The 72,089-nt window shown below is 31.7% G+C and overlaps 3 protein-coding genes and 1 non-coding gene across 5 annotated transcripts; 2 read left to right on the top strand and 2 right to left on the bottom strand.

The window, feature by feature from the left end:
• Positions 1 to 19,425: 19,425 nt before the first annotated feature.
• Positions 19,426 to 24,385, top strand: LOC139891373 (probable serine/threonine-protein phosphatase 2A regulatory subunit B'' subunit TON2). The gene is made up of 12 exons (XM_071874340.1): positions 19,426 to 19,792; positions 20,246 to 20,337; positions 20,549 to 20,611; positions 20,827 to 20,925; positions 21,137 to 21,295; positions 21,526 to 21,597; positions 21,710 to 21,842; positions 22,105 to 22,169; positions 22,511 to 22,586; positions 22,728 to 22,829; positions 23,064 to 23,256; positions 23,966 to 24,385. Exons 1-12 carry the CDS (start codon positions 19,645 to 19,647, stop codon positions 24,201 to 24,203), a joined length of 1,440 nt encoding a protein of 479 aa, XP_071730441.1. The 5' UTR covers positions 19,426 to 19,644; the 3' UTR covers positions 24,204 to 24,385.
• Positions 23,325 to 23,446, top strand: LOC139895412 (small nucleolar RNA snoR104). Its single transcript, XR_011775864.1, has one exon. It is a non-coding gene; the product is annotated as a small nucleolar RNA snoR104 (small nucleolar RNA).
• Positions 24,386 to 25,564: 1,179 nt separating the features above from the next.
• Positions 25,565 to 34,556, bottom strand: LOC139891372 (anaphase-promoting complex subunit 7-like). 2 transcript variants are annotated; one of them, XM_071874338.1, is made up of 19 exons: positions 34,412 to 34,556; positions 34,218 to 34,286; positions 33,856 to 33,906; positions 33,308 to 33,442; positions 33,138 to 33,200; positions 32,913 to 33,028; positions 32,513 to 32,597; positions 32,097 to 32,156; positions 31,588 to 31,633; positions 31,128 to 31,201; positions 30,768 to 30,818; positions 30,488 to 30,688; positions 30,013 to 30,057; positions 29,759 to 29,852; positions 29,111 to 29,256; positions 28,132 to 28,361; positions 27,273 to 27,333; positions 27,037 to 27,136; positions 25,565 to 25,954 (listed from the first exon to the last, which is right to left on the bottom strand). In XM_071874338.1, the coding sequence occupies exons 1-18, from the start codon at positions 34,547 to 34,549 to the stop codon at positions 27,053 to 27,055; spliced, it is 1,749 nt and encodes a 582-aa protein (XP_071730439.1). In that variant the 5' UTR covers positions 34,550 to 34,556; the 3' UTR covers positions 25,565 to 25,954; positions 27,037 to 27,052. The 2 variants fall into 2 exon arrangements, with proteins under 2 accessions (XP_071730439.1, XP_071730440.1); XM_071874339.1 differs by having other exon boundaries at positions 25,565 to 25,926.
• Positions 34,557 to 36,305: 1,749 nt separating this feature from the next.
• Positions 36,306 to 44,264, bottom strand: LOC139891371 (ISWI chromatin-remodeling complex ATPase CHR11-like). Its single transcript, XM_071874336.1, has 25 exons — positions 43,935 to 44,264; positions 43,551 to 43,682; positions 43,337 to 43,443; positions 42,933 to 43,045; positions 42,176 to 42,273; positions 41,893 to 42,072; positions 41,593 to 41,814; positions 41,139 to 41,273; positions 40,772 to 41,054; positions 40,611 to 40,684; positions 40,223 to 40,443; positions 40,045 to 40,132; positions 39,863 to 39,956; positions 39,578 to 39,766; positions 39,470 to 39,501; positions 39,299 to 39,375; positions 39,124 to 39,213; positions 38,919 to 38,991; positions 38,752 to 38,806; positions 38,613 to 38,671; positions 38,338 to 38,503; positions 38,030 to 38,208; positions 37,736 to 37,951; positions 37,275 to 37,382; positions 36,306 to 36,585 (listed from the first exon to the last, which is right to left on the bottom strand). Exons 1-25 carry the CDS (start codon positions 44,130 to 44,132, stop codon positions 36,568 to 36,570), a joined length of 3,207 nt encoding a protein of 1,068 aa, XP_071730437.1. The 5' UTR covers positions 44,133 to 44,264; the 3' UTR covers positions 36,306 to 36,567.
• Between the last annotated feature and the right edge of the window lie 27,825 nt (positions 44,265 to 72,089).

The following is a 72,089-nucleotide window of genomic DNA, read 5'->3' as shown; positions in this document are numbered from 1 at the left end:
TATCATCAAACTTTTGACTGTTAGAGTCGTTTATGGTTTTTGCTGCTTCATCAGCATTCCAAGAACTACTTCGCAGTTCAGGGTGTTTTTCAAAAACTTCACATTCGAAGTATGAAATTTTTAGGGATAGACGTTTTCGGTATAACTGGGAGAATTTCTACGAGATTTTCAAAATACTGATTGCGGATTTCGCCAAAGAGATAACGAGTTGCTGGTACATCTGCTAATGATGTTGTGAAATATAAAAGGTTTTTCGGTAACGACGGCGAAAGGACAAGGTATAAATATCGAGATTATAATAGGAGTAGTCTCACTGAGAAGTCGAAGTGGAGTTGTGACAAAATTAACTTCCTGAAAAGAAATTGTAGGGTTGTTTTTGCTAATAAATAGCAAAGGATTCAACACTATATGTGTTAAACTATGAATTTGGATTCGAAAGTTTTTCAGGTGCATAAATCTTTTCTTCCGTAGATGATGTGCGGTTGATTCAACTTCTTGATCGAGGTGTTTTCAAGAATCATGAAAAATTTGAATGCGAATTGTAATTGTCGAGATACGAATGGGGTTTAAGATAGAATCAAGTGGCAAACTTGAAGATTAGTTTAGTTTCATATGTTATAATCAATATTTTAATTCATTTTAATTGTCCAAAGTTAGCAGTCCAATAATCCGATATTCCAATAGTTCAATAGTTCAATGATTCATATATATAATTTAATATATAATATTCGAATTAAATAATACATATCGTGACCCGTGCACCGGTCTCAGTATTGATCACAACTCAAAATATATATATATTTTGGAATCCACCTCAACCCTGTATAGCCAACTATAGAGTGTCTATGGTCGTTCCGAAATATATATATAGATGGGTCGATATGATAAGTCGAAACCTTGCATACTTGTCCCGTTAATTAAAGTGCGTAAAAGTAAATAACAAGAATTAAATGACAATAAATAAAATTGCGAGAATGTAAATTGTGATAATTAAATGTTAATCAGTTAGCTGGGAATAGTTAGCTAGGAACAGTTAGCGTGGAATCTTAACAATATTTCAATTAGTTAATCCGTTGGTTTCTAACAAATTTTATTTTGTCCAATGTTTTCTTCATTATGCCACTTGTTGGATTATGATAGGTCAAAATCTAAATATGAATATTGAACAGAAATGGTTATTCTGTGGTGAACGGATACGTATATCGGTGAGTGTAAATAGGATAATAGATAACCGTTGAATCAGATTCGAAGAATGTACAATGTAACTTGTTAATGTGAAATCTAAATATTCCTCGGGTACTACCTACCCGTTAAAATATTTTTCATCATCAACAGTTTGTACGAAAGGATTTTTAATTACAATCTTTATGAAAATATACTTGCATATATATTTTCTTCAGATGTAATCATAGATTTAATGAGTCAATAGGATATTAAACTCATTTGGTTTATCGTTAATACTAGATTACATAATCTCTAAAGCATTAGAGATTACATAATTGCCATGTCGAACGAAGTTAAATGAGGTAGAACAATACGTAGAATAAAATTAATCGATGTAGAACAATATGTAGAACGAAGATCATGCTCGAAGTATAAATGGTGATATTGAGGTGTTTGATATCCGAGGTACAGATTATGATGTTGAGGTTTACGACGCGGTTGTGGTTGGGAGTGATAAGGGTATTGTCGGCGTTGATAATGGTGGTACGGATTATGCTGTTGGTGCTGCTGCCGGTGTTTGCAACCTTCGCACTATGTTCTCCAATGTCGTCACACGAGCGCGAAGTTCGTTAATTTCTGCTAGTACTCCGGGATGATTGACGGGTGAAGCGAACGAATGAATAAGATTCGAAGTATGGGATAGTATGTAATCGTGATGAAATACTCGGAAAAAGGGAAGAGAAAATGGTTTCTCGAACAGGTTCGCCGGTAAGCGCTTCAGGTTGAAAAGGGCAATTTGGTGGATGAAGGAGATCTTTGATGTGAAATGATTTTCGAATAGAGGATGATATTCTAACTTCATAGAATATCTATATATATTTAGTACTAAAGATTATGTAGATCACGGAGCAATTTACGGCATGTGTCAGGCAATTCTACGGTAACAGATATTCTAAGATATGAATTTCGTCTATACACTATCGATGCACTAAATGCAGTAAGACGTGTCTAGACTTTAGATTGATGAGCAGGTAATTTCCTAAGGATGATAAGCAGATGATTTCCGACTAGAGATGATAAGCAAAACTTTTGACAGGCAAACACGGTCAAAGTCCAGACTCACTAATGTATCCTAACAACTACCAGTTAGACATACTAATGGGAGACCTGGTTCGCTAAGACCAACACTCTGATACCACATGTAACAACCCGTCCTTATCCATCTGAACGAAATCATCAACATCTGGTTCCATTACGTTGATCGACTCCAAGTAAGGTCCTTAACATGAGCTTATGCACAGCGGAAGACTTAATTCGTACCTGAGAATAACATGCTTTAAAATGTCAACATAAAGTTGGTGAAATATATAGGTTTGATACTAGCAGCGTTATAAATATGGACCACAAGATCTCATATGTAAACATTTAATTAAAAATATTCTAAGTGGTTGAGCACTTGGTAACCATACTTAACATTTAATCACGTCGCATATTCCCTTTATTATGAAATCTTACTACACCGTACCAAGTGTAGTCACGAAACGAAGTACTGTGCAACCGTTGAATACTGGTCGTCCAGTCCGGTTGGGGTTGTCAGGCCCGATAGATCTATCAACAGGATTCGCGTTTACAATACCCATGTAAATTATAGTTACCAAGCTACAGGGAAATATGCCAGTGGTACAACTCAACGTAGAATATATATTTTCGTCACTTGTGTCCATAACGTAAATCATTTATAAAAACAGCGCATGTATTCTCAGCCCAAAAATATTTAGAGTTTAAAAGGGACTATATACTCACCATACTGTATTTTGTAGTAAAAATACATATAACACCATTGGTACATTATGAGGTTGGCCTTCGATTCACGAACCTATATTAGTTATATATTTATTAATACATATAATCGTAATCGAACAGATTTGTATATCATAAGTTATTTATTATATATTTAATTTGTGTAGTTATATAGAACTTATACAAAGATATACTTTGTTTATTTATAATATATCTTATGTTATAATCGTATATTTTGTATATATATATATATATATTTAAAAATTAATTTATCTATACATTTAGTTATATGTAAGTATTTATATAAAAACATTAATATGTTTGTTTTAATATTATATGAAATATAATAAAATTTTTGTATAAAATAAATAATTGTTTTGATATTAATAATTTACTAATAATAATAATTTTATTAATAATAATAATACTAATACTACTAATAATAATAACGATTTTATCATTAGTGATACTTATGTTAATGATAATAATACCAATAATTATAAAAATGGTACAACTACTAATATTAGTGAAGTAATAATATTTTTGCATCATTTTCTTAGTAATAACAATACCTATATTAATATCACTGATAATTCTATAATTCTAACACTAGTACCTTTATTGATATTGATAAATATAATAATACTTGTTAATAATAATAATAATAATAATAATAATAATAATAATAATAATAATAATAATAATAATAATAATAATAATAATAATAATAATAATAATTATTATTATTATTATTATTATTATTATAATGATGATAGTAACTACCTTAGTTGGTATTTCCAAAAATGGTGAAGATAGGGATTGAACCCGTGACCCGTCACTAAACTGTCAACACCCTCGACCACTCCTCTAGTCCGGTTTTTCTGATTTTATTCTATCTTAATATATACAAATACCGTTTCTGTTGTTCACTATCTTCTTCATTATGTCCAACTCAAAATCGACTAAGGTATAATCAAGTTAACAACATGTAATAGTTTTTGTTCTTGGTCACCCAGACAACATAAAATCGACTTATATCTGTTTCTTAAATTACTTGAGATCGAAAAGGAAAAAAAAAATATACAGCAACACTACCACTACCGTCGCTGTTATAAAAAAAATTTTGATTTTTGAGAATGATCATGAATTAGATAAAAATTATAAAACAAATTATGTTTCAATCCCTTTCCAAAATCTTTCTCTATTATCAATTAAACTCAAAACTTAATATTGAACTAAAATTTAATCAAGAACACAGAATTAACTTTTAAATACCGAAACTTTGACTCATGAAATTACAATTCAATATGAAGAATTGGAGTATGAAAACTTACACAGAGTTTATTTAATTCATTCCAAACGACTTTTTATTACCAGATTTAGATTGAATCGTTTTTGAGGTATTAATTAACCGGAGCAATAGCAGGAGACGGAACCTGGGTTCGTTCACAGTATCTGTTTAACCAGTGAATTAACTAGTTGTAATTGATAATTGTTATTTGATATAAAAAGGGAAGAGTCGATTGATTGAGGCAGAGAACAGAGATAATCGATTTTTTTAATGGATCTGATGTATGTACGGGAAATCACGGGTCAGAATTATATAGAAGAAGAAAACAATTTGCTATTTGGAAGTATATACACGTTTTATATTTATTTACATATAATATATATAATAACATTTAAATATTAATAATATTAATTATAATACTAATTAATAATAATTATTTTAATGATAATAATAGTATTATTAATAATAATAATATTGTTGATAAAGATGATAATAACATGTTAATAACAATTTTAAATAAAATTAGTAATATTTAGTAGTAATAATAATGTTAATCATAATAATAATTAAAAGTAGTATTTTATCATTAATTATAATAATAATGATAACAATAATATTAGTACTAATGATATTATAATAAATTAAGTATATATCAGTTTTATATATATATAAAAGATTAAAAGGACCATATAATAATATTATTATTAATATTAATATTAATTATAAAAGTAATTATAATAATATAACAATTACATATCAAATGTCGTATGATAATTTTTAATGCTACTAATACTAGTAGTAATAATAATACAACAACTGTAGTTAAACTTGTATTATATATATTACAATTTATTAACTATGTAATATTATATTATATAATAACATTTATATATATATATATAAATACAATTGTTCATGAATCATGGGGCATAGTCAAAGGTCAAATAATTATCCGAATATAGATTTCAACTTTTCTAGACTCAACACTAAGGTTTTTACTTATCGTGTCGGAAATATATAAAGGTTAAGGTTTAAATTTGGTCGGAAATTTCCGGGTCATTACAATATGATACATTTTACAAACATTGCATTCGTTTTTAAAAAGACAAACTTTCATTTCATCGAAAGTTAACAGCATGCCTACCAATTCATAATATATGCAACTATAATTGACTTAATAATAATCTTGATGAAGTCAACGACTCGAATGCAACGTCTTTTGAAATATGTCATGAATGACTCCAAGTAATGTCTCTAAAATGAGCAAATGAACAGCGGAATATTTCTTTCATACCTGAGAATAAACATGCTTTAAAGTGTCAACCAAAAGTTTATCATAATCATTCATCATTTTAATAGACCACAAGATTTCCTTTATTCAATAATCATACACTCGCAAGTGTTTAAAAATCATTCATATGGATTGAACACCTGGTAACCGACATTAACATCATGCATAATAGAATATCTCCAAAACAGAAATCCATCTGTATAATATAAACTCGAAGTACTAAAGCATACCATTTTTCAGTATGGGGGGAGTTAGTGCCCATAGATCTACCTTTAGGATTCGCGTCAATTAGGGTGTATGTTCCCTAATTCTTAGGCTACCAAGCTAAAAGGGGTAATATTCGATTCGATAATCCAATCATAGAATGTAGTTTCGATTACTTGTGTCTATTTCGTAAAACATTTATAAAAGCAGCGCATATATTCTCAGTCCCAAAAATATATTGCAAAAGCATTTAAAAAGGGAGCAAATGAAACTCACAATACTGTATTTCGTAGTAAAAATATGCATACAATGGAACTGAACAATGCAGGGTTGGCCTCAGATTCACGAACCTATATCAGTATTATATATCAGATAATATCATAAACGTATAATAGTAATAAATCAAATATTAATTATATAATATTTATAAAAGTTTTATGTTAAATTCCAATATATACTTTATTTATCTATTACATCCTAAATTCATTATATATATATATATATACATACATATATATATATATATATATATATATATATATATATATATATATATATATATATATATATTATATACTATGATATTAAGTTATCATAATATTCAATTATTAATACTAAGATAGTGATTCTTTATTAAAATATTTTGATAATTTATTTATAACTTATTATAATATATTTATGTTTATATTATTAATACTATATTATATTTTAATGTTTATATTTATTATATAATGTTTTAATCTATGTCTATATATATATACAATTTTATAATAATGTCTAATTAATATTATATCAATGTTCTGTAATATATATTACAATTTATTTTTAATGAATATATTTAGTTGATATATAATAACTATATACAGGTTATTAATAATATTATATGCAAATTTACATAATATTAACGTATTAAATATAAAAATTTGTAACGTTTACTGAATTCTTTATATGAAAATCTTGATAATAATAATAATAATAATAATTATTATTATTATTATTATTATTATTATTATTATTATTATTATTATTATTATTATTATTATTATTATTATTATTATTATACTTAATTATAAAGAACACTCGTATTTTGTTGGCTTCCCCATTTCAGATCGAGAATGGCCAAACCAATTCGCAGAGAAGAAAAAAATGTTTGACATCTTCGCATAATCAATCAATAATCATCTTCATCTTCAATAAATCAATTAAGCAAAAATCATCGATGAATAGCAGGATCTTTGATTTGTCATCATCCTCTTTCAACGATATCATCGGTCTTCTTCATCATCATTAATCATCATTCTTTATTAATCGATCGATTCATTAATTGGTGATGCAGGTAATTGGTTCTTTAGTATTCTTTTTAATTTCTTCATCCTCTTATTAATTTTCTGTATATATATTTTTATTGAATCTAATACAAACAATAACAATAGGAAGGTTTTAACTGATATTGATGATGAATCGTGGTATTTTGAAATAGGTGATGATGGTGATTGATTGGGAGGTTTGATTGAACAGAAACCCTAACTAGAAGATGCAAACGTGTATCAGCATAATGGGATTTGCAGGTCTAATAATGGTTGTTTGCAGGGTGTTGATTGAATAACGGTGTGTTTATAAAGTCTCCTTTGATTGCAACAGGTATGGTCCTTATTGATTCATCAGGAAGGATTGTCAAGTTATGATCAGTCAAACAGGTATATATATTTATATGATAAATTTTGATTTCTCTTACTGACACAATTTGGTTTTGATTATACTTAACAATTAAAGTCTTCATGATTTTCGAGTTTACTAATTGTTTTTACATGCTAAAAGGTTATGAGATTAGTTTGTATACTACCTCATATTGATTTGTTTGTGGTTTCATTATAATGAGACTATGGAATTTATGCTGCTGTATAAAAGAACCTGAGCAGGTTGTTTGGGAGTGGAAACAAGGTAGTTGGGTTTTGTCATTGTAACGATCACATGACCTTGGAACGATCTCTCTTGTAGACAACCTTTGGTTTATGAATGAAGGTATCATATCAGGTATTTATATCAATTCATTTTATGTAGATTAAGTGAAATCTTATATATCTATTAACCATTCTCTTACTCTTTCATGTTTAAATATATATGTATTTTATCATGTGTTTTAATCAAAGGTTCGTTGTGGTTGATTTTTGTTAACAATACCCAACAGTGGCTGCAGAACAGAATAACAAAAGTGATGAAGTTTTCGGTTGTGGGTCTTACCAGAATTGCAGCAGTAGCATGAAACAGAAGAATATGGTACCGATAGGGGTCAATTTTGGAGTGCATTCTGGATAGAAAACAGTAGCAGCAGCAACCGTGACTGTTGGTGGTGGTTTATAATGTTAGTTCGTGGTGGTGATGGGAGTTTCACTTAAACAGAAACAGAAACAGAAACAGATAACCAGGTGCAGCAGTCCTCAGTAGTTACGGTGTTGTGTTCAGTGGTGTGTAGGGTTTTTGCAGGGGGTTGTTCTTGTTCAAAATAGAAACACAAAATAAGGAGTGGTGGTCCTTGGTTGTTTGCAGGGACGGTTGATGGTGGATTGGTGGAACCACGGTGGTTGTGGTGATAGTGGTGTTCCATAGATTAGTTATCTACCTATCTTGGTATATATAATAGCTTATATTACTACTACTATCATAATAAAACGTTTTCAATCAATAGGAAAGCCATCGGTTTCTTTTGTGATTGAGATGTGCAACAGCAAGGGTTTTTGTGATGTTAACGTTTTTGGTTGCTTGTAGGAAAATGAGATAGAATTAAGAATTACATATGTGAATGGGATTAATGAGTGGCAATCAATTGACAATTTAAAACAGTAGCATATTCGAGTACTTTAATCTATTAATTCAACTTTTGTGAAAGATTTTAACATCTTAATTCGATTACAAACGGGAAAATGATAAAGTAGTTTTTAAATGGGTTTTATAAAGTGACCTTTTAGAGATAATCAATTAGAAAATAGGAACAAAAGGTAGTGGAAGTTTATTTATTTATCATATATAAACTTTCAACAAGACAACCGCAGTGCAATTTAATAATTTAACAAGTTGATAATTGTGACTGTGAATCGAAATAGTAAATCTATATTGAATAATTCATTCATAGGATAAATATCTGTGTCTATGTCGAAAAGTATAGCCATCGATGTTTTGTAAATATTCAGCTGTCATCCAGATTTCACGGATATTAACTCGTGCCCTATTGATAATCAGTTAAAAGTTTTTAAAAATTAATAACTAGTCCTAAATACGTTTTTAATAAGTATATCATTTATATAACTTATTTTCGAACCATCGTTTATTTTCAAAGTCACATAAGTTTGAATTTAACTTACTTAGTATCATTCAGAACATCAAACGAGTATTACAATCATTTAATATTTATTTTTACTATACTTTATTTATATAGATAAATATATTTTAAATAATAATTATTATAACATCCTATTTTTATATTATTAATTTTTATAACAACAACATATAATACTTCAAATTATTTTTCGAATTATTACTTATATATATACACACATATCTATTTACAAATAGTTGTTCGTGAATCGTTGGGAATGATCGAACGTCAATTGAATATATGAAACAGTTCAAAAATTTTGAGACTAAACCTAACAAACTTTTCTTATCGTGTCAAAAACATATAAAGATTAAGCTTGAATTTGGTCGAAAATTTCCGAGTCGTCACAGTAGGAGCACTACATGAATAGGAAAATTTGCTCTCAACCTCGTTTCTTGTACCCGTCACTTAATTTGAATTTTACACTCATCCCAAAAACATCTACCACTCACCACCTTTAACCACCTTATCACCACCCTCAACTACTTTCTCCGATCATCCCTAACTTTTATTTTCCTCCTTTAATTCATTTTCAACTACACAAACACAAACACAAACACACAGGCCATCATCCATCCTTTTCTTTTGGGTTTTTCACAGAACTCGTCCACGTTGTAACCTTAGGTGAGTGGGCCGCCGCTGGCCACCGGCATCTCGCCGGTGGTCTGGTTTTCTTTTCCGGTTGCCTATTTCTTCCCTTTCTTGGTAATGTTTTTCGTCTTTCCGGTGAGCGTCGTTGCCTGGTGGTGGCCGATGTTTGGACTCCGACGACTGTAACCACTTTTTAGCACCGTTCTTGTGTTTAAATGGCTATGGTTTCCTGGTCTTTGGCTGTTTTCCCCCCTTTTTCTGCCCTTTTACGATAACGGGTCCCGGTTACTTTTTCCCTCCGGTGTCTGTCGGTCGGCTACCACCCAGTAGGTGGTGGCCGCCAGTGATCTTTGGGGTTGGTGGTGGTCGGGATCTGTCGTGGTTTGGGGTGGATCTGTTCGTGGTTCCGGGTGCGAGTTGTTTTGTGATGACCCGAAAATTTCTGACCAAATTTAAACCTAACCTTTATATGTTTCCGACACGATAAGCAGAATTTGTAATGTTGAATCTCAAAAAGTTTGGAACTACATTCATGTAATCAATTACCCTTTGACCGTGTTTGACGATTCACGAACAATTATGTGTATATAGATATGTATATATAATATATAATAACTGAAAACATTAACAAAGTATTTGATATATATGATACTTTACATGAACGTATTTGTTTCGATATATTTATCGACAGAATTAAGAGATAATATCAAATGATTGAATTATCAGATACATGATGATATGATTATGGGCCAATGTTATGAGGTCCACTGTGATTTAAGAAATCTATTCTTTTTGACAATATTCGGAAAATGGTAAAGTGATTTATAAGTAAGAACAAATGTGTCAATTAACGGGAACTAGACAAGGGTTAGTGGAAATTCCTGTTTAATTTCCAAGGCATGTTTTATAATATTTTCCTCGTGACCTTGATAAGATAACTATGTTAACTTTCATTTTATTTAATATGAAAATAAGAACGTGGAGTGTAAATAACTTAGATGTTGGATATCGACAAGTTAAGTAACTCGACATTTTTCATTAAGATGATTTCATACGTTTATTTAACCTTTGGACTTTATCCCATGCTTCACCAACAGACTGTAATTTAAAAATTTGAAACCTATTATGAATATATATAATTCTACTTTTCTAAAATGTTTTATGATATAACGATTTCCATTATTTTAACCTTTTAACAAAATGATTCTTAAATATATTTAGTTTTGGAAAACAAAATTATCATATTTATTTGATTTAGTTTCAAAAGTACAAAAAAACGTTTTCAGTTTAAAAAGAACTTTATTATTAAAACGTATATATCTTTTATAAATATCTAGAACCACTTTTGACAACTCATTACTTAACCAGTATGATAAAGATAACGATATTTATATTTTATTTTATTAAATATATATAACGATTTAAATTAATATTATATATATTTATACGCGTAGTATACGTACATAGTTTTTATATTTTTACTATACTTTAACTTTACCTTTACTTTACTTTTACTTTACTTTAACTTTAATAATTCATTTTAATAATTCATACTTTAATAATTCACTTTAATAATTCATACTTTAATAATTCACTTTAATAATTCATACTTTAATAATTAACTTTAATAATTCATACTTTAATAATTCACTTTAATAATTCATACTTTAATAATTCACTTTAATAATTCATACTTTAATAATTCACTTTAATAATTCAAAAATCTATTATAAATAGAATTCAATAGGTTTCATTATTTCATAGAAACTTGAAAATATATTTCTCTAAACTCTCTCAATCGATTTATATATATATATATATATATATATATATATATATATATATATATATATATATATATATATATATATATATATATATATATCTATATATTTGCTCTTTATTATTTCAAGATATTATTAGTATACATAAAATATTACGACGGAGTGCTGTCCGAGTGATTTCAACATAGTTTTTTTGAATGAGTCGAAGCTAAGGAAATTATGGGTTATAGCTATGGAGGTGATGGGTATGGTTCATGGGTATGCTCGTGAGGTCAATCTAGTGTTTATTATCTCCGTTGCGTCTACGTACTTTCTTGCAATATTGAATCTCAATATTGATACGTTCGTGAATCCGAGGTCAACCTTGCACTTGTTAAATGACGTTATATGTATTTTTACTACGAAATACAATATTGTGAGTTTCATTTGCTCCCTTTTATATATATTTTTGGGACTGAGAATACATGCGCTATTTTTATAAATGTTTTACGAAATAGGCACAAGTACTAAAACTAATTCTACGTGGGTTTAAACCATAAATATACCCTTAGCTTGGTAACATTAAACTACTTGTCTATGTACGGTAGGCGCGAATCCTAAAGATAGATCTATTGGGCCTGACAAACCCCATCCTGACTATGGGATGCTTTAGTACTTCGAGGTTATTTTAAACACACCTGATCTGGTGTACCTCAGAGGGTAAAACATGAACGTTAAGGCTTGTTACCGGGTGCCTACAACTTATAGAATACTTTTATACACTTGCGAGTGTACATATATTTATAAACAGAAATCTTGTGGTCTATTACTATTACGAAAATGATTGATTATGATAAACTAATGAACTCACCAACCTTTTGGTTGACACTTTAAAGCATGTTTATTCTCAGGTATTAAAGAAATCTTCCGCTGTGCATTAGCTCATTTTAAGGATATTACTTGGAGTCATTCATGACATACTTTGAAAGACGTTGCATTCGAGTCGTTGAGTTCATCAAGATTAATATTAAGTCAATATAGTTGGATGTAATATGAAATGGTATGCATGCCGTCAATTTTAGATGTAAAGAAAGTTTGTCTTTTAAAAACGAATGCAATGTTTGTAAAACGTATCATATAGAGGTCAAATACCTCGCGATGTAATCAACTATTGTGAATCGTTTATAATGTATATGAACGGGTCCTTTCATGTTTCCTATTCGGGGTCTTCTTCGGGTTTGGATCAGGCGACGATCTCCCTTTTGGAGATCTGGTTCAGATTCGGGGGCGGTTGCGGATTTTTGTTGAATTGACTCTTCTTCAGACGGATGTGCTTACGATGCTTGCTGTTTCTTTTTGTTTGTTGTGGTAGCGATCGGCGTTCTCCCGGTAGCCTCCGTTGGGTGTTTTGTTCTTTTTATTTTGTAACGTGTAATGTGTAGTATAACCGGCATTTTAGTTTCCTATGTTATAGCTTTAGTTGAAATAGTGTCTTTGTAAAACTTTATTTCTCACCGTGTTTGATTCTTTTAATATTTACAAGTTATTTGATTCGTTATTTAATATTATGAATGTTAGAATGAAAATGAATTATCTCAATAATCAATATTCTTAGAATATAACATTTTACATATCAAAAGGTCATTTTATTAGTAAATATGTAGTATATTTAATTATTTAGATAAAAACTAGAATCAAAGGGATTTTATACATTAAATGTACATATTATTGGAGTTATACGTTTCATATCTCAATTTCAAAATTAAGGTGGTGAAGATTCGTGATATAAATGATAATATATGAAAAGGTTTTATTTATATTTATATTTATATTTATATATTATCTAAAAGACAAAACACTATTATATTATCTAAAAGACAAAACACTATCTCACTATTCATCAATAGTAATCAGGGTATTTCCGTCATTTCATTTTTTTTTATCTCCAACGATAAAAGAAGCAACTTTCGTAAAAGAACCAACCCTTCAATGTTACTAAAAGATGTCGAAAAAAAAATTACAAAAAAATCAACTACCTTTTATTCCCCTCAACGATAAAAGAGGCAACTCTCATAAAAAGAACAACGCTAAAATGCTACCAAAATAAAAAAACTATTTCACTATTCATCAATAGTAATCAGCGGTATTTCCATCATTTCACCTTTTTTTTCAACGATAAAAGAACCAACTTTCGTAAAAGAACCAACCCTTCAATGTTACTAAAAGATGTCGAAAAAAATTCTTTTTTACAAAAAAATCAACTACCTTTTTTTTCCCTCAACGATAAAAGAGGCAACTTTCATAAAATGAACAACCCTTCAATGCTACAAAAAGATGTCGAAAAACATTCTTTTTTACAAAATATATCAACTAACTTTTAAAGAAAAAAGGGAACGTTAAAAGAAGCAACTTTCGCAAAAGGAACAACCTTTCAATGTTAGATGTCGAAAAAAATTCTTTTTTACAAAAAAGATCAAGACTTTTTTTTTTAACTCGCATTCAAAACGGAGCCCCCGGCGCGAAGCGAGGGCTCCACAACTAGTTTAGACTATATTGTGCAAATCATCCATGTGTTTATCACTTTTTGCTGTTTTCATCCCTCTTTTTAAAAAACTGCAATAGACATCCTTAAATGTATAAAAGTTTCCCATTTTCATCCCCGCCCCAACAAACATGAACTCTCAGGTTAGATAAAATTATGTTGTGATCCCTGTAGTTTACATAAAACTTCAAGCAAACCCTTTACTTTTTTCAGATTTCTCCTTCATCTTTTTCAAGTCCCGAATCTTTATCTTTTTCCATTGAAACTTAAATTAAAGCTTAACTAACTCCTCCACTAATCCCACTAACATAAAATAAATAAAAATGTTAAATGATCTATTCCGTTTTTAAATTAGGTTAAAATTTATTTAATTAATTAATTGGTTTCTAATACCTAAATATCATTATATCAGTACTTAGGGTACCCAGGGAGTGCATGTATATCATACTTGAATTCATATATCATTTAATACTGTTATAAGGTATAACATATAATATTGCTTTGAGCTACAAGGATTTAATTGCTACAACAAACTTCATACCACCAATAATACTCCGTACAACAATTGTCTACTTCTTCGTAACTTTATGATACAAATACATCTCTTAATTGGGGCATAAAAACACTGAATATGAAAACGATCTTTTGGTTGTTGGGTCTTCTGAATTATTGGGTCCTTAAACGATATGTTTGACATCATCGTACTATTAATCAACCCGTTGATAATGAACAATCCTTGCTAGGCGCAAGAATGTCGTATCAACCGCTTGGATAGTTTCCTGAGTGTCCAAAAGAAATATTTATAAATCTGCATAAATTGTTTACTGTGACATTTCATCAAACAGGCAATGGGCACTTGATAAACTGCAAACATAAGTCCTCTCTTCTTTAGTATTCAATCCATTTAAAAATTATCAAATCAATATAAACTATAAAATTTCAACAAACGATAGTCTTTTATGAAAATCAAAGAACAATTCAAGTTAAATAAACCTACCAACACACATGAAGAAAACCCAAAAGATAAGTTTGAAACAAACTATATTGAACTCAGCTGATCAATAAATTTCGGTAGCCATTAAGCAATTGTGTAATTCCACATATTTAACACTAGTTTTTATTCATAACAAATATGAGATTACCGAGTACCTGTAGATAATTCATCATCATCATGTAATGGAGTAGAAGTATAAGATGATTAATATGATATGCTTAATGAAGAAGATAAAGCAGATGATTGAAGCTGTAATATAAAATTTCAAGAATCGAAATACCTAATAGACTTTGTTTTTGCGTTTGACTTATTTGGGAACTACTCTGGAAATCTGTTTGATTAGCTTAACTGTGGAATACACAAGAAAAGTTAACCTGGGTGAAGTTTAGGTTAGTGATAAAGATTTTAATGGAGGTTTTAGTTAGGTTTAATTAGGGTTTCTAATTGAAGAAGATAAGAAGACAAAAGAGAAATCTTTAAAGAAAAGGTATTTTTTTTTTGGCAAAAAACAAGAATGAAATATATTAAGACTGTTCACACAAATGTGAAAAACCAAGCAATAGAGAGATGGATCGAAATGGATTTACATATGCCTTAGCTCATATCCATTCAATCATATCACATAAAAAAATACAGTAGCATCTCTAAAAAAACAAAACAATAGCATTCAACTCAACCATTGCAGTTGCTTCCTGTTAAGTTAGCCTTTTCAAACATTGAATCCTTACAGAAGAGACCATGGTTGTGTCGACCATATATAAAATTGATGACTTGGGCACATTTTTGCATTTAACAAGCCATTGGAAGACTTTAAACACAACTCCTTTAGAAAATTCCATTATAAATGAAGGCAAGACCCACTTGATAAATCCACCATTCAACATCAACTTCTCACAGTAGCAACCATGATGAGAAATCCACACTTAAAGAAAACCCCTTATCACTTGAAGGAACCAGTCGAATAACATACAGATTACTAGGATCATTAACTAAAACTTCCAACGTTGTGTTTATAAAGTGTATGTGACATTCTACAAACAAATCCAACGCAATTGAGATTCCTAAATTTCAACCATAAACCCATATCTCAACTATATGCAAAACCTATAAACAGTATACTTCCATCAAGAGATTACACCCCAACTCAAAACATTCAACAAAAAGTTTGACCCAAAAATTTAAAATGAATTTAGACTTGATCCAACCGAAAACTAAAGTAAAAACAAAATCGACCCATATCCCTACACCAACAACAATTATGACCGATATCCAAATTACCTTCACAAACTAGACTCGGATCACACCAACAGTAGCAATTATAGCCCATAAGAGAAATCAAGTGAAAAGATAACCCAAATCCTAACAACTTCATCTGATAAAATCCATGATAATTTTCAATGTCTGGTGGCTTTTTCATCACTATCAAACATACCTTCTAAGAAATTGTAATAAACTTCATCCTGCTTTTCTTTCTTAGAATTAAGAAGTTTACCTTTTACTTTAATAGGCTTGTGTGGCATGGACTTCATTAGGCTTTTACCTTGAGCAACAGAATTATTGTCATTCAATCTACTTTCCTTCTCCAACTCAATGTCCTCATTCAAATCACGAGATTTAAACTTCTTGCATTTATTTCCCTTTGAAGGGCTTCGTTGAACAGACCCTGTATCCTTATTGTCTTTTGAGGATGATTTCACTGCATTTTTCTTGTACTGAGCACAAGCTGAACGACAATCAAGAGTAGGGCAATCATGTTTGTCTTGCTTTTGATGTGAGAATCTTGCAGCATGGAAGAAAGAAGGCTCTATTGGAACTTCAACATCGAATGCAGGGGTTGACTGACCAGGCCCATTAGAATTGGGCTTGTTAATAGGGCTTATTTTATTCAAAGTTGTTTCATTAACAGTACCACTAAACCCCTTATCACTGATAGGAGTAATAGGAGTGCCCACCTTTTCTGTATTGTTACCAACAGAAGATACATTTGCCTCTGCAAAGAAAGCACTATCTAGGTTGACTTTGAGATTATGTGGAGAATCTCTAATAACAGGAACAAAATCAGTCCCCTTTATGGGTACACTTGCAGCTTTTTTCACCAAAACAACCCCCTTGTATTTTTCATAAACTTCAAGATTTAAATTGGAAGATGTGCCCTTATCCAATGGATCTTTGCAATTATCCACCGAATCCTTTTCAGATTCAAAATTCAAATTTTGCTTGGTCTTATCTGGTATCGGAGTGGAAACGGGGGCTACCGGTGAATCAGGTCCATTCAAGCCTGTGTCTTCAATGTTGGGACCTTCATCATCATTGTTGTTACAACCCCCCTCATGACAACTTACATTATCGTCAATTGAATTATTAACATCATTCAAAAACTGATCAACATCATCAGTTTCAATAACCGATATAGGATTGAAGTCCAATCCCACTTCATGTGCCCATAAAGAAATCTTCTTGTTATCTTTCGACACTGTAAGCGTGACTTTAGTAATTACAGTTGGAACAAACACTTCCATAAAAATAAATAAGGAACCTGCTTGCACCAAATTATGTGATGCTTTTGGAATAAATAAAACGTCTCCTAAACCTTGAACTGTTGCGTAAACGTTGCCCATGCATCCATAATCAATAGGGATACCTCGAACCTCAATCCATACAACCCTCGAGTATACACCTCGTCTATTCGCCATTGGAATTATCTTAAGGAACTGCTCACATCCCGTACCATAAAGCGGACCTTGACACATGTTTTTGAAGCTTACCGAGTCAATGCCTCTAACAATACACCCATATTTACCCCATAAACTACATTTGTCAATTCTAGCATTCCTGTCAACAAGCCATTTAGCGAGTTTGGTTTTAGAGAAATCAACTTTATCAATGATGAGGACAGTCCTCTCCATGCCATCATTCACTTCATCATTAATTTGAAGCTTTGAGTACATCTGTTTGGCCTCTTTTTTAGAATTGAATTTATCCCCCTGTTTGTGGTAGTTTGTTCTAGTGTTATTTGCATAACTAGTTTGTTGCTTGTCGAATTTAGCCATGCCCATTCTAACTCTATTTCCCAACAAAAATTTCCCATTCATCATCTTAAATGCGTCTTCAGCTTGTTGGCTAGTTGCGAATTTAATAAAGGCAAAGTTTCGACCAAACCTCCAGGCTATATTTTGAATCCAGCCAAAGCCCCTGAAGGCTGCACTAATTGCCATCGGCTCTGTTCCTCTTGCCAGATTACCCAAAAAAACCGTAGATACCTTCCGTAAATTGCTTCTTTGGTAGCCCTCGTTTGGGGTTGACCGCTCCTCCGACCTAGACTTATTAGCAGGAGAGAACCCAGCAACGACCTCAGCGTACGTACCATGATGAACAGGTGGGGGTGGCGGAAGTGGTAAGGAATTTGGAGTGGAATTTGAGTGATTCTGATTAGGAGAGGAAACGGAAACGGAAAAGGGTGGGTTTGGTTGAGAGAGAAAAGGAAGTTGTTCGGTCATTCTGATTTTTTCTCTTAAAGAAAAGGTATATATAAGGGTGTTGCATGAAATTTAATGTAAACTACAGTGACCACTCACATAATTTTTTCTAAATGGGAGAGTTGAGCAGAGATGAAAATGAGAAATTATTATATATTTAAGGATGTTTATTGCAGCTTTTTAAAAGAAGTGATGAAAAGGGCTAAAAGTGATAAACACAAGGACGATTTAGATAATTTTGTCTTTTATTTATATTGTTTCTGTTTTTTGCCAAAAAAATAAAATAAAAATGATAATATGTTTTTTTTTAAGCAAGAAAACTCTCATATGAACGAGCATATTGGCTCCCCATAGAAAGTAAAACCTCCGGTAATCAAGCACCCCGAGCGCGAGACCTGTTACCGAGTGAATTGCACATTATGCGCACGCTCCAGTCACACTCACTTTTTGAATAATTTGACATAGCCAAGGATTGAATCCGGGTGGTGTATAATTTGGTGGCAAGCATGCGTGCTTAGGCCACTCCCTATCGTAACTAAACTATTCATCCTCTTAACCTTTCACATCATCGCCACATCAACACCAATATTCTATAACTAACCCATAATTAAACAATCTCTATCATGGCTAAAACAATAACCCTCTTAATATACAACGTACAAGCAATAAAGCATTAAGTCCAACAATAAAAAGCCATTGGAATCCACAAATCTATAACTAAACCTCATACTTCCATTAAATCCATGGTGAAAGCGGATAACTAAAGCGGATAATTACGGGTAATGACGGGTAATGAGCGGTTAACTAACGGATAACTAGCTATAGGGAGTGGTCTTAAAATTAATATGTTATTAATGAGGAAATCATTATAAATTTGACTTTTAGAGCTGTATATTTATCAAATCAAATCGCTTTAATTATTTACGATAAAAAAACGTAACAGTCACCCAAATAGAACTTTCAAACCCACACCAATCCAACCAAAGACCGTCTATATTTCCGCTTTATAAATCGCAGTGATCATCGGCTCAAATAACACAATCTCACTGCCTTTTATTTCCATTTCTACACTACTATCTCTACCATTTCTAGGGTTTTATAATATCCACATTCTCTTTTTATATTAGATTCGGATACTGAAAACAGTAAACAGGAATGTATAGTGGTTCAAGTGACGGTGAAGGTCACGATGCATCGTCGGTGGCCTCTCGGAAGATTCCGCCGGCGTCTTCTATGCTGTGGGTCCGTAATCTTCGCCGTTACATCGGATCTGGTGCCGGTCTCGGTTCTGAAGCCCTAATGGGTACTTTTCATCCCTTTCCCCCAAATTTTTCATTATTGTAGCTCTAAATCTAATTTCAAACTCGTATATATATGTATGTAGTACACAATTGAAATTCGGTGTATGTAAAGTAATCTAACAGCTTGTAAAGTCTGTAATTATGATTGATGATTTTGTACTGTTCTATAATGTTCTCTGGTTAAAATGTAATGCTGATTTTTTTTTTTTTTTTTTTTTTTTTTTTGGTAAGTGCTAAGTTGAAGTCTGAACTAAGCATTAAGAGTCAAGTCATTGGCAATTGTAGATGAGTCTATTAAGAAGCGTTTATTTACATATGAAAAGTTGTATTTTTGTGTTTTATTTTCATCTTTCTCATGCTTTTATTCTATTCATAATTGGTGATTTGATATCATTATCAATATCAATTTTCTATCACTAGCTATCTAACTTGCATGTACATGCCTCATTATGCAGAGCTTGAAACAAAAAGAATATTGCTTGATATGTTTAAAGAGAAGCAGCAGAAGAGTGCAGAATCTGGCACAATCCCAAGTTTCTACAAGAAGGTTTTGATGATGTTTGTTATTATTTCTAATCTTCTCGTTTTTGTATTGACGGTTAATATTATTTTTTTATGACAATCAAGTATAAGGTTGACATGAATGCCATATGATATCTTGTTCACGATATTATAGCTGCACTACACTTGTCCATATTTGGAATTTTTGTTCATATCTAGTTATCAACTAACCCTCGCGTCTAATGTTTATTTATCAGAAACCCGAGGACGGTTCCATTAGCCATAGAGTCCAAAGGTTGGCAAAATATCGTTTTCTCAAGGTAATACCCTTTTACTCGTTATGTTTTTATGCAATTACTTATGTAACTTAGCACATGTCTAGCTTAAACTTACAACGCAAATGTCATTATATTCGTTAGTGTTTTCAAGTTTCGTTTTGCAGGTCACTAGTGAATTCCCTGATTTGTATCTTAGTTGTTTTTATATTGTTAGGGTTTTGGAGGTATGAACTTATAGTTATGATTTGTTGATGCAGAAACAATCTGATCAATTGTTGAATGCTGATGATCTGGATGCTATGTGGGTTTGCTTAAGAGAAAACTGTGTTATTGATGATGCCACTAGCGCAGAGAAGGTATTACTCAGTTTACATGTCTCATTTCTTAATTCTTGTTATCTCACACACGCGCGCACGCATCTGTTTGGTGTTATTTTGACTGATTGCACATTTGCACCTGTCCACAAATCAAAATTTTCATAATTATGTTACATGTGTCCCTATTAATTTTGCTTTTATGTTTATTGTTACATTATTCAGATATAATGTTGTTTTTTCTTATTTCTAGATGAACTATGAAGACTTTTGCCACATTGCCTCTGTTTGCACAGAACAGATAGGCCCGAAATGCCGTCGTTTCTTTAGCCCTTCAAATTTTATGAAGTTTGAAAAAGATGAATCAGGAAGAATTGCTATTTTGCCCTTTTATCTCTATGTTATGCGCACGGTAAGTTTTATTCTATACGTCCTCGCTGTAAATCTGCTATTGTATAAAGTTATAGACTTGTTTAAGTTCAGAATTTTTACCACCATCTTTTGTATTGTATATAGCGTTGATAGAATGGTTCTTTCATTACTCTGTACATTAAAATACACAAACTTGTACACGGATATTCTCTTATTTAGGCTCAAATTGATCTAAGTTAGCTTGATGTATATATGAATCTACATGTACAGGTTTCTCTTACTCAGGCCAGAATTGATATGAGTGAGCTGGATGAGGATTCTGATGGTTTCCTTCAACCTGCTGTATGTACTTTTTTATTTGTACATTGAGTGATCCTTTTTTTCATGGTTATTCCTCATTTGTTTTTTTTCCTGTGAATATGGTGTTATTTTCCTAATTTTTATTGTTTTACAGGAAATGGAAGCTTATATCCGAGGTCTTATTCCCAATTTGGCTCAACTACGTACTATGCCTGGTGCTTTCGTTCAAACATATTGTCGGATTGCTGCACAGAAATTCTTCTTCTTTTGTGATCCCAATAGACGAAGTTCGTTGAATCCTTATTCTATTTATATTCCGTTTTAGATTGCATGCAGATACAAGTTTTATTTTTCTTTGTTTGTGTATAACGAGCTACTTTCAGATCTCTTCTCAACTTTCTATGTGGTTTTCATTTTTAAGTATCTAGATATTGAGTCTCTTTGCAAATTTGCAATTTGTTCTCCATGATATAAAAATTGATGATGTTTTTTTTTTTTTTTTTTTTTTTTTTACTTTTATTCAATTTAATTTAATTAATTATTCTACAGGGAAGGCATGCATAAAGAAGGTGCTGCTTAGTAACTGTCTTCAAGAACTAATGGAACTGCACCAGGTAATATTTCAGCCATAGGCGTTTGCTGGCGGTAATCGTATCAAGTTAATGAAAGAACATTACATATGTGATTGTATTAGGTTACAAATACACACATCAAGTAAAAACTAACTACAAAAATATTGAAATTGCTAAACACAAATGGCACACTTAGTTTACAGAGTTGGCTATTCATACAACACTTCACTGCATACGATTTCTGAACCTTTTCCTTTGAGCGTATTCTACCATATTCACTTTTTCACTAACTAGTTCTCGAATATTTGTCTAAAAAATTGAAGAATGTTAATTGCCAAACGTTATCTTACTGTTCGCAATTTTTGCATTGCTAATCATAATAGGAAAGTGAGGAAGAAGTTACTGATACTGAACAGGCTGAAAACTGGTTTTCACTTACATCTGCACAGCGTATATGTGGTGAGTATTCTTCGTTAGTAATTGTAGCACTTACGATATTCATATCTTTATCTTATGCAATGGCCATTATTGCAACTTGTATCACTATATCATTATATATAGTCTAAGCTGTTGTCTGTGGCTTATGTTATTTGTCTCCAGATATGTTCCTTGCCCTTGATAAAGATATGAATGGTGCATTGAGCAAGCAGGAACTTCGAGAATATGCAGATGGAACACTCACAGATATTTTTATTGAGAGAGGTAAGATTTAACTAATTTTTGGTTTCAAATCAATGTTCAAATATATATGAGCCACATGTTTGAATCTATTGGGTAATTGGTTTAGTTTTACTATTTTTACTCTACAATTACCTCCTGAATTATCTTTTTGTATGTTCCATCTGCAACCTAGTTCTTCTTTTTACAATGTAACCAACTTTTATGCAGTAATTTATTCACATGCGAATTTTAATATATTTTAAATTCCCTTAATAGCTTTTGACGAGCATGTGCGGCGTAGTAAAAGTGGGAGCGGCAATACTCGGGAGATGGACTTCGACAGTTTCCTCGACTTTGTTTTAGCCCTGGAGAACAAAGATACTCCAGAGGGAATAACATATTTATTCAAATGTCTAGACCTCAATGGAAGAGGCTTTCTCACAACTGCCGATATTCATACACTCTTCAGGTAACATGTCCTGCACTTCTATTTTAATTTCAATCGGGCCCTACGTCCTTTAAATGGGAAGTAAAGAAGGGGAGCATTTAAAGTTGAAATGTTGCCTGATATACCCTTCCCACATCAAATACAAATCTCTACTTTTCCTGCTTGTTGTTCACGAGTTATGTTCACAAGCCTCCGGACTACGAGATACACATCACCATATACGACTTAACTATTCTAACTGAAAATGTTCTTAATTAGTTTGAATCAGTTAGTGTTAACAAATTATGCTTTAACATGATAATCAAGGTTGCAAAACTCATTAATCGAACTCGGTTGCGACTTTGGAGGGAGTAATCGGGCAACTGGGGTATTAAGCGATTGAACTTTCTATACATTCAAAATTTCAAAATTATGTGTAAATATAGAAGAAAACCATAAACATAAACTTTTATATAATTGTCTAAAAACATAAACATAATTATTCATTTGTTCAAAAACTATAAAATTCTTGGTTTAAAATCGTATTAAAATGTCGAGTTTGACTAACAAATCCGATGTTGACCCATTAACCGACATTGACCGATTGATTAAAACGGACTTTGGAAAATTGGATCGGTCTGTTTTTTGAAAAAAGTAATCGGGATTTTTCACAACAGTGGTCATAATATATTGCGTACGTTGGAGCTCCCCTTTATTTGTAACAACATATTTTTGCTTGCATCGAATTCAGAGATGTGCATCAGAAATGGATCGAGGGTGGAAATTACGAATTATGCATAGAGGATGTTCGGGATGAAATATGGGATATGGTGAAGCCAGCTGATCCTCTTAGAATCACACTTTCAGATTTGTTATCCTGCAAACAGGGTGGAACTGTTGCCAGTATGCTTATAGACGTACGTGGTTTCTGGGCTCATGACAACAGAGAAAACCTTCTACAAGAAGAAGAAGAACCAGAAGAAGAATAGATCATTTGCCATATATGCTTATGTAACGATAACCATTACATTATTAACATCTTGTACGGTTTTTACAAAGCAATTTGTGTGTCCTATGTAATATAGATAATGATAATGATGTTGACCGAGTTGGAAATTGTGTGATGTTTTAGTACCATTTGAAAATTTAAGCTTTGCTAAAATGTACTTCATACTTGTGTGCAAAATTCATGTTTAAGTACCATTGGAATTTTAAGCTTGCTGGTTGGTTGCCTGGTTCACCCCTTTGCACTTGTGCATTGGGATGAGGCTATGAGGATCCTTTTGCACTTGTGCATTGGGATGAGGCTATGAGGATCCTTTTGCACTTGTGCATTGGGATGAGGCTATGAGGGTGGGGGGAGGTTTCAAGTTCGAGTCTATCCCCTTAAAAATATTCGTATATTCGTGAGATTTATTTCCTGAAAGCCGGATTGCCTCCGGGGAAGGTTAGACTGACCCGTATTCAGGATCCAGGTCTGACCGCCTGCCTCTTGGGATGGTATAAGGTTTGGATCCTTGTAATGCGGTTTGTGTTTTCTGCTCAAAAGAGCGTGCGTACGTGGCAAATGAGAGCATTCGATGTCAACAACTTGCCTTTCAAAAAAAAAGAAAAAAAAAAGAATGTACTTTATGCTTTTGTGCAAAATTCGGCTTTCTTATTGAGAATGTTATCCGAGCTAATCGCAGTTACTAGAATGCTATTCACAAAATCATGTGCATGTAGATGCATCCTATCATATTAGTAGTTCAACTTGCAGTTGCACCTAAATGAGACTGTTATTGTAAACAGTCGCATGCTTTTTTCTTCTGTTATCGATTTATCCTGCTATGTTCTGTGTGCTCGCATCTTCTGAATGAAGTATGTGTTTTCTTCTCTCACTGTTGATTAATATTTTGTAGATTTTATAGGGATTTTTTTTTTTTTTTTCAATCATCCATTTTTTTTTTTTTTTTTTTTTTATAATATACAAGTTTTCTTTCGATAGTGGGGAGGAGGACATATATATACAGGGACATGGTCATTGCCACAAGGATGAAAAGTACACTAGGGTGGTAACACTTGTTTTCAGTTGTGAGGTGAAAAACGAAGGCAAAAATCTGGAGAGGGAATGATATGAAGTTTTTTATTTATTGTTTTGAGTCAACGGAGTGAATGATTAAGTTTTTTTTTTTTTTTTAATCAACGAAAAAATAACTCAAGTCAGTGTTGCTAGACAGCAACCGGTCAACCGGGAACACCGTCGGACGACATTTTGCTACTTGAACAATGACAAGGGACGCTGACTTGTTCAAAGATAGAAACAAACAGAGTAAAAAATTAATGAACGACCATAGAATATACAAGTGGTTGAATCATTTTTTCCATAGATAGTCGTACAATAAGCGGGTTATGAAACATGCATTGCAATAAAACTGTTGGATCAAAGCTTCGAAACCATGCCAACAAATAAAAGTTACTTTACATGCCTACTATTGAACCTCATAATTCTTGACCATAAACATGCTGGCCAAATGACAACCCTATATTCAAAATCTTCTTAAAAAAACTCCCAATCGCATATAAGATCCAGATGAGTAGAGTTTATGGTTGGTCAATAATAACACTACATGAATTTAATGGGTTTGAACTTCTCGATACTCCACGGCTTGGCTTGCTCAAAGATATATGCAGACGAACAAAAAGAGAATACATATGCAGCAACTTTTAAACCTGACATTAAAGTTTGTCAAAAAAGCACCTGTATGTATACAAAGAGATCAAGGTGTACTCCACCGAATCTTTACGATCTATATATATATATATATACATAGTGGTAGGATCAAGAGGGAAGTAACCAATCGGGGAGAAGCGGAGGGAAGCAAAAACTTTTTTTTTTTTTTCGTTTTTTGAAAAAACTTTGTTCACGAACATTATAGATGGGATGAAAATATGAACATTTAGTAGAGACACTTTGTGATAAATGTTTTTATTTTGACGGGAAAACGCTCGAAGAAGTAATATATAACAATTATCGTGTTTTTCGAGCGTGTGTTGAGGTTTTAGCTATTAGGGTTTAGATATTAGGGTTTAGAAATTTAGGGTTTAAGGTTTAGATTTAGGATTTAGATTGAGTTTTTAACACGAACGGTAATCCAAAACACCAAACCCTAAACCCTAAAACCTAAACTCTAAATCGGGCAAAATTTTACTTCACAAAACATGAAGAAGAAAAAAACGTTCATATTCTTCACGAACAATATTATCTTGAATGTTATTTTTGTCGATCGTTTTCCCGCCTAAATAATAACATTCATCACGAAGTGTCTTTTCTAAATGTTCATATTTTCGTGTGATCTTGATGCCGGAAAAAAAAATTCCAAAAAAAACGGAAAAAAAAAATTTCGCTTCCCCCCGCTTCCCCCCGATTGGTTACTTCCCCATTGATCCTGCCCCTATATATATATATATATATATATATATATATTCACAAAAAAAAAAAATGTATACAAAGAGATCAAAGTGTTGACTAGCTTCTTTTCATGACAAACAAATTAAACTGTTTGTCAGGCAGGTTGTGAGATGGGTCAAAGTAAGTGCAGGGTAAATGGGCAATACTTTTTTTAATCTTTTCAAATACTTATAAAAAATTAATGTGTTATAATCTAATTTGTTTTTAACAAATAATATTGAAAATTTTACACGAATTTCAATACATCTCAGATTGCTTTCGGCTTGTTTGACCCACATGTCCCATTTGATCCTCGTCCTTTTTAGTTAAACCTAGCGCCTACATTAACCTATTTTCTTGCAAAAGAGTCATCTCAAGATGATAAGTATTACCTTTAAATTTATATCATTAAGCATCCGTCTCGTCAGCATCACCCTCAGCATCATCACCATCGTTATCATCCTCTTCTTCAGGAGCATCGGGATCGACTCCCTAAACAAATAAAGACATTTTAGTGTCTCGTGTATGCTGGCTTGTTTCAAAGTTTCATTTGCTTTACTTTTTATTTTCCTATTTTAAATTTGATTGACAATAGTTACTCTGAAAGCATATGAAGTGTAAAACGCACCTTCATCTGCTTCTCCAATCGTTCTAATCCTTTCTTTGCTGCTTCGTTTAGAGGATTAACCCTGAAATCATAAATATTACAGCACCATACAATGCACTTACTTTACTTTTTTGTATTTCTTGAATAATTTTTGAAGTTTCACATAAGTATATCATCTATTTACTTATTTTTATTTATTGGGAGTGGAAGGAGGATAATGGCTGAAAACAGATTCGAGTCGCAACATGTAACAGATCAGGTTCGGCCAACCCAGTGAGAACTAATTTTCCCTAGGAACTCTAAGAACTTCGTATTCGCACAAAAATGGGACAAGGTCGAACAAAAATGGGTCTGGTCTAACATTTTTTGTTCTACAAGTTTTTGTAGAACAGTCATGTTCAGTTATGTCTACATTTTTCTAACAGTTTTAGTGTGATATTAGGGTTTAGGGTTAGGGTTTAGGGTTTAGATTGAGTTTTTAACACGAACGGTTTAGAGTTTAGGGTTTAGGGACTAGACCCAAAACACTAAACCCTAAACCGGGCTAAATTTAGAAGGAAAAAAAAAAAAAAAGCGAAATCGAACAAAAATGGATGAATTCGAACAATTTTGTCCATGTTCGAACAATTTTCGTTCTACAAATTCGAACAAAAAAAATTTGTGGAACAGGCATGTCGAACGAAAATTGATTTCTATGCATCTAAACTTTTTTGTTCGGCTACACCTAAAATTGTTCGACCGTGCCTTGATTTTGTTCGACTACGAGTTCCCAGAGTTCTCTCCAATTTTGGAGTTCTAATGGTATCCACACACACACGCGCGCGCACGCACACACACATAGATATATCAACACTATTTAAGGGAAACATAGCATGCATACCTCAAAGCAGCCTGATAATGTGAAAGGGAATCTTGCAACATATTCGTAGCTGCAAAGACTTGGGCCAGCTTCACGTGAAGCGAGTCATCAGCCCAATCTTTAAGGTATCGCTCGAGCAGGGTCACAGCCTCGTAATTTCTACCTTCCATAACATGCAACTCGGCTAATGCTAATGCACCACCAAGATATCCAGGTTCCAGCCTTAGGGCAGACTCGTAAAACTTCTTAGCCTGTTTGTAGGTTCAGGTCAATAATTTCCCGTTCGTTTTCAAATTCAGAATTAATAAGAATCACAAGGCGTGTTACCAAGGCGAAGGAGCAGATTCAAATTGTTATTTAAAATAAGCATAACCTTTACTTGTGAAGGGTTGATTAAAAGTGAAAAGTTTATTTCCGATATGTTAACAGATATAATAAATAATACAATTCAAAAGGAGAACAGGTCAAATGGACTGACAGTTACCAGAGTATAAATGCATACAATTCATGTTGTGATACTTTATTCACAATTATAGATGATTATTGTGATATTATAGTTTTGAAATTATTTATAAATTGGTGGTTATAATAATGAAATAAAATATATATACATTTTTTTATTTTACAAAAGCCCCTTGTTCATAATGTGCTTTGTGTTTTGATTTCTGTTGGGATGATATTGCTCACATGTGTGAATGGGTTACTTCGGGTTATTAGAAACGGCAACTTCTACCAATCTACTTATGGATGCATTAACCCAAGTAATGCTTTATCTCTAACGGGTCAAAAGAGTTAAAAATTTAACATGGGTTATGCTTTACCTCTAACAGTAACGGTCATAAACGTCAAAAGTCGCCCAAAGTTGCTATATTGATTTGTTCAAGCTACTAGATTGTTGGTGTAATAATATATTTTCTGTAATCATATCTAACACAAATTTATATTCTAAATTCTGGAACAAGAAACAAAATACATTGACTTGAGCACCTCAGTAAAATACCTTTTCTCGGCCGCTAGGTCCACTCGCATATACGTCTCCAACAAGTTTTAGAGCCTTTGCAGATTGAGGCATGGCCTTCATTGCCTCTCTTGCAGCACACAAAGCCTCTTTAGGCTTTGAGAGTGCCAGATAAGATGGAACCAAACCTAAACACAAACGAGTGTATTCACAGTCATAAAAAATTCAGCGTTGCATTCGTGAATTCTTAAAAAATTGCAAGAAATATAATATAATGAGAATATAAACTTAGGATGTTAATCCGACTACTTCAGAGTGAAAATTGTTGATGATATATATGCAAGAGTGTATGCAGGTGGGCGCGCGCGCACACACACAGACACGTATATGGATAGAGAGATAGAGATGGAGAAATTAGTGTGGGAGTTTGTTCGCATCAATTAATAGACATTAGGCCTGGCAAATGAAACCTAAAACTATTAAATAAGGTCCGTTGGGTTTTATCTTTGACCTGTTCACATGAATCCGACCCGTTAGGACCCGACCCATTTGGATCCGTTTAAAAAGTCTGACATGTTTGGGTTCAACCCTTAAGACCCAAACTCGTTTAGGTTTTACTAAACCCGACCCGATTTCCAGGTATAATAGACATATATCATTTTGAGTTATTGCAAGTTATTCAAGATGCACCTTGGTAGGAACGCAGATCAGCTCTCAACGCTTGAGCAGACCTAAAGGCAACAACAGCTGCTTCTGGTTGATTCATTGATAAAAGCAAGTTGCCCTAAAAAAAAAAAAAATCAGCCTTCACAAATTGCTTACAACGATAATAAATTAACAATTAATGCTGTAATTTCATTTTGCTCATCTAAGAAAAACCCTTTGTACAAATGTTCATATTTCATCCAAAGAAGTTCAATATAATGTGTTAGTTTAAGCAATACCTTCACTATGTGTCCAGTTACATGTCTCTCGTCAATTCGAATGCTCTGGTAAACATAGAATATTAGAAACAATCAGAAATTAATAATAATAAAAAAAGCAATCCCAAATTAAATAAATTTAAAGGACAATTTATGTACAGTTGGATAACACATCATCAAATCGGGGTGCCAGGTTTTTCGACATAATTACATAAATACTTTTTGTCCAAATATTATAGTAATAATTTTCTTTTACTAGTTAGTGTCTCTAACACAATATAGATTACAAAAGTTACAATCTTTCTAATAGATTGAAGCTTTTATGCATTATAAATATACTAAGGCTGCTATCGAAGCGTTTAACCCAGTCAACCCATCATAACTTGTTTCCTCTTTAGTTAAGAAAATATTTTACCCGTTTCACCCGTTTTATATATTCCAAATCAGCCCATTCATAGCTGAATGGGTCAAAACTGCCACGTCCTGATAATCTTACCTTCTCAATATTAATTAGAGCAGCCCTGTCATCTTTCTTTTCACACAAAACAGACAAAGCAACAAACACTTCAGGCCTGGCTGGATCGAGATTCAGTAAATCGTGAACTAACTTGTTTAATTTTAATTGATCGGATTTTTGCTTCAAAAGCATAGCATACTCATCCATATATGTAACCACGTAAGGGTCAATCGTTCGAACCTACAAAAGTTTAAAACTAGGAGTAAAAGTTTCAATATGCCACATAGTTGAATCAACACAAACTTGGTAATTTTTATACCTTCTCAAAATTCATAATGGCTTCATTGGTTTTTCCAACAATAGCTTCCACCTATGATTATAATCAAGAAATCAATTAGTACCAGAAGAAAAATAGCATAAACCTCCTGAAGCAAGAAGCATGGTGCAAGCTGAAGCTTGAAGATAAAGAGTATAGGTAACTTATATGCAAAGATACAAATACATAGTAGTGGGAAGGTGGATAATTGAACCGCTACTGCAAATAATAAAAACAACTTAAGGATATATGTATATATATATAAACATAATCTCAACAACCAAAGATTCAAACTTTAATAAATTCTCATGCAACAAGGATATTCCACTAGCTTTATTTCATTCACTAGATATTATTCCGTACCTTTGCCAGTTCAAGTAATATGTGTACATTGTTAGGAAAACGCTGAAGAAGTTCTGAGAAGAGTTCTAGACCACCTGAGGATAAAGAAGAATTTTATTTTTTATTTTTTAAAAAGCAGGATAAAAGAAGGATGGAAAGTAATATGTGTACATTATATTTAATAGTAACTAAATTTAAGTAGTCCCGGTCTATTTTGTGATATATGATAAAAATTCATTATATGCTTTGACTTTAGGATGTTTTAAGGTATCTTGATATTTTCTTAACAAGCATTAGATTTAAAGTATACAAGTTAGTAATGAGAAAAGTTAGATTATAATTAATAGATGGGTTGCCAAATCGTGTTATGATGGCAAATTGGCAATCTGCTGCCCTGCATTACTATTATCCTAAAACAAATATAAAGTTGATTATCCATTAATGAGACAATTTGATTAAGAGAAAAAGAAATTTCACCAACCTTTATAATCATTAGAAGCAATGCAACATTGAGCTTCAACATAGCACTGTACCAAAGTAATTTAAAATGTTATTGATATTCTGGACAACAAAACAGACATAATTATATGTTGTGCGAACATGATTATTGTACAAGTGCTTAAGTCTCCTTTGAGCAATGGCCACAAGTATCATATAAGAAAAGGCTTGTACCAATTACTCATACACTACTATCCCATCCAAAATGTGTTGAGCGTGGTAACCTAAATGAGCAATAATTAACTCTGTTGGTCAAAGCATAATATTAATCTTCAAACAGTTCAGACTTGCGTGCAACAAACACTAAAGGCAAGTCATTATCTAATTGATCCTGAATGTTCTAATCACAATGGAAAGGTAGGATAACTTAGCTAAAGAACTCTCCTTAAAAAACACTATTTGTACATTATACACCGTAAAGGACAGTTATTTATATTAGTATCACAAATGAATCCATATGAATAATCATATAGAAAAACATCGGCAACTCACTTGCATCCAATGGCTGGAATCAAACTGATCAAAAGGAGGCTTGGCACTTCTACTTGGAGTCTGGAACATCAATGTCGAAACGAACAAACAATTACAAATTTGTTCAAACAACTAAAACTCAATATATTGAACAAGTTGCTCGAGCAAAAAAATAATCAAGGTTTTCCCTGAACAGAGTACATGAGAAGGGGTTTATATATACTCAGATGTACATGGTCTAACCAGGTTATCCCATGACTATTCCAACCTTTTCTCAAGCAAATTGTTCAATATGATATGTCAAGCAAATGGGAAGAATGTTAATAAAAAGAAATAGCTATTTCAAAAAAGTTCCAAAGTATACGAAATCATGTCTTTACGAGAAAAATATGTACAGATCGTCAATGATGAAACACAAGGAGGTCAATTCAACAAACCTGCGGAAACAATGAAATTATGTCTTTTGCTAAAACGCCTAATTCGGCCAAGGAGGTAATAGCCTCGAGGACAAATGGGCATTGTCTGAAATCATAAATCAAGTAGCAACATGTAAGTGACAAAATAAAGGACATAATCATCAATGTTTCTACAAAGATCGTAGACAAAGATGTCTAACAATAAACCGATAATACATCAATTTCATTTAAACAACCAAAGAGCCAATGGCTTGGCGGTATCGAGGTCACCCTTACAACCTTGAGGTTGAGGGTTCGAGTCCTGTTCAGGACAATTTGTGGTGTATATATTCGAGTTAGATTTAGGTGGGTGTGTGAGTTTGTCTTTCAAAAAAAAAAAAAAAAAAATTCATTTAAACAAGATAAGTTATAACCAGCAGACCTTAGACACTCTTTATAACAGACAATGGCAGGACGGGTATGTTTAGAATATCGATATAGCTTTCCCATCAATAGATTCATTTGCAAGTTTCTTGCTTTGGTCGGAATAGTTTCCATCTGTAAAAATCATGTAACTAGACTCAGCAAAATAAAACATTGATTTATGAATTATGACACAAGAAGTATCCAACAATTATATAAAAAACTAAAAATGTTAATTTGAAACCTCAGCAAGAGCCGCTCGATTTTCTTTTATGGCACAGTGACAAGATGCAATTTTGAACTTCACCTGATATTCAAATGAAAAAAAAAAGTATTGCTATAGATAAGATGATTTAGAGTAAATAAGGGAAACGGTTAATACAAACAAATAGTATAGAAAAAACATCGTTCTACCTCATTTTCGTTTATTGCTGAAGCATTGACTGAATTTGGGGATGAAGACCTGTTTGATGCAGACAGTGAACTTCTAATTGTAGCAGTTACTTTGGGGACGATTTTGTGATATTGCAATGCTTGTTTGTACGCAAACTAGAGAAAGAGTGTAAAAGAAATAAGATGAACCAAATAACTATTAGTTTACTAGATTCATACAGAATTAAAAACTAAAAAAAAAAAAAAAAAATACTCCAACTTCAATGTTTCAAAAAGTTAAAAACTTTATCCCGATCGATATACACATCAAAAGTATTACAACAGTCATATAAAAGATAATATTTACTCTAACACTTGCTGGCTTATCACGAGATACACGTTTCAACACAACTGAAATATCGACTATAGAACAAAATTGATATATGTTCTTATAAAAGAATATATGTAATCATAACGTATAAAAGATATAATACTATGCAAACAGGAAATTGAGGTGTGTCCTGTAAACAGATGTGACCAGTATAATACGTAAAGTCTCATGATTCAATATGTTAGGTGAAGAATCTTACAATAGCTCTTCGATACTCTTTATCTCGAAACAAGGCATCACCATGTAGAGCCTGTAACAGAACCAACTTGGTTAATGTAAACAAAACTATACCACAGTCACCACTTACAGTATAAAATTCACAAACCAAATTTAAAGATGACAATAACATATGGATATGTTTGTACCAGATAAAAGTACTGATTACTTGGCCTCCTATAAATAAACTTATAATTTATATCAATATCTTGAAGTTAAAAAAATAAAATAAAAATAAATAAAAAATAAATAAAAAATTATAACAACTATAAACACAGCAGCTCAGTTAGTGAGTGAGTGACTTTCACGAATTAAATGATTAAATTAAACAATAAATAAACGTACCAGATTTTCAGCCTTGAGATGTGAATTCGTGTCATTACTGGCAGAAGTGGATGAAACAAGGAAACAGCCCTAATTTCATATCAAATCAAAAACTGATTAGGTCTACTGTATAGATGAAAATTAAAAAAATTCATCAACATAAGCAACTATTTAACAAATAATAGAGTGCAATGTTTGCGGAGAGATATACGTACGAGCATTTGAGCAGAATTATAGAGACCGCAATCAAGTAGAATCGACATTTGATCTTTTGGAACATCCATTTTTTTTCTCGATTTCGATTCTAAGTGAGTGAGTTGAAAGTTAAAGACTGCCCTTTGATTCAAACGCATAAACCCTTTTCTTTGGCAAACTGATCAAGTTTTTGTTGGATTTTAATTTTTACACGCATGCTTTTTACATTTTTATTTTTCACAATATGTTTTTTTTATTTTTCCAAAATATAAATATAAAAATAAATAATAATAAAATAGGGCTCTTGGATGGCAAAAATAAGGTACTCGATGGGAAACCCCAAATCCGATATTTTTGGACCGGGTTCGAGTCGGGTATGGGATAGTTTTAGAGACAAACCCGATTACCCGATTCGTATACCCGAAAAACACCCGAGCTCATATACCCGGCCCGTAAACTCAATTACTCGGCCCGATTACTTGGCCCGTATACCCGAAAAAAGACACGAATGCCTGCGGAAAAATCCATTTACCTGATAGTTCGTAAGTAAATGGAGACCCGGATACCCGTGAGAAAACCCGTTTACCCACTAGTTAGTAACTAAATGCGGATCCGACGGTTTCGGATCCGAGTTTGGGACGAGATTTTTTAGTCGGGTTCGGGTCTGGGATTACCTAAACCCGGCCCAAACCCGCCCGATTCCATCCCTAAATAAAGGCCTAAACACGAGATACAAAAGCAAACCAAAAACAATTAAACCGAGCCTCTAGACACTAACGACCGGAAACTATAGAACAACTAAGAATAAAAACAAGCACAACAATAGCATCAAGACTCGCAAACTAATGACTAAAAGGGCAAAACAAAGCTAACAATGTAACCCGAACCCAAACTCGGAGAAAACTTATAAACGCAACTTGTGTTGACGAAAGTGATAAATGATACTAAATCTAAATGATGGATGCAAATATACCGTTTAGAACATCAAAAATTTATTTTATCCCATAAAAAAAGAAGGGAAAAACTTAACTACAAATGCATGTACTCAAAACGCTACAAGTAATTTGACAAGAATTTCAAGTTCAAACCTAAATAACATAATATGTTTTGGTGTGGCGTAAAAAAAAATTAAAAAAAAATAAAAAAATTTAACAGTCACGCGATAACCCGATTAATCTAGTAAAAGTACCATCATTCGCTGATAGTTTGAATATGGAAAACCTTTTCCATCTGTAACTCGTGAATTCGCTCTTTTAGAAGGACCTCAACAATAAACTGAGAAGTAACAGCAACAAAAGATTGAAGTCGTTACTCGTTACTTCCTAAGTTCATTCCTTCCGGTTCATATACATTAGTTGTGGATTCATACTGTATCAGACTATTACTCTAATAAACTCCCGACAGCTTTCCTTTTTGAAAATTTAGTTGATGTTTGTTTAACCAAACCACTAATAACTGTAAGTGAAGCTAGAAGTTTATAATTGGAACTAGTAGAACTGGTAGCTAAAGATTATCTTTAAAGCTAAAGTTCGAACTTGCATAGTAAACTAGCTTTAAAAACATGTAGAGAACATGAAAAGCCAAAAATTACATGCTATAGTCATGAAATAAAGTGATAATTGTGTAATTTTTTCTTTCATACGCATATATATTTTTTAAAAGCTTGTTTTAAGTACTCCACTTATTATTCTGCAATAAGCTCCTCAATACCAAAAAACTTGAGGAAAAATAAAAAGAAAACTTAAATACCAGTGTAGCAAATACCAGCTTCCTAACAATGATTCTTTGTTGATACAAAAACCAGTACGTTAAAGAAACCAGGAATTTGAGCCACGTTGGAATTTAAAACCTAACTGTACAGTAAAATAGAGACCCATTCATTCTTGCATATTATGGCATTTCACAATGGAGCCATGCAAACACTTGAAAGTCATTAACTTGATAACATAAGTTATGATTCTGAGTTAATACGAAAACCAGAACACTAAAACATAATTTAGTAATCTGATTTAAGTTTACAATTTGAATCCTGACCGCACAGAAAAAAAAGAGACCCATTCTTCTTGCCTGTTATAGCATTCAACATATGCCAAGGCATACTATTGTACTGAAACTACTACCATTACTACTACAATGTCTCGCATGTCTCAAAAACTAGTAAGCTCTTACATTTCAATCACTTGCCCTTCTTTCCCTGCAGAATCATAGTAATAGTCAGCAGCTTACACATAAATTATCAATTTTATGAACATAAACAAGACTAAAAAAAATAAAGTGCAAAGTCTCAGGCAAGTCATAAAAGTACACCCTAAGAAATCAAAGGACACATCTGTGGCAGTTGCCATATTAATGGCCTCTTGAGTATTACAGTACATCCATTCTAGAACTTAAAAAAAAAAAAAAATCCTTATATATTTTTTTTTCAAAATAACATTTCTGGTTTAAACCAACTTGGCTTTATACGGAGTCATTTCTAAAAGGACATTTTCTAAAAGACTATATGTTTAGAAAACAAACAAGTTTACATTCAGATCAACACAAAATAAGAATAATAATGGTAGTTCAATAGTGTTGAAGTCAATTTTCATAGCACTTGACCTGTTCTGACCATAAACATTATTTTCCTTTTAACTATAATAATATTTATATTTATTTATTGTATTTATTATAGCCATTTATTATAAAAGACATCTCAAAACAATACATTCATTACGATGCAATGGAGCTAAATATTATCATTGGCCTAGCTCAAATTTGCATGTGTAGTGTTTGTTTTAAAAGTTGGCACTAACTTAATAGTTTGTGACAAAACTGAAACTATATACATTATAATATTCATACTCATTTTATTTATATGTTAAAAGCATTATGATATGTCATTACCGAGTTGACATAATCATCCATCAATGACTGCTTTCGCTTCTTCATCGAAGAAGAAGGTGGGCTCTCTGCAACTTGTCTTGCCATGGCCCGCTTTGATGGTGTCGAGTTCTGAAATATTTTAGTTCATAATATAAGTGACTAGACTACCCCCATTGCTAAAGAATAAAAGATGACAAGCAGCAGCAAACTAAAGGTTACAACATTGGCCGCTTAAAATATAGTTCTATATTTAATGGGTCAAGCCCATCAAATAGAAAAAGTAAGAAAAAAAGCCATACAGGTCGATAGTCCCCCATAGTGTACAGTGTACACACTTAAAAATATTAACAAAAACTGCTATGGGTCAACCACCTGACACATCCATTCTGACCAATAGAAAATCAGCCATTTGACCAGTTACTCAACCCGCCTTTTTTGCAAAGTCAAAAGTATAAATCATTTGTATGGAAAAAAAATCAAACCTTAGCAAGTTTCTTTTCTTTACGAGCCTGCCTCTCCCTCTCATCATACTCTTGATTTTCCCTCTCAACCAACCGAATGAGTGTATCACATCTCCTTGCAAGTTCCTGAGTGGTTCGCGACTTGACAAACCAATCAAATCTGAACAAAGGTGATGTCCGAAAGGCCGCCTTCAGCTCATCCCAGTTCCCATAACCGAGTTTGTGAACCATGCAAATCTGTAATATTTTCAATCTTGTTAAGATAATAATTATCAGTGTGTGAGATTAAGATTACATTCTGAGTTATATTCTTACCATGAAGCGATCACATTCTTCATTGTAAAGCTTCCCTTTGTTCTGACCGTATTGAATTTTAAGCTCTAGCCACGGGTTCTTGTAACGGTCTAGTTTCTTTCCAATTGCTTTCATTATTTCATCTTTACGAGAAATCCTAGCCTCACCTCTCTCAATGTTTTTGATGATTCGATCATAATCTGTTAATACATATCATGTCAATGCCTCAAATAAATGAAATAACTTGTAAAACAGATCAGATACTGATGACAATATACACAACACACACACATATATACATATACATATATATACAGTCATACACTTACCATTCAATTCCTTGTATCTCTCTTTAAATACTCTAGCATATCTTTCAACTTCTTCATCTGTTTTCCCTTCCATTTCAGAAGCAATACTAGCGATATCACTTCGACCATACTTCTCACAGGCCCTTATGAAAGTATTGAAGTCTCTTCTACTCCAAGTAGAGAAACCCTGATAACCGAAACGTCAGTAACAAATATTTAACCCAAATAGACACGCTAAACTAGGTAAACTTGTGACATGATATATCATATAGTGGCCTGGATAAATCGAGATATACATCTTCCAGTAGTTTCTCTTTCTCCTCTTGCTCCTCAGCAGTCAAAGGGTCTCCCACTTCTACAAATTGAACAAATACATAGAACGTCAATACCAAAAGGGTCAAAAAGAAATAATAAAGCCAAAAGTTAGTTATTTACCTTCTGGCTCATCAACTTCTATAGAGTCTTTCACTTGATTCTTCTGTTGTGCTTGCTATTCAAGGAACCAAGACAAATGCATCAGAATAAATATAAGAACTAACGCAACTTAAACCAATGACAAAATAATCAAGAGTCACAAAAAGTTAGAGGGATAAAATTATTACCACCATGAGATAGCGCACTTCTTTCTCGTACAGTTCACTGAGCCTCTGTGTGTTGAAGAACTGGAAGTCATGCCTACAATAAATAGTAGCATATTTCAAAGAAATGTTCGAAATGGATTCTATAACAATATCAACAACTATTGAGTTTCAAATCAATACAACAACTCATAGACGGAAAAAATACAACGTAATAGCAGAATCTTACAATTGTGGCATGCGAGGAATCCTAGGTTCCTTTGGCTTTGATGGACCACTTTGACGCATAGTTTGCTTGAAGTATTCTGATTCTGAGTAGCTGGAATAATCACAAAAAATTAAATTCAGGCAATTGGTTATAAGATTAGTAAGCATCATAAAACGTAAGTCAAGGTGACCATTACTTGCGCTTCCGCTCTCGTTTTGGCGGTTCAACCCAATTATCACTGACAATTTTCTTGAAGTCAACCTTGTTCTCATCCTTCACAAATAAAATTTTGAATAGAGCTCGTTAATAACTGAAGCCACATAGTAATACAGCAAAGTCATATAACAAGTACTAATCAATCCAATACCTTATCATCATCAAAATCGTACAGATCAGCAGCTGCATGAAAGAATTTGATTAATTAAGTGTCCATGTTAAATGTAATGTGAATAAACAATAAATAAATACAACATACTGTCGTCCATTTTGAACTTTATTGCATCTTCTGTGAACTTCTTCATCTTGGCATCAAGTTCACGAGTTGCTTCCTCTCCTTTAGCAATGATCCTGTCGATATCTTCATCTGTGATTGTACTGTCCTTTGAACTGAACACCATTTCTGCCCCAAACCTCACCATTTGTAGCAGGTCATCTTTGTTTACAGCTGGAAGTAGTAAAATGAATATAAGACGTTATGTCAAAATCCAATAAGTAAATTAGATACAGATACGTATGATATAAAGTATGAAGGAATGAGTACTCTTTTGCTCAGCTAGCCGTCCTTGTTGAATAACCAAAGCATCAAGTGCAAGCTTTTTATAAGCTCTTTCAATGACTTTCTCCTCTATAGTATACTATTATATATTATATGCAATTAGTTTATGCAAAAATTAGTGGTCAATCATTAAAAATCTTATGGTGAAACAAAGGAAAGAGGAGTACCTCTGTGCAGAAACGAAACACTTGAACTTCTTTCTTCTGCCCAATCCTATGAGCACGATCCTGAGCTTGCAGATCAACTTGTGGATTCCTGCATAACGGTTTAATGCACATCATAGTTAACATCACTTTCAGCAGATGAAAAACTAAAATAACTTTAGGATGAAGATTCTTTGCTCACCAGTCGCTATCATAGAGGATAACAATATCTGCAGTAGCAAGATTGATACCCAGGCCTCCAGCTCTAGTTGACAATAAGAAGACAAACTTTTCACTTCCTGGCTTATTAAACGCTTCAATGGAAGCATCACGGTCATCACCGCCAGTATTACCATCAATACGGCAGTACTTATATCCACGATACATTAAGTAATCTTCAAGAATGTCAAGCAGCCTTGTCATCTATAAAAAATATAACTGATGAGAGTAGGTTCACCAGCATATATTACTTATATTTACTTAAACTGACCCAACTAAATAAGTTGAGATAAAGTATAATACTGAATACTGCAATGATAACATTTATAAAGAACTGAAGAAGATTGCAAAAGTAAAGCTGAAGAATGAACCTGTGAGAATATTAAGACCCTTGAATCGCGCTCCTTCAATTTTGGAAGCAACTTGTCTAGAAGCACCATTTTGCCTATAATTGAATGAAAAAGAAAGTCAAATGATTAGGTAATGGTGAGCACCAAGTACAGTAATAAAGGGAAGACGGAGAAGTATTCACCTGCATTTTCAACAAGATGGTCCCCAGTAGTATAAGGAGGGCCAGGTTCAGCCCCTTGAAAAAGATATGGATGATTGCAGCATTTTCGAAGCTGCATAGCAATATTCAACAGACGTTTTCGCTCACCACCAGCATTGACAACCTCAAGATCTTTCTGCAACAAAGCCTTATAATACTGCTTCTGCATTTGAGACATCCCAACCTTGAGAATGGTTTCTTTCTTAGGAGGTAAACCCTTCTCAACATCAGACTTCAATCTTCGAAGTAAGAAAGGCCGAAGAACCTTAACATTGACAGAAAAAAAACAATGAGAAAGAACTTCCCCACTAAGTCATAAACAATTGACTCTACCAAAAGCATAGCGTACCTTGTGAAGTTGTTGAACAACTTCTTCTTGATCGTTTTCGCCAGAAATTTGAAACCACTCGTCAAATGTTTCAGCAGAACTAAAAATCTCAGGTAGCAAAAAGTTCAGTAGTGCCCAAAGCTCATGAAGGTTATTCTGTGTAACAAAAGATTACCCAAAAACATAAATCAAATACTATTAACGTTGATTAACACATGTGAGAGGTTCGTTAAAAAGACGTAAATAAAAATAAATAATATGATAGCTTCCGAAGCTTCCATATCCCATGCAGATTCATGCATGAAAATCAGATAAAGTAAACAGCATGTGTAAAAGCATATATCTGAAGCATTGAGGTGTAAAAAGTCTTACAAGACAGAAACCCAAAAACAAATTGAAACCACTGTCTGATTTGTAGCGAGAAATGGAAGTATTAAGCATATGCAAACTGCAAAGAATCAATTGTGTTCAATACCTGAAGAGGTGTCCCAGTGATAAGAAGACGGTAATTGGTATTGTATATCCTCATGGTCTTTGAAAGAAGTGAATTCTCATTCTTGATTCGATGAGCTTCGTCAATTATAATATAACGCCAGCTGAAGCGACGTAGAGTAGTCTTCTCTTTAATGGCCATTTCAAAACTAGTGACACATACATCAAACTTCCCAGCAACTAGTAGCTCCTCACGAATGTATTTCTGTGAATCTGAGTGTTAACACTAGAAAGCTTTTATAAACTAGCAATAAAGTAACCAAAACAAAAGCTTGTCACATACCCTTTCATCTGGGTTCCCTAGAAATTTTACAGCACGCAATACAGGACAAAACCGTTTAATCTCATTCATCCAGTTACCAAGTGTGGACTTTGGAGCAACAACCATGTGTGGACCAGTTATTCCTCTAAATTCATGCAAGTAACCAAGCAGAGAGATGGTTTGTAAAGTCTTTCCAAGACCCTAAACAAAAATAATTAAAAAAAAGGCAGTGATCGTTAATAAGTAAAGCTCAAATATGGAGTTTGCACAGAAGAAATGCCAAAAACAGAATCACTGGCAATACCATCTCATCTGCAAGAATTCCATTGATACCATTCTCATATAATCTTATCATCCAATTTAACCCAGCAAGCTGATAATCTCTCATCTTCCCTGTAATACCTGTCAAAAAAGTTACAGAACCCGAAATCAATCTCAAAAGGTAGCTGAACCTATGCTTTCTAGATTATGATAGCATGTTAGCTAAAAGCCTATCAAAATACAATTCAAGTTGCATAAGATTATAAGTGGCATCTTCAAATATGCTTAAAGCCAAAACAATACACTGTCTCTCCCCAAAAACGATGCTACACTTTTTATTAAAGTCATCTCACATAATTATATCAAACTTAAGTAGCATATAAAATAGCCTTGCCCATTGATCATAAATAAAACAAATGCTTTGGTGACTGTGATTTTGCTCAAGTTGTATACAGTTATCAGTTAAGGGGCAGCTTAGAGTTCCATGGCCAAGAGATTTCTTAAACTCTGTGCCAAGTCACAATTTGGATCTTTTTAACATAAAGTATGGAAGTACAATTAGTGGTAATATTATGTAATTAATCATAATACAACTGACTGACTTCGAGGTTAAACAATTGCCCAAAATAAGTAACAGCATGCAAAGGCCACCAAACATGTTAGTTAAACAACTCTAGGACATAAGTACACCATCTAGAGGCAATCAATTATGAATGTAGTAACACAAACACATCTCCGTTTAAATGTAAAATTAATCACACAATACCAGTCTAAGACAGATAAAATAAGAGAAATCTTACAAGAGGGCTGCACCAACAAACGTGTGTGTCCCGATCCAGACAGACCATCTTCCTCCTCCTTAAGATACACTTCATCCTCTTCTTCTTCAGTCATCTTCGATGCATGACGACCCCTAAGCACCAAATTATAAAATCAGTCAATCGCATCAAATGCGTTTCACAATACCTAAACATGACAGAAAATGTTACATATAAATGTCTTCTTATTAACAACCAATAACCTTCAAAAAAGGTCACCAAAATAGAGACCATATATACAGCATCCACAACATCATGAATATACATAAAGTCTATCCAAGCATTGGTCATCTCTAAATACACACCAATTATAAGCTAAATTTACATAAAAACCACCAAAAAGTTTGCATCATTTCCATGCTGACATTTAAAAGTTAAGGCTATACCTTCCTTTCACCTTCTTCTGAGCAGCAGGTGAATCACTTTTTGCAAAATGAGCAAACAATTCTGTCTGCTGCAATAAAAACTTTAACTTCCCCTTTCCCTTGCTATTCTGTAATTATACAATAACAGACAGTCAGTAAAGCTAAATCGAACAAAAAAGACAAATTTCTTACTGTATTTAACAACAAAATTTTCCTAATTAAGTAATTAACACACCATATCAGCCTCAACAGAAGCATTTTGTTGATCCAGTATATCCTGAATCTTCTGTTTCTTCAATTTCTGCATTTCCTTTAACCTCGCCTTTTCACGATGACTAATCTCATTAGTAGTCTCTTCATTTACATCCTGCAAACAATTCATGTCATGTAAATCAATTTCACCACCTATTAAAACGAATACACACTTAACATGTAGCTATACACAAACATAAACCCTAGCTAAGAACAAATCCATCACCACACAACTATAACTAAAACAAATCACTCCGAAACGTATCATTAAATCACGTTAAAACAAAAATAAACAGTAAAAACAACAAAATCAAATGTGACCTAGCCTAATTAACAACATCTAAACCCTAAAAACCACAAATTTTACCTCTTCTTCATCGTCATTCTGTTCCTCACCGGCGAGATCAACGTCGGCGGCCGCGTTCTCATCTTCGTCGGAATCAACCGACCGAGCAACGGCTTCAAGTTCTTCCTCGTCCTCTTCTTCGACCTGATCGTCTACGTGTTCTTCTTCGGATGAATTAGACACAGACTCTGATTCCTTCGATTTAGAACGTTTCGCCATTTGAGATCGATCGAATAATTAGGGTTTTGGTTTTAGTTGTTTTGAATCTGCTGTGGTAGAGGCGAAAAGAAGAAAAGGAGGCAAAATAGCGAATCACCGAGTTACGAGAGAGAAAAAAAACACGAGAAAATGAGATTTTGGGGCATAAGGATAAATAGATATAGGTGTATGTATATATAGGTCAAAGTGTTTGGTTAATTGGAGTGTGATAAAACTCCCGCCTGTTTATTATGGAATTATGGAAAATAATTATTTCCCGCTTATATATATATATTAGATAAAATAAAATAAAAATAAAAACGCTTGAGTTAGGGATATGGGCTTCAAGTATAGTTGTTCCGTACAGTAAATTTGGATCCGTTTGGGTCGGATTTTTTTTTGTTGATTTTAACGTCATCTAACAATTATATTTTAAGTAATTGTGATTTACTTGAAAAGCAATAGTTATATAGTTATACTTAGTAACGAATTCGGAGAGCGCGAATTGCGCGCCCGTAAGAGTTGACTGGACACTGTCGCATGCCCGTAAAGGTTGTATCCCTTCGTTTTTAACTGCTAAACATCAGAATATCGATTCGGATTTTCGCTTTTTGGTTTTCATTACAACACATACAAAAAACATAACATTCGCATAGATGCATTTTATGTATGACAGTAAAGGAAGTATTTAATGTTAATGTCATCTATCCAAATTATCATATGGTAGTTATATTTAGATCAATAAGTCTTGGTACTTAATGATGACGATACGAATCGTTGAGTGTGTAATTATATTTTTAGAGTGATTTCAAAGAAAGTGTTTATATAGCAAAATTTCATGTTAAGTTACTAAAATTGTAAATGAAGATGATTTAGAGATGATTTTGAAATATATTTGTGGCAACCAATGAAAAAATAGATTGATGATTCATATACTGATATACTAACTTAAGTGGTAATAATAATAATTAATGTATGGGAATAAAAAGAAACTTGTATATTAATACATTTTGCGTGAAACATATAAAATATTAGTACACTAGTTTTTGTTTTTTTGTTTTTTTTTTTTTTTTTTTTTTGCGAAATACTAAAATATACTGTATTACCAAAGCTTTTGATTTAAGGCTGAAAGAACCAACAAAATACAAGGGGAAAAATCATGGCCTGTCTCTTAACTAGAAAACAAACTACAACAAACTTAGCCTAACATGAATTTGTAATTACGTTAGCTAATGCACTTTTATCAGTTCCACAAAATTGCCATTTAATTTTTTTTATAGCAGTAAAATATGACTTGAAATATTAAACAAATTAATTTGTTGAAAATAATATAATAAATGATAGTAATATGAGACGTTCGATAACTTTTAATAGACAAAACATTTTTGAAACAAACAAAAATTAGTAACATAGACAATAGAAAATTTGTATCCAAGGTGTATCCCAAATAAATTCATTAATTAATCTCAACAGCCTCCAGTAGTAGTTAAAAAGCCAAAAATGATGAATCTTTCAAGTAATACGATTCCTGTAATCAATTTGGCCATTAACCAGGACGTGACTGGACACCTACATTTGACGGCTCTTATAGTAGACAAGGTACCCGTCAAGGCTTCAAAATTGTTTAAATGGTTAAAAAGCAGATCAATCGCTATTCTTTCGGTTTCAACTTGGGGTTCCTATGGGTACATTGTTTCTTGTAAAGATGAAGAGAGTTCCAAGAGAATGACAAAGAGGCCTACGATTAACGAATTAGAATTCATTCTAGTTATTCCAATGATTAATTACAAGAACAAATTCTCTAGAATCATAAAACCTGCAATCAAAGAGATTCCTTATAATTGTTGCTCCTTCAACTGTACCATCGAAGCTGCTAGAGCTTTTGGAAGAGTTTTACACGTCGATTCTATGTCACACATTTTTCAACGTCCTGATGTGTTGCAAGCTCTTATTAAAACTGAAGAATCGGGTCCCACAAACCAATTTGTTCAGACTAATATCGAAAACATACTCTTTAGTAAGGTTTGGGTTGAAGAGATAATCGAAGAGGAGTTTATGGAGACGGTTAATGATGTTATCATCAAGGAGTATAATGAGTTGTTACAGGAAGCTGGTAATCTCTCAAATGAACAGAACTCCGGTGACAAAGCTGAACCTCCGGTACCGGAAGTCCAACCGTTAGTCAAAGAAAGTCAGCTGGAAGAGGGGACGTAGACGTTACAAATTTGGATTTGAATTTTCAAACTCCTCAAAAGTCAAATGCTCCAAAGTTGGTAACCAAGCCAAGAGTGATCCACAACTCCATAGAAAAGGTGTCAAAAGCAGTTAAAGAACAAAAGGAAAGGTATGGGGAGTTCAAAAAAAGCTGAAGAGGAGATAAAGATGTCCCTTTTCAAGGCAAAAAACATGGGGCATGATGTTGACAATGTAGCAAAAGGTGAGAAGTCTTTTTCTGCACCCAATTCACCTTTGCAATGGGAAGCTGATATTTCCACTTTTGTTTTTTTATAAATCCACTGTATTTTTACTTAACTACCCAAAATACCCATTAAGATGTAATACGTATTACTGGCATTTAGTTTTTCTATATCAAAAGTTGAAAATTTCTCTCCTCTCCATAACGTTATTTTTCCAGCTTTTTTACCAATTTACCATCAAACTTTATAACCACCCCAAATTTTTTATTGGCAATTGCTCCTAACTCGAGCGTTTTAGAAGTTGAGACTAACATCCTTAAACTCGTAACGACATCCTGAACCCAACCGTACAATTTTCACCGGAGACCGTTTAGATACGGCCACCACGAGCTGCCACATACGTCGCCGAAAAGAAATTTCAGTCACTTTTACTGAGTTGTTTTCGGTCATCCTAGTGCGTGTACACCGCCAAGGCTCCTGTTCCAGAAGTGTCGGGCTTTCCACGAACTGAAACACCGCAGAAAGCATACTTCCGCCGCTGACCACCGTGAGCCACCATTGACACCGGAACACCTTATGCTTTTCTCCACTCGTTCTCCTGTTTCTCTTTCACATTTCATAGCAACTTTGATTAAATTTTTCATATTTATTAATTAACTTCCACATAACTTGTTTGGCAAATTTAATTGCCCATTAGAAGAAATGTTAATTTGGTTATTGTGATGACCCGTCCAAATCCATTTGGACGAATACATCATTCATTGATTTCATAGTGAGGTTTTGACCTCTATATGATACGTTTTGTAAACATTGCATTCTTTTGAAAAGGTACACCATAAATGAATATATAAATCCAGGGTTTTCGACGTCTGATGATTTCTACGTATAGACAATCATCGTATATAATAGTTTCTAACAATACATCCGTTGACAATACAGTCAAATAAGATACATGGTGATGATTTTGTGAATGCAAAGTTTTCTCGAATAAAGCATGTTTGACTCCATGCACATAGCTTGTATAACGTATAAGCAAACAACGGAAGACTTCTAGGAACCTGAGAATAAACATGCTTAAAAGTGTCAACACAAAGGTTGGTGAGTTCATAGTTTTAATGTTGCGCATAATTTGTACTTTTTATATGCGTATTATACGTACATAGTTTTATACTTTTACTATACTTTAACTTTACCTTTACTTTTTATTTTTACTTTACTTTAACTTTAATAATTCACTTTAATAATTCATACTTTAATAACTCATTTTAATAATTCATACTTTAATAATTTACTTTAATAATTCACTTTAATAATTCACACTTTAATAATTCACTTTAATAATTCATACTTTAATAATTCACTTTAATAATTCAAAAGTCTATTATAAATAGAATTCAATAGGTTTCATTATTTCATAGAAACTTGAAAATATATTTCTCTAAACTCTCTTAATCGATTTACATATATATATTTACTCAGTATTATTTCAAGATATTATTAATATACATAAAATACTACGACGGAGTTATGTTCAGGCGATTTCAAAATAAGTTTTCAAACGGGATAGAGCTAATGAAATTATGGGTTATAGCTATGGAGGTTATGGGTATTGTTCGAGGGTATTGCTCGTAAGGTCAACCTAACGTTTATCATTTTCGTTGCGTCTACGTACTTTCCTGCAATATTGAATCACAATATTGATATGTGATCATTCATATCTTATCTTTTATATATTAATAGTGTATCCCTGACTAGTGCTCGAATATATATGATTATGCATGTTTTGTATGCTTAGTTTCGTCGTTAAATAGTTTATGATAAATCATGAATTTAATACATATGCTACTAAGATAAAGTATATGATATGCATGTCGTTGGAAAGCTGGCGAAAAATTAATAACTTTTCATTTAGATATCGAATGGTTTCGATAAACGAATTAAAAGATATAGGCAACTGAATTATCGTTAATTTTAGTATCATTATTAAAATGATTATTATTACTATCGTCGTTATTATCGTCATTACTATTACTATCTAATAATTATTATTATTATTATCGTTATTGTTATTAATATAAGTATTATCATTAAAAATTGTTATTGTTATTATTATTACTATCGTTATTATCATTAAGGTTATTATTAATATTATCGTTATTATTATTATTATTATTATCATCGTTATTATTATTATTATTATCATTATAATAATTATTAGTATTAACATTAGTATTATTATAATTATTCTTATTAGTATCATTATCATTAAAACTAATATTGTATCATCTAATTATTATGATTACTATTATTATCATTATTATGAATGGGATATAAAAGAGGACTAAAAGCTATTAAACAAATCGATTAGGAAATAATGAGTATAAGTATCATGGTGAAATTAAAATATTGTAAGATATTGATTTAGATAGAAATATCGTTTTCATTATTTTTATCATTATTATTATTAAAAGTATCATTAGTATTAAAACTATCATTTGTATTAAAATTATCATTTTTAATAAACATATCATTGTTATTATAAAATATCATTATTATTATCATTTTAGTGTTATTATTATTAAAAGATATCATTTTGAATAGAATTGTTATTTTTATATAAAATATTATTATTATTACAGTTAATATTAAAAAGTATTGTTATTATTAAGATTACTATAATTATTAGAAAATGTATTCATTAAAATTGTCATTTTATGAATATTATTAGTATTATTAATAACAACAATATTATTATCATTGTTATTATCATTAACATGGTTATAATAATATTATTTATTATTAAAATTATTATTATAATTAATAAACATAAATAATGTTATTATTATTATTATTATTATTATTATTAAAATAATTAATATTATTATTATTACAAAATAATACAACTTTTATTCATTATTATTATTATCAATATTTTTTTTATCAAATAAATATGTGATACAATTACATTAATAATACATACCACTATATTTTTATGATGTTGAGTGAACTGTATAAATTTTATTACTTGAGATATATAAAAGTATATTTTTATCATATATAAATTTTAATATAAATTTTTATTTATTAATATATGACTTCTATTATTTAATTTAATACAATCTAATAAATATATTTAAATATATAAGAGGACTATATTTAAGTTATATAATAAACATGTATAGATTTTAGAAGTCATTTTGGTTCAAGTTAACTTTTGTTGACTTTTGCATATCGGTCTCGAGCATTGGGATTGTGATACACTACGATTTGACTTAAATTGTTAGACAGATATTGACCAACATATAAATACATATACTAATATAGGTTCGTGAATCCGAGGCCAACCCTGCACTTGTTCAGTGCCGTCATATACATAATTGCTACGAAATACAGTATTGTGAGTTTCATTTGCTCCATTTTTAAATGTTTTTGCAATATATATTTTTGGGACTGAGAATACATGCGCTATTTTTATAAATGTTTTACGAAATAGACACAAGTAATCGAAACTACATTCTATGTTGGATTATCGAATCGAATATGCCCCTTTTTAGCTTAGTAGCCTAAGAATTAGGGAACAGTACCCCTAATTGACGCGAATCCTAAAGATAGATCTATGGGCCTAACAAACCCCATTCGAGGTATGGATGCTTTAGTACTTCGACTTATTATTATACAGACGAGAGGATTTTGTTTTGGGGATATTCTATATGCATCTTGTTAATGTCGGTTACCAGGTGTTCACCATATGAATGATTTTTATCTCTATGCAGTTTGCGAAATGCCTGATATGAGATGTATATTTATGAGAAATGAAAATGAAAATTTTGTGGTCTATTAAAATTATGGAAATGATCGATTATGATAAACTAATGAACTCACCAACCTTTTGGTTGACACTTTAAAGCATGTTTATTCTCATATATGAAAGAAATCTTCCGCTGTGCATTTGCTCATTTTAGAGATATTACTTGGAGTCATTCATGGCATATTTCAAAAGACGTTGCATTCGAGTCGTTGAGTTCAACAAGATTATTATTAAGTCAATTATAGTTGGATATAGTATGAAATGGTATGCATGCCTTTAACTTTCAATATAATGAAAGTTTGTCTTTTAAAATCGAATGCAATGTTTGTAAAATGTATCATATAGAGGTCAAGTACCTCGCGATGTAACCAAATGTAATGTATTCGTCCTTATGGATTAGGACGGGTCGTCTCAAAAGGTTGGTGAGTTCATAGTTTTAATGTTGCGCATAATCTGTATATAAAGGTGGATCACAAGATTTCAGTTGTTTCATCCAAAACGTTTATCAAAAGATTATACGAGATTGAGCACCCTGGTAACTAAACTTTAACATTATAATAAGTACCCCTGTTTTAACATACATGCAGCCAACATGTACAATACACGCAATCCAACGTGTACTAAACTCAAAGAGCATACGTTTGTTTTATAGTTCAGGCTAGGGTTTCTATACATGGAACAGACGGGGATGTCAAGCCTTATGGATCCATATATAACTACTCGCGTCCACCAGTTCTTATAACCGGCAGTTACTAGTTACCAAAGCTAAAGGATTTTTGGTTCAAACTCGGTGTAGAATTTAGCATGTACTTGTATCCATTGCGTTTAAAATAAAGTGCATGTATTCTCGGCCCAAAAATATATATTGCAAAAGCAGTTAAAAAGGGAGCAAATGAAACTCACTTTAGCAGCACATAAGGTCATTCACCGAAATGTGACCGAAACTCGAAATGTAAAATAACCGTAGATCTCAACCTAGAGAACATATGTTGGTCAATACATGTCTAACAATCTAGGTCAGGTCATAGTGTATCACAATCCCAATGCTCGAGACCGACATGCAAAAGTTAACAAAAGTCATCTCAAAAGTCAACCTGACCCAATATGATCTTTAAATCTATACATGTTTATTAACATAATATAAGTCTTGATAATTGAACGAATTTATAGTTTATCAAACTCAAAATATTATTTATTTCAGGAGCTATATTATATTTGAATTATCATGACAATCGAACATATTTTATTATTTCACATAGTTTTTCCAATACTTGTAAAATTAGATTATAGTGTTTATAAAGTTTTAAAACCTGATAAGACAGTCAATTTTGACAATTGTTTACCAAAACGAGACGTGCCTTATATAGAAATTCATTTACTCGATTAGTATTGTAATATCTAAAAATCTAATTTATCAATCTCATAGACAAGTTGTTTAAATATTAATTTACAGTTTCAAATACAATTTCAATTAACGTCAAACATAGTTCAGTTGACCAGATTTTTTAATCCGTTTATCGAAATCACGCGATTTCTAAATGAAAAGTTAATAATTTTTCGCCAGCTTTCCAAAAACATGCATATCATATACTTTATATCAGTAGCATATGTATTGAAAGGACTCGTTCATACCGATTATAAACGATTCACAATAGTTGATTTCATTGCGAGGTATTTGACCTCTATATGATACATTTTACAAACACTGCGTTCATTTTTAAAAGACAAACTTTCATTACATCAAAAGTTGACGGCATGCATATCATTTCATAATATATCCAACTATAATTGACGTAATAATAATCTTGATGAACTCAACGACTCGAATGCAACGTGTTTTGAAATATCCCATGAATGACTCCAAGTAATATCCTTAAAATGAGCTAATGCACAGCGGAAGATTTCTTTAATACCTGAGAATAAACATGCTTTAAAGTGTCAACCAAAAGGTTGGTGAGTTCATTAGTTTATCATAAATAATCATTTTCAATAGTATAATAGACCACAAGATTTTCATTTCATTTCTCATAAACATCATCTCATATCAGGCATTTCGCAAATTGCATAGAGATAAAAATCATTCATATGGTGAACACCTGGTAACCGACCTTAACAAGATGCATATAGAATATCCCCATCATTCCGGGACACCCATCGGACATGATAAACTCAAAGTACTAAAGCATTCTAAATTCCAGAATGGGGGTTGTTAGTTCCCGTAGATCTACCTTTAAGATTCGCGTCAATTAGGGGCCAGTTCCCTAATTCTTAGGCTACCAAGCTAAAAGGGGCATATTCGATTTCGATAATTCAACCATAGAATGTAGTTTCGATTACTTGTGTCTATTTCGTAAAATAGTTATAAAACATCGCATGTATTCTCAGTCCCAAAAATATATATTGCAAAAGCATTTAAAAAGGGAGCAAATGAAAACTCACAATATTGTATTTTGTAGTAAAAATACATATGACGACACTGAACAAGTGTAGGGTTGGCCTTGAATTCACGAACCTATATCATTTGTATATATATTAATACACATAATCGTAATCGAATAAGTTTATATATATATATATATATATATCTTATTAATTATATTATTTTTATATTAATAATATATTTATATTTCATATATTCATTTTATATATATATAAATATTTTGTTAGGTTATATGTGTTAAGCATAATTATTTATATATTTAAATTGTTTATCAGAACAGTAGTTCTAATTATACTAAGTTAATATTAGTAATGATAATATAATGATAATAACATTAATAATATACTTATGTTAATAATAATAATTCTTATTATTTAGAAAATGTTAATAATACTAATATTTATGAAAGTACTAATAATTTGTATCATTTTTATAATAATATTAATAATACTAATCATAATCATAATATTGATAAAAATACTAAAATGGTAAGATTTATAGTATTAGTATGACTTATAATAATACTAATGATAATATTAATAATAATATTACTTAATAATAATACTAATAATGATAATAATATTAATAATAATGATGATAATAATAATAGTAGTCATAATTGTAATTTTTAATTGTTTTAGTAATAAAAAAATGGTAACTTTTATTAGTAATAATGTTGATAATAATAATAATCATAATACTGATCATAATAACAATAACTAATAATATCGATAATAATATCAATAATAATAATAATAATAAGTAAATAGAAATTCTACCTCAAAGAAGTAGTCCTTTAAAAAAAATGCCCAAGTCCGGGTTTGAACCTGCAACCTCCCGCTAACCCGTTTAAACCTTTAAACCAACGAACCAACGATTTGTTTTGGTATTAACCCGCATGATTAATTAGTTCGTCTTCATCAAACACTTATCATTTCATCATCATTATCATGATCTAATATCACCATTATTCTTGTATCATAATCGCCTTATCATTATCATATTTATAATCACAATCATAATCAAAATCATAAGTCATAATTCATGATCGTAATCATATATCATATTGTAAGACCCTAATCTTCATTGTACAGCAGAGTAAATAGGGTACATGAAGTGTGGGTGACCTTGTATATTAAAACAGAGGTCAGAGGGCGAACTGAACAGGGTGCGCTCAGCGCACACTTAGGGGTGCGCCTGGCGCACTCCTCACTGTAGCCGGGTTCTGTTTGTTTTATTCAGATATTTTGATGGGCATTTTGGTAATTTCACTTGTGGACGAGTTGGAGGCCAGTAGGTCAGATCTTGGGGTATCATTCACTCCATTTTCAACAACCTTATCTTCTTCACTTTAATTTTAGAGAGAGAGTGTGATTTCTTGAGTGAGAAAGCTTAAATCCAAGAGGAAGAAGTTGTTCTCGGGCCAAAGTGCGGGTATTAAAGTCGTTCATCTACTCACTAGCTACGTTGTGGTTGTAGTGGTAAGCTCTAATATTGATTTCCTTACTTTGATTTTGTGTACGGTTAGGGTTTGGGTAAATGAAGAACATAAAACCCATATTTGTTGATTTTAGGTGTTCTTGGGTAAGATGGAGTCATGAAGACTCAATGGTAACTAACCTAGGGTCTCAAAGTGTTAATTGATATTTATGAGTCCTAATTGGTTAGTTAATTATTAGCACACCTAACTAGTTGGTAAATGGGTGTTAGTTGGGTTAGTGGATGACCCGAAATGGGTGTGTTGACTTTAAATGAGTCAAAGGGGTTAATGATTGACCTAGTTGGGGATTATGGGTATGAATTACCCTAATTGTGTTATATTTAGTGTTGATAGACCTTAATCACTAGCTTTTAAGTGATTGACGATGGTCTTAACCCTTAAGGGGCGGTTTTGGTAAAAATGGGGCATTTAATGCATTTAAGTCATTAAATGCACTTGAGTGAATTGTTGGTGTTTAGCCCAACAAGTTTGTTTGTTGATTGAGTACTTATTGTATTAGGTACTCGGCTTTGAAGCATTTGGAAGTATAAAATCATCACCAAATCGTTGAGGTGAGTGGAATAATTATATATGTATGTATATGATTTATTTACTTGTGGGGTATGGGTTAAAGTTCTATGTTGACGATACCATATCCTAGAGTATATTGTTGGTTCGTTTTGATGAGGGTTTAAGTTCGATGTTGACGATACCTCATGTATGGATTTAAAGTTCGATGTTGACGAAGCCATACCGCTATTATAGTGAAATTCGATGAGGGTTTAAGTTCGATGTTGACGATACCTCATATGTTGGTTTAAGTTCGATGTTGACGATACCACATTTATTGGGACGAATGGGAATTAAGTTCGATGTTTACGATACCATTCGTTGAGCTAGCCTTGGGATTCGAATACTAATGGGTGTTGTGAACATCAATGCTTATGTATTGTGTTGTAACATATTGTATCGCTGCGTTATATGATATTGTTATACTAGCTTATGTTATCGAGGACTTAGCGTTATACATTATAAAGGTATGCTAATTATGTTGCTAGTATGTATGCGAATTTGTTGTAAGTGTTTGCAAGTAAGTAAGTTATATATGTATATGTATAATTATTGCATTCACTAAGCTTTAGCTTACCCTCTCGTTGTTTATCTTTTTATAGGCTCGGGCGTTGACAAGGGTAAGGACGTACGGTTGGATTAGAGATTCCCGCTTGTTTGATAGGGGACGCTTTTGGATGTGATAGCTTTTGGAGATTGACCGAGATTTGGGTAGTTTAACCCCAAACACCATGCTCTTAGTGTCGTTTGGAATTTAAACTAATGTGGTCGAAACTCGTGTTTTGCATGAAACTCGTAAAACGGCCGATGTGGACCCCGTTTTGTAAAACTCATTTTATTATTGAATCGTGTGAGTTTTAACTATTATGACATGTTGTGAAAAGCGTTACGTCTAAATATGTCAGGAAGTGGGAGATCTTTATTTGAAAAATTGCAAAACCGGACAGAACTGAAAACTGACCTGTGCGCGCCGCGCACCCTGAGGTGGTGCGCATGGCTCACTCCACTGTTATAAAAAAAAAAAAATTGTTTCGCGTATTTGGTTGGTTATTGGTTTGGGTTGTTACACATAATCTCACTCTCGTTACTAACATCATTCATCCGTATTCATCACCTCATCGTCATCAATATCATTATGATTCCATCATAATCAAACCATCATAAACTTATTCATTATCATTCTAACTTCATAACCTAATTATCTGTGACGACCCGGAAATTTTCGACCAAATTTAAACCTAATCTGTAAATGATTCTGGCCCGATAAGCAAAGTTAATAAACCGAGTCTCAAGATGTTTGAACTATTTTCATAGATTCATTTAACCTTTGACTATTCCCGACGATTCACGAACAATTGTTTGTAAATATATATATATATATATATATATATATATATATATATATATATATATATATATATATATATATATATATATATATATATATATCTGTGTGTGTGTGTGTGTAAATATAAGTATAAGTATTAAATATTAAATATATGATTGTAATATCAATATAATTGATTACAAGTTAAAAAAATAGATGTTATTATTTATGATCAATATTAATATCAGTATTACTAATATTACTAATTTAATATATATAGATAGGAATCTGATACATTTAAATTGTTATATTATTATTACTAAATAATACAAAAATTATTTGTTACCATTAATGTTATTAGTATCATTTTTATAATAAATATATTCATTATTGTTATTTATAATTATTAATAACTATAATGTTGAATATTAATATTATTATTCCTATTATTATTATTATTATTATTAGTATTTTAATTAATTTTAATTAATTGTATTATAATTAATACAATTATATCTATTTATTATCAATATTGAATATAAATTATATATACATATATAGGATACAGATTTATAGATATATAAGTACATATATCGAGTATATATATACACATATATACTGAACTATACATACAGACTCCTAATATAAATCTATATTATTGTTACTAATTTTAATTTAAAAAAAATACTGAATTAAACCCTCACATAATCAAATTCTGTTTGACATCACGATCTTACTATTATATTTCTTTATTTCTGTCTGTTATATGGTACAAGTAATCACAAGTAAATGAAACTACATTATATGGGTGAATGATCGAAGCCGACTATGTCCCTTTTTGCTTGGTAGCCTAAGAATTAGTAAACCGATTTACTAATTGACGCGAATCCTAAAGATAGATCTATTGTGCCTAACAAACCCCATCTATGGTTGCGGATACTTTAGTACTTCGATGTTGTTTTATCATGTCCGATGGATGTCCTGGAATGATAGGGGATATTCTTATATGCATCTTGTTAATGTCGGTTACCAGGTGTTCAATTCATATGAATGATTTTTGTCTCTATGCATGAGACGTATTTTTATGAGAACTGGAAATGAAAATCTTGTGGTCTATTAAAATGATGAAAATGATTGATTATGATAAACTAATGAACTCACCAACCTTTTGGTTGACACTTGAAAGCATGTTTATTCTCAGGTACGAAAGAAATCTTCCGCTGTGCATTTGCTCATTTTAGAGACATTACTTGGAGTCATTCATGACATATTTCAAAAGACGTTGCATTCGAGTCGTCGAGTTCATCAAGATTATTATTTAAAAGTCAATTATAGTTGGATATATTATGAAATGGTATGCATGCCATCAACTTTTGATGAAACGAAAGTTTGTCTTTTTAAAATCGAATGCAATGTTTGTAAAATGTATCATATAGAGGTCAAGTACCTCGCGATGTAACCAAATGTAATGTATTCGTCCAAATGGATTAGGACGGGTCACTACAGGTGGTATCAGAGCGGTGGTCTTAGCGAACCAGGTCTTGCATTAGTATGTCTAACTGATAGTTGTTTAGATGCATTAGTGAGTCTGACTTCGACCGTGTCTGCATGTCAAAAGTTTTGCTTATCATTTCTAGTCGGAAATCATCTGCTTACCATCCTTAGAAAATTACCTACTTATCATTTTTAGTCTAGACACGTCTTACTGTAGTTAGTGCATCAATAGTGTATAGACAAAATTCATATCTTAGCGTATCTGTTACTATAGACTTTACCTAACAGCTTCCGTAGATTCATCCGTAACTTATGAGATTTTAGTATTATATATGCATATGTAAATTATGTATTATAGGGTACTATTCTACATCCTATAATCTATTTTTTTATCGAAAATCATTTATCTGATCGTACGAGATGAATCCCTCAACCAGTTCGAGTCCCTCAAATTTCGATAGCTATTTCGATAGTTATTCCGACAGCTATTCCGACATGAATATTCACCTAAGCTTCGAAAGCGGTGTCACTAGAATGAATCAATCAATCAGCCATCCCCAATTCATCTGATGGGTTCGTAGTCGACTTAATCAATGGAGACGCGAAGAAGGCGATCCTTTCCACCAACCAAATTGCCCTCTTGGCGAAGAACCTGAAGCACTTACTGGCGAATCTATCCGAAACACCATTTTCAGCCTCATTTCCAGAGTAGTTTGACACGATTATATTCTATCCACAATTCTAAACCTTATTCATCCGCTCGTACCGACCGACAATTATCCCGGAATAATAGAAGAAGTTAGCAAACTTCGCGCTCAAGTAAACAATTAGGAGAATATGGTGCAAAATTTACCAGCTTCAGCAACATCACTGGCACCAACAGTACCATCAATAAACAGCACCAGTACCATCAACAATCCATGCCTCAACATCTCATTCTGTACCTCGAGTATAATCATCATTCTACGTATCGTTCTACATCAATTATTTTCGTCCTTCATGGCGATAATGTAATCTCTAATGTTTTAGAGATTATATATTCTTGTTCTAACGGTAAATCAAATGAGTCTAATACCCTATTGACTCATTAAATCCATGATTTCATCTGAAGAAAATATATATGTGTATATGTTTTCACAAAGATTGTAATTAAAAATTCTTTTGTACAAACTGTTAATGATGAAAATATTTTAACGGGTAGGTAATACCCTAGGAATATATAAGATTTCACATTAATAAGTTACACTGTACATTCTTCGAATCTGATTCAACGGTCATTTACTATCCTACTTACATCCACAGATATACATATCCATTCACCGCAGAATAACCATTTCCATTCAATTTCATACTTGGATTTTGACCTATCAGAATCCAACAAGTGGCATAATAAAGAAAATATTTGACAAAATAAAATTTGTTAGAAATAAACAAATTAACTATGAGAAATTTTGTTAAGAATCCGCGCTAACAAAATCCTAGCTAACTGTTCCTAGCTAACTGTTAATTCCTTATTACATTTTATTATCGCAATTTATTTTTCGCAATTTTAATTCTCGCAATTTTATTTATCGTCATTTAATTTCTGTTATTTATTTTACGCACTTTATTTATCGTCATTTAATTACTGTTATTTTACGCACTTTAAATATCGGGACACGTATACAAAGTTTTAACATATCATATCGATGCATCTATATATATTATTTGGAATAACCATAGACACTCTATATGCAGTAATGATCTAGTTCTCTATACAGGGTTGAGGTTGATTCTACAATAATATATATACTTTGAGTTGTGATCGAGTCTGAGACATGTACACGGGTCACGATACGTATTAATTAATTCGAATATTATATATTAAACTATATATGAATCATTGGACTGTTAACTGTGGACTATCGACTGTGGACTAATAACATTGGACAATTAAAATGAATTAAAATATTGATTATAACATATGAAACTAAACATTTCTTCAAGTTTGCCACTTGATTTCATCTTAAACCTCATTTGTATCTTGGCGATTACAATCTGCGTTCAAACCTTTCATGATTCTTGAAAACACCTCAATCGAGAGGATGAGTCAACCGCACTTCATCTATGGAAGAAAAGATTGATGCATATAGTTATGCACCTGAAACACTCTCGAAAACTGAGTAAATGTGTAACACGTAGCTGTGCTAATTCTTTTAGTGTTATTATTACCGAGAATAACTTTGCAGATTTTTTTTCAAAATAGCCAATTTTGTCACAGCTCTAGCAAGGCAACTTCGACTTTTCAATCGTACTAGTCTTATTATTACCTTGATGTATACGATTGCCCCTTCGTCATCGTTACCAGGGAACAGTTTATATTCCACCACATTAGTGAACTTACCAGCAACTTCATTGATCCGTGACTTTCTGAAAAGTTATTATGTTCATTGAAACCCTAACATCTACTCATCTGCATCTGATAACGAGAATTGCCATACCAACTACTGAGAATTGGCGATCAGTATTTTGAAATCTCGTAGCATGTCTACATCAACAGTTATATGTATACATATAATCCTTATCTCTTAGAATTATGATCTTCCATTATGAAATTCTGAAAAGCACCTAGTCTACGAATTAATACTCGGAAGGTTGAAAAAGCTGAATGAAGTAGCAAAAACCGTAAATGACCTTAACCGTCGGAATATTGATGATAAAGAATAGAGTGTTGGAAACACTCAATAGAAAATTAATACTGAAAAGTGGATTATGCAAAACTATGAAGGAGGATGCGGACAAATCACCAGGATTAAACCTGAACTTAACGAATTCAGACGATTCAGTACATGCTGAAATCTCTAGCAAATATCTTGCTCTCTAATTATTCTAAATCATTACGGAAGAATTTTCTTCAGTAACCTTCGATCTTAGAAATTCCAAAATATCATCATAAATATCTTCGATATTTCTGAGGATATTTTCATAAGTATTCTTGTCCGAAATTATATACCTCTTCGTGCTTCCAGTGTTTCATTATATTGGAAACTTCTGTAAAATCTAAGTTTAATTTATGAATGAATTATGGAGAAATGTAAAGAAATTGATGCATGAATTAGTATAATATAATGACACTTGATCAACGTGATTATATTACAATAAGTCATGCTGAGTTTCTAATGGAACGTGATGATTCACAGATCATAACGTCATCACGTGCCATGTTACATAACACTTTCATTCTGCTTAACTTCGGAACATATCAAGAAAATATATTCTTGATAGTTCTATTCTCAGTGATTCTGGTAATTTGACAAATCAAATCGTGCGATTACGTTCTTTCTTGTTTAGAACATTAAGTTCATTCGAAACTCCAAAAATATAAAGGAAACAAAAGGGGTGAATTCATAGTGAAATATCAGATAAAGCAATCGAGGCAGATCGCCGTATTTAATTATGGAGATCTTAATTTCATTATTCGCCGAAGAATCAAATCTTTTAGATTTCGGAGATTTTCTTTAAATTCCTTGAACTCCGAAAATCAATCCTATCTATGTCAAAAGATATGACGGATCTACACTTACTCATTTCACTCTTTTGTGATAGCTACACCTATACTATTCTCATAATCAAATCGATTTATCCATATTACTCTATGGTAATAAAACTTTATTTATCAACCCATATTCGTCAAGAAAACATTCTTATTGTTAGCCATGACGACCTCGATCAAATTTCGGGACGAAATTTCTTTAACGAGTAGGTACTGTGACGACCTGGAAATTTCTGACCAAATTTAAACCTAATCTGTAAATGATTCTGGCCCGATAAGCAAAGTTAATAAACCGAGTCTCAAGATGTTTGAACTATTTTTATAGATTCATTTAACCTTTGACCATTCCCGACGATTCATGAACAATTGTTTGTATATATATATATATGTGTGTGTGTGTGTGTGTGTGTGTAAATATAAGTATAAGTATTAAATATTAAATATATGATTGTAATATCAATATAATTGATTACAAGTTAAAAAATAGATGTTATTATTTATGATCAATATTAATATCAGTATTACTAATATTACTAATTTAATATATATATATATAGGAATCTGATACATTTAAATTGTTATATTATTATTACTAAATAATACAAAAATTATTTGTTACCATTAATGATATTAGTATCATTTTTATAATAAATATATTCATTATTGTTATTTATAATTATTAATAACTATAATGTTGAATATTAATATTATTATTCCTATTATTATTATTATTATTATTATTATTATTATTATTATTATTATTATTATTATTATTATTATTAGTATTTTAATTAATTTTAATTAATTGTATTATAATTAATATAATTATATCTATTTATTATCAATATTGAATATAAATTATACACACATATATAGGATACACATTTATAGATATATAAGTACATATATCGAGTATATATATACACATATATACTGAACTATACATACAGACTCCTAATATAAATATGTATTATTGTTACTAATTTTAATTAAAAAAAATACTGAATTAAACCCTCACAGAATCAAATTCTGTTTGACATCACGATCTTACTATTATATTTCTTTGTTTCTATCTGTTATATGGTACAAGTAATCACAAGTAAATGAAACTACATTATATGGGTGAATGATCGAAGCCGAATATGCCCCTTTTTGCTTGGTAGCCTAAGAATTAGTAAACCGATCTACTAATTGACGCGAATACTAAAGATAAATCTATCGGGCCTAACAAACCCCATCCATGGTTACGGATGCTTTAGTACTTCGACGTCATTTTATCATGTCCGATGGATGTCCCGGAATGATAGGGGATATTCTTATATGCATCTTGTTAATGTCGGTTACCAGGTGTTCAATCCATATGAATGTTTTTTGTCTCTATGCATGGGACGTATTTTTATGAGAACTGGAAATGAAAATCTTGTGGTCTATTAAAATGATGAAAATGATTGATTATGATAAACTAATGAACTCACCAACCTTTTGGTTGACACTTGAAAGCATGTTTATTCTCGGGTACGAAAGAAATCTTCCGCTGTGCATTTGCTCATTTTAGAGACATTACTTGGAGTCATTCATGACATATTTCAAAAGACGTTGCATTCGAGTCGTCGAGTTCATCAACATTATTATTAAATTAATTATAATTGGATATATTATGAAATGGTATGCATGCAGTCAACTTTTGATGAAACAAAAGTTTGTCTTTTTAAAATCGAATGCAATGTTTATAGAATGTATCATAGAGAGGTCAAGTACCTCGCGATGTAACCAAATGTAATGTATTCGTTCAGATGGATTCGTTTTACAAACATTGCATTCATTTTTAAAAGACAAACTTTCATTACATCGAAAGTTGACGGCATGCATACCATTTCATAATATATCCAACTATAATTGACGTAATAATAATCTTGATGAACTCAACAACTCGAATGCAACGTCTTTTGAGATATGCCATGAATGACTCCAAGTAATATCCTTAAAATGAGCTAATGCACAGCGGAAGATTTCTTTAATACCTGAGAATAAACATGCTTTAAAGTGTCAAACAAAAGGTTGGTGAGTTCATTAGTTTATCATAAATAATCATTTTCAATAGTATAATAGACCACAAGATTTTCATTTCATTTCTCATAAACATCATCTCATATCAGGCATTTCGCAAATTGCATAGAGATAAAAATCATTCATATGGTGAACACCTGGTAACCGACCTTAACAAGATGCATATAGAATATCCCCATCATTCCGGGACACCCATCGGACATGATAAACTCAAAGTACTAAAGCATTCTAAATTCCAGAATGGGGGTTGTTAGTTCTCGTAGATCTACCTTTAGGATTCGCGTCAATTAGGGGCCAGTTCCCTAATTCTTAGGCTACCAAGCTAAAAGGGGCATATTCGATTTCGATAATTCAACCATAGAATATAGTTTCGATTACTTGTGTCTATTTCATAAAACAGTTATAAAACATCGCATGTATTCTCAGTCCCAAAAATATATATTGCAAAAGCATTTATAAAGGGAGCAAATGAAAACTCACAATATTGTATTTTGTAGTAAAAATACATATGACGACACTGAACAAGTGTAGGGTTGGCCTCGAATTCACGAACCTATATCATTTGTATATATATTAATACACATAATCGTAATCAAATAAGTTTATATATATATATATATATATATATATATATATATATATATATATATATATCTTATTAATTATATTATTTTTATATTAATAATATATTTATATTTCATATATTCATTATATATATATATATATATATATATATATATATATATATTGTTAGGTTATATGTGTTAAGCATAATTATTTATATATTTCAATTGTTTATCAAAACAGTAGTTCTAATTATACTAAGTTAATATTAGTAATGATAATATAATGATAATAACATTAATAATATACTTTTGTTAATAATAATAATTCTTATTATTTATAAAATGTTAATAATACTAATATTTATGAAAGTACTAATAATTTGTATCATTTTTATAATAATATTAATAATACTAATCATAATCATAATATTGATAAAAATACTAAAATGGTAAGATTTATAGTATTAGTATGACTTATAATAATACTAATGATAATATTAATAATAATATTACTTAATAATAATACTAATAATGATAATAATATTAATAATAATGATAATAATAATAGTAGTCATAATTGTAATTTTTAATTATTTTAGTAATAATAAATGGTAACTTTTATTAGTAATAATGTTGATAATAATAATAATCATAATACTGATCATAATAACAATAACTAATAATATCGATAATAATAATAATAATAATAATAATAATAATAATAATAATAATAATAATAAAAGTAATAATAATAATAAGTAAATAGAAATTCTACCTCAAAGAAGTAGTCCTTTAAAAAAAATGTCCAAGCCCGGGTTTGAACCTGCGACCTCCCGCTAACCCGTTTAAACCTTTAAACCAACGAACCAACGATTTGTTTTGGTATTAACCCGCATGATTAATTAGTTCTTCTTCATCAAACACTTATCATTTCATCACCATTATCATGATCTAATATCACCATTATTCTTGTATCATAATCGCCTTATCATTATCATATTTATAATCACAATCATAATCAAAATCATAAGTCATAATTCATGATCGTAATCATATATCATAATCTCATTCTCGTTACTAACATCATTCATCTGTATTCATCACCTCATCGTCATCAATATCATTATGATTCCATCATAATCAAACCATCATAAACTTATTCATTATCATTCTAACTTCATAACCTAATTATCATCATCACCATTTCTTAATCGAATATCATTATGATTATCTCATAAAATGAAGATAATGGAACGTCCCTATCCTAATCATCTTTATTTAATTCCATAATAAACCATTTTCAAAGTTCTATATCATGAAACGTCCCAAAAAAAAAAATTAAACATCCGGTCCCTTAAAAGTAATTTGGTCGACCTTTAAATCCCACTTGTCCCACTCGCGTATTATAAAAAAAAAACTGTGTAATAAGGTACCATCCTTTAATATCAAGTTGACAAAACCATACAGGTGGTATTGCTTGTTTCAATAAAAGAATTTGAACGTGTTTGAGATTGTTTAAATGGAGAACAGGCACGGTATAGCTGCAACAGCAGCAACTCGAATAGCAAGTGGGTTTTGAATATTGTGTCGATCGAAATAAATAAGAAAATATTAGCGAGTGATGGTGGCTTCAAGGTGGTGTTATGGTGATGATGGGTGTTCATGGCGGTTGGTTAAAGGGGTGTTCAACAATGGTGGTTTTAGTGGTGAGTGATGTTAGGAGATGGTGATATGGTGGCGGATTGAGAGTGGTGTTCGAAGGTGATATGTTCATGATGATAGTACGGTGGATGAAGGTGGTGATGATCACGGGTTGTAAAAATAGAAGAGAAGGAAAAAGATAAATAGAGAAATGGTAAAGGAGGTGGTTCTAATGGTGGTCTTGTGGTTTTTGAGCCGGAAAAAAAATGCAGGTGCAATTGTATTCCGTGATCAATTGTTCACCATGGTGACAACATTGCATAGAGTTCGAGTCACGTCAATTCAAACACTGGGAATACTTCAGTCCAGTTCGCACCCAATGATTGCCGTACAGACTAAAGAATTGCAGCCGTAGTAGTAGTTTTTGTACGGATTTCGAAGCAAAGATCATGCGTACAGCAGTTACAACTTATAGGAGTTTGTTTAATAACACTAGTAGGTGGTTAGGTTGAGATTGATTTCGAGCAGATGAAAATAATATCGATTAGTAGAGGTAGTAAAGTAATGGTGATAAAAGGATGGTCTAGATAGTGATGGTGGGTTTTGCAGAACAATCCACACATATATATATAATCCACATACATATATAATTATACAAGTTGCATGTAAAGTAATATAATAAGTTAATATTACAAATAACATATGGGAAAATGAATACATAGCAGCCTAACATTTGGATTTTAATCTGCCGACGCTTTTACATGGATATTATATCATACCCCGTTGTTAATCAGTGGCAAATAAAAGTATTCGGAAAATTCTCAAAATTTTAAATTAACTTCCTTTATTTATTTCAGTCATTATGGTATAAAATTCGGTGATTAACTTATTAAATAAAAATTACATTAATTATTCACTCCCAACCCCAAGTAAAATATAAAAAGTTGTCAAATTTGACAAATAGTTCCTAAATACATTTTTTAATAAGCCTATAATTTATATAACCCATTTTCGGATAACCGTTTATTTTAAAATTACATAAAATCCTTTTTAACTCGTTTTCTATCAATCGAAACATCAAACGAGTATTACAATCATTTAATAATTTTTTTTTAATATACTTTATTTATACATAGAGATATATTTTAAATAATAATTATTATAATATCCTATTTTTATTTTATTAAATTTTAATAATAACAACATATAATACTTCAAATTATATTTCAACTATTATTTATATATACATACACACATATTTATTTACAATTAATTGTTCGTGAATCGTCGAGAGCAGTCGAAGGTCGATTGAATATACGAACATCGTTTCAAAATTTTCTAGACTCAACATTACATACTTTGCTTATCGTATCGAAATCATATAAAGATTAAGTTTAAATTTAGTCAGAAATTCCCGGGTCGTCACATGTATCAATTTCGTGATTCAACATAAACTATCTAACTACAAAATTAAAGCATACAAGCATGTATAAACATATATACTCGAGCACTAGACATGTATACACTATTAATATATAAAAGATAAGATATGAATGCTCACGTATCAATATTGTGATTCAATATTGTAGAAAAGTACGTATACGCAACGAAGATGATAAACACTAAGTTTGACTTGCGAACAATACCCACGAACATTACCCATAACCTCCATAGCTATGACCCATAGTTTCCTTAGTTTAAACCCGTTTAAAAACTCATTTTGAAATCGTTCGAGCATACTCCCGTCGTAATATTTTATGTATGATACTACTAATAATATAATAATACCAATAATAATATTAATAATAATATTAATCCTAATAATAATAATAATAATAATAATAATAATAATAATAATAATAATAATAATAATAATAATATAAATAATAAAATAAATAAATAATTACGGAGTATATCAGTAAGATAGAGAGAGTGTGTGAAGAACTGTGCGAGAATTCGATCAATTTATAGACATTTCCTGATCCCAAGCCCCATGCGATCGCATGGGTTTCATGCCCATTTGCCATGCGATCGCATGGCCAGCTGGTACGCACCCAATATGTTTTGTTTTCTTGTCTCTCGACATTTTTTTCACTGTAGCAAACAGGGTTCACTGTAGCAAATAGTGTTACTGTAGCAAATAGTGTTTTATTGTAGCAAAGTCGTTTTTACTGTAGCAAATAGTGATTTCCGAAAACACTGTAGCTTTTCGGGTACTGTAGCAATTCGAAAATACTGTAGTAAATTAGTGTTTTACTTGTTCATCTTAAACGTTTTACTTAACTTGTATAAATATCAATCGAATCAATAAACGAATGTTACTATCGTTTACTAAATAACTTGAAATTATATATATGTATATATCTTTATTTAATATACATAAATCAGTTTTTAAATACACATTGCAAGTTATTTATGAATAATTAATATTCCAACTTATTGTGTGTGTGTGTGTGTGTGTATATATATATATATATATATATATATATATATATATATATATATATATATATATATATATATATATTTACAAATAGATGTTCATGAATCGTCAGTCAATAGTCAAAGGTTAACTGAATATATAACATTAGTTCAAAAAGTTTGAGAATCAATATTACAGACTTTGCTTATCTTATTGAAATCATATAAAGATTAAGTTTAAATTTGGTCGGAAATTTCCGGGTTGTCACAGTACCTACCCGTTAAAGAAATTTCGTCCCGAAATTTGATTGAGATGGTCATGGCTAATAATAAGTATGTTTTCATGACTCATATGAGTTGAAAATTAGAGTTTTATCATCATTGAGTAATATGAATAAAATAATTCGTTTATGTGAAAAGTACGAGTGAAACTATTGCAAAAGAGTGAAATGAGAAAATAAAGTTTCGTCATATCTTTTGACATAGATAGGGTTGATTTCCGGAGTTCAAGGGATTTAGAGAAAATCTTCGTAGTAAGATTTGATTCTTCGGTAATTAAGGAAATTAGAATCCTCTTTGGTTAAATGCGATGATCTGTCTCGATTGCTCTGTCTGATACTTCACTATAAATCCACCCTCATTATTTCCTTATTTCCACAGCTCACACCTTCTATTCTTTCTCCCTCAATTCATACTTTAAAGCATTTGTCACTATGCTCCATCCAATTCTGATTCTTGATAAACTCCTAACTTTCATATCCGTCATCCTTCTTTTTTATCTGCCGCCGGAAGAATCAATTCACTTCTACTATACTCTTGATTTTATAGTGTTTTTAGTTCTCCCGTGTCTTTATGTTGCTATATGCATCGATATATATGGTTTGTAATTTTTGGATTGTTGTTGGGTTTTATATTTTTCCCTATATTTCGATGTCTCTGCTTCTGTCTTTCTATAATCATTGACATTAATGCTCTCTCCTATTTGCTGCGATTTATACTCCCATTTCTATTTCGGAGCTTCATGCTTTTGTTTTCTTCTTCCCAACTTCAAGTCAAGTGAATAATAGTCCAGAATTCGTAGGTATGGAGTTTCGAATGATCATAACATACAAAGTAGAAAGGAAAGGTAATAGCACGATTTGATTTGTCAAATTACCAGAATATCCGAAAAAGACCGAATCATCAAGAAAAATATTTTCTTGATATGTTTAGAGGTTAAATAGAATGAAAGAGTTATGTAACATGGTTCATGATGAGGATATGATCTGTGAACCTTTATCACGTTCCATTAGAAACTCAGCATGACTTACTGTAATATAATCACGTTGATCAAGTGTCATTATGTTATACTAACTCATGCTTCAGTTCCCAACACTACTTCAAAAATATTCATAATTTAAACTCGAAGGTTTACAGAATATAGAAACTAAACAGTTTCCTTTATGATGTAATACAGATAACGCGAGGAGATAAATGATTTCAGATAAGAATAGTTATGAAAATATCTTCAGAAATATCGAGGATATTTATAATGAAAGATACGATGATATCTTAGAATTTCTAATATCAAAAGATGATAAAGAAGATTTTTCTGTAAAGGTTTAGAGTCAGGAGTAATGTATTCACTAAAGACTTCAGAAGACACTGAATCATTTAGATTCTTTGAAGGCAGGTTTAGTCTTTGTGATTTGTCCACAGCCTCCTTCAGGGTTTGTTCAAATCATTTTTCAGTACCAAATCTTCTCTTTTTCTGAGCTTTGCCAACACACTATTCTTTATCATCAAACTTTTGGCTGTTAAGGTCATTTACAGTTTTTGCTGCTTCATCATCATTTTTCAAAATTTCGAGAACTAGTTCGCAATTCAGGGTGTTTTTCAGAAACTTCACATTCGAAGTATGTAAGTCTTGCAGGTAGACGTTATATGTATATATATAACTGTTGGCGTAGAATTGCTGCGAGATTCGAGAATAATGATTCAAGCTTTTTAGTATGGTAACTACCATTACAAGATGCAGATGAGTACATGATAAGGTTTCAATGAATAAGTATAGTGATTTTTCGGAGAGGCTTAAAGATCAATGAAATTGTTGGTAAGTTTACTGCTAATGTGGCGAGATATAAAGGGTTCCCCAGTAACAATGATGAAGGGGTAATCGTTATAATAAGGCTTATTCGAATGAACAATTGAAGTTGATTTGTTGGAGCTGTGACAAAACTGTCTACCTTAAAAAGGGATTGAAAAGTTATTTTTGCTAATAAATGCCAAAGGATCTGACACGGATACATGTTAAACTATGACTTTGGTTTCGAGAGTTTTTCAGGTGCAAGAATGTGGGTAATATGTGGTTGGATCATCATCTCGATTGCTCATTATTTGAAGTGTCTTTAGAAATTTCGAGGGGTTTGAACACAGATTGTAATTGTTAATATACATATGATGTTCTAGAATTTTGAATGATACGAATATTTTTCTGGGTAGAAGTGATGTTCTATTACAGTTTTGAAGTCAAAGTATAGCTTTGAAATATGTAGAGATTTAAGAGTGATGTCTCTTGTTGAGTCTTGACTTGAATTCTGATCTATCAAAATCAGAATATGAAATTGAGTTTGGATGAGAACGATTGTTTTAATTTCTATGAAATAATGTATATCATTGTGAAAGTAGTGAGTATAGTTGATGATTGCTGAATCAGAATCGAAGAATGTAACATATTAGTTGTGAATTTATATATCTCTTGGGTATTACCTACCCGTTAAAATATTATCACCATTAACAGTTTGTACAAAAGGATTTTTAATTACAATCTTTATGAAAATATACCTACATATATATTTTATTTAGATGTAATCATGGATTTAATGAGTTAACATAATATTAATCTCATCTGGTTTTTGATTAGGACTAGAATATAATCTCTAAAACTTTAGATATTACATAATCGCCGTAGAATATTTCTCCAATGAAGTTGTGAATCAATACTTCATCGGTTATTGTTGTTGGTACTCCTTGGTATCTATGGTGTGTATGACGTTGATGCTCGTGGAACATCTTATGATGTTGAATCATGGGATGTGGATGTTGTTGATGGTGGTAATGGTACTGCTGGTGTTGATGATGGTGGTACTGTTGATGCCAGTGATGCTGCTGGTGCTTGTAACATTTGCACCATATTCTCTAAAGTCACTACCCGAGCGCGAAGCTCGTTAACTTCTTCTGTTACACTGGGGTGATTGTCGGTTCGGACGAGCGGATGAATAAGATCTAGAAGTTTAGATAATATATAATCGGGGCGAGATACTCTGAAAATGATAGAGAAAATGGTGTTTCGGACTGGTTCGCTGGTAAGCGCTTCAGGTTCTTCGCCAATAGGGCAATTTGGTGGGTGGAAAGGATCGCCTTCTTCTTGTCTCCATTGACTTAGTCGGCTACGATGTGATAACCCGGAAATTTCCGATTAAATTTAAACTTTATATTTAAATAATGTAATGTTTCCAACACGATAAGCAAGGTCTGTAATGTTGAAATCTCAAAAACTTTGAACTGTGTTCATGTAATCAATTACCCTTTGACTGTGCTCGACGATTCACGAACATTTATGTGTATATAGATATATATATAATATAGTTATATTAATTGAAAACGTTAACAAAGTATTAGATGTATAGTACTTTACATAAACGTATTTGTTTCAATATATGTTTAATATATTTATCGATGAAATTAAAAGATAATATTAAATGATTGAATTATCAGATACATTGTGATATGATTACGAGTCTATGTTATGAGGTCCATTGTGATTTAAGAAATCTATTCTTTTTGACAACATTCGGAAAATGGTAAAGTGATTTATAAGTAAGAACAAATGTGTCAATTAACGGGAACTAGACAAGGGTTAGTGGAAATTCCTGATTAATTTCCAATTCATGTTTTATAATATTTTCCTCGTGGCCTTGATAAGATAACTATGTTAACTTTCATTTTATTTAATGTGAAAGTAAGAACGTGGAGTGTAAATAACTTAGAGGTTGGATATCGACAAGTTAAGTAACTCGACATTTTTCATTAAGATGATTTCATACGTTTATTTAACCTTTGGACTTTATCCCATGCTTCACCAACAGACTCTAATTTAAAAACTTGAAACCTATTATGAATATATATAATTCTATTTTTCTAAAACATTTTATGATATAACGATTTCTATTATTT

The sequence above is a fragment of the Rutidosis leptorrhynchoides genome, chromosome 2 (assembly GCF_046630445.1).
Source record: "Rutidosis leptorrhynchoides isolate AG116_Rl617_1_P2 chromosome 2, CSIRO_AGI_Rlap_v1, whole genome shotgun sequence".
Taxonomy (NCBI): domain Eukaryota; kingdom Viridiplantae; phylum Streptophyta; class Magnoliopsida; order Asterales; family Asteraceae; genus Rutidosis; species Rutidosis leptorrhynchoides.
This window is presented reverse-complemented; position numbering and strand designations above follow the sequence as displayed.

What these genes read in the sequence shown, in the direction of transcription:
- LOC139891373 (XM_071874340.1), top strand. Translation starts at nt 19,645, where the DNA reads ATGTATAGTGGTTCAAGTGACGGTGAAGGTCACGATGCATCGTCGGTG. An exon ending in ATGCCACTAGCGCAGAGAAG is followed by an intron (nt 20,926 to 21,136) that starts GTATTACTCAGT and finishes TCTTATTTCTAG; the next exon opens with ATGAACTATGAAGACTTTTG. An exon ending in TTGTGATCCCAATAGACGAA is followed by an intron (nt 21,843 to 22,104) that starts GTTCGTTGAATC and finishes ATTATTCTACAG; the next exon opens with GGAAGGCATGCATAAAGAAG.
- LOC139891372 (XM_071874338.1), bottom strand. Translation starts at nt 34,549, where the DNA reads ATGCGTTTGAATCAAAGGGCAGTCTTTAACTTTCAACTCACTCACTTA. An exon ending in AAGAGTATCGAAGAGCTATT is followed by an intron (nt 33,443 to 33,855) that starts GTAAGATTCTTC and finishes CTCTTTCTCTAG; the next exon opens with TTTGCGTACAAACAAGCATT. An exon ending in TGATCTGCGTTCCTACCAAG is followed by an intron (nt 29,257 to 29,758) that starts GTGCATCTTGAA and finishes GTTTGTGTTTAG; the next exon opens with GTTTGGTTCCATCTTATCTG.
- LOC139891371 (XM_071874336.1), bottom strand. Translation starts at nt 44,132, where the DNA reads ATGGCGAAACGTTCTAAATCGAAGGAATCAGAGTCTGTGTCTAATTCA. An exon ending in CAGAAGAAGGTGAAAGGAAG is followed by an intron (nt 43,046 to 43,336) that starts GTATAGCCTTAA and finishes TTTGGTGCTTAG; the next exon opens with GGGTCGTCATGCATCGAAGA. An exon ending in GGGTCTTAATATTCTCACAG is followed by an intron (nt 40,444 to 40,610) that starts GTTCATTCTTCA and finishes TATTTTTTATAG; the next exon opens with ATGACAAGGCTGCTTGACAT.